The sequence below is a fragment of the Strix aluco genome, chromosome 1, assembly GCF_031877795.1.
Source record: "Strix aluco isolate bStrAlu1 chromosome 1, bStrAlu1.hap1, whole genome shotgun sequence".
NCBI lineage: Eukaryota > Metazoa > Chordata > Aves > Strigiformes > Strigidae > Strix > Strix aluco.
Window position 1 is genome coordinate 32,655,904 of NC_133931.1, and position 72,089 is coordinate 32,727,992.

General features: G+C 39.0%; 2 protein-coding genes across 7 annotated transcripts; one reads left to right on the forward strand and one right to left on the reverse strand.

Annotated features, from left to right (window-relative positions):
• Positions 1 to 7,793: 7,793 nt before the first annotated feature.
• Positions 7,794 to 20,699, forward strand: IL7 (interleukin 7). Of its 3 annotated transcripts, none has more exons than XM_074816932.1 (5): positions 7,806 to 9,664; positions 12,920 to 13,062; positions 16,559 to 16,645; positions 17,997 to 18,149; positions 19,575 to 20,699. In XM_074816932.1, exons 1-5 carry the CDS (start codon positions 9,655 to 9,657, stop codon positions 19,722 to 19,724), a joined length of 543 nt encoding a protein of 180 aa, XP_074673033.1. In that variant the 5' UTR covers positions 7,806 to 9,654; the 3' UTR covers positions 19,725 to 20,699. The 3 variants fall into 3 exon arrangements, with proteins under 3 accessions (XP_074673046.1, XP_074673033.1, XP_074673039.1); XM_074816938.1 differs by having other exon boundaries at positions 12,974 to 13,062; XM_074816945.1 differs by lacking the exon at positions 16,559 to 16,645 and having other exon boundaries at positions 7,794 to 9,664.
• A 2,732-nt stretch (positions 20,700 to 23,431) lies between these two features.
• ZC2HC1A (zinc finger C2HC-type containing 1A) lies at positions 23,432 to 58,841 on the reverse strand. Of its 4 annotated transcripts, XM_074817056.1 has the most exons (11): positions 58,776 to 58,841; positions 46,141 to 46,214; positions 45,296 to 45,412; positions 44,950 to 45,085; positions 41,420 to 41,568; positions 40,315 to 40,414; positions 39,355 to 39,463; positions 34,332 to 34,454; positions 29,836 to 29,943; positions 29,060 to 29,185; positions 23,432 to 28,161 (listed from the first exon to the last, which is right to left on the reverse strand). In XM_074817056.1, the coding sequence occupies exons 1-11, from the start codon at positions 58,789 to 58,791 to the stop codon at positions 28,083 to 28,085; spliced, it is 1,137 nt and encodes a 378-aa protein (XP_074673157.1). In that variant the 5' UTR covers positions 58,792 to 58,841; the 3' UTR covers positions 23,432 to 28,082. The 4 variants fall into 4 exon arrangements, with proteins under 4 accessions (XP_074673157.1, XP_074673158.1, XP_074673159.1 ...); XM_074817057.1 differs by having other exon boundaries at positions 23,432 to 29,185; positions 58,776 to 58,840; XM_074817058.1 differs by lacking the exon at positions 34,332 to 34,454 and having other exon boundaries at positions 58,776 to 58,839.
• Between the last annotated feature and the right edge of the window lie 13,248 nt (positions 58,842 to 72,089).

The following is a 72,089-nucleotide window of genomic DNA, read 5'->3' on the forward strand; positions in this document are numbered from 1 at the left end:
AAATGTTTCTAGAAAAGGGGGAAGAATAGATTTAATTGGCACCAGAAGGACCTGGGAGATAGGTATCCCACTGAATTCAGAAAGCCAAGGGATGGAAGCAGGCATCCCATTTGATTCTCTACAGATGTACCTTGGGGAAAACACCTTGATCACTTTCTGAAGTTCATGTTGGAAACAGTTCCTGGGCAGGGAGCAGAAGGATGTCCTCCTGCTACCCCTCCCTAATGGGGCTGTGCTGTTTTGTTCTGACCACAGCAATATCTTGACTGCCTGGGTAGATCTCCACCTTAGATTTAGAGAAGCTTGAAAGGTCACTGTAGGATGTAAGTTTCCTTGGCGAGCTCCTAGGTAATTTGCCTACCAAAAGTTACTGACAATGGAGGGCTTCTTTGCAGGGCAATGGCCAAGAAGGTATCTTTTGACAGAGTCAGTGAGAGATAGATTTCCAGCAGCTTAAGCCCGATTCCAGCACCTAGTTAAAGGTTATTCCAGGATCCTTCCTCAGGTGGCTTCTAGATGAACAGAGGACACTTGTTACATGGGCAACACAGCTTTGTGCCACACATGGACTCCAACCAGTGTGAACAGGAAAGACAGAATAGGAAGAGGCTGATAATCTTTCAAGGAGCAAAAGTGGAAAAGCTGATAATTGCTAGCACTTCCCATACACTAGACAACTGTTGGTAACCTATATGCACACTAATATCCACACGCTGAAGTGCACTGAGAACCTAGCCCACGAGAGATCAGTCCTTGGGAGATGCATTCTAACTGGTGGTCATGACAGCGGTGTCCATGCATCATTATATCTTCATGTTCTTTATGTAATCCGGTTTCAAGGGAAAATACTCCAGATATTTCAGTCCAAACTCTTTTTATGTTAGCTTTGCAGTCACATATGCACTGCTGTATCAGCTAAAATACTGCTTTTGAGACAGATGTGGCTTTTTAACAATTTTGCAACCTGCTCACATAGCACAGGTTTGTTTCTATTTTAGTCAGTTGTGGTGAGGCAGCAGGAGAGGCTGCTGCTGTCAAGGGGTTCATCGTCACTGGCTGCCATGGGGCCAACGGAGTTTTCCATACCATACTGAGACCTTGAGTCCTACTTTTTATGGGTACATTCTCTATTTATGATCTCCAAGTGCTAAAAGCCAAGATGTCTTGGTTTCTACAATTGTAAAGATTCTTTTTATCTTTTACCAGAATTAGAAGATTTGATACTCTCTTTGTACCTCATCTCCTAGAGACTCACTTCCCTAGAACTTCTTTTCCTAAAAACACACAAACCCAGGAAGTTCCCATGTCTTCTGCTTGCCAAACTAAGAGTAACGGTGAGCTCTGATTATAGCCTAGAGGCAGTTAGCAGTGAAGAGGAGAGGTTTACGTCCCAGACAAATAGAGGGGAAAGCAGTTTTAGCTCATGCCCCAGGATCCACAGCTAGAGGAAGCTGTCTGTACAGCTCCTGAATGCCTCACTCCAAACCCGTGGAAGCAAGTGCTTGAGGTTTTGACCTGCTGGTATATACACGAATAAGCACTGAGGAAGACTTTTTGCCCAGGCTCACAAGCTGTGATATGAGCACCACTGGGTAATGTTTGCGTTCGAACAAGACCCTTATAAGCAGAGCAGGGGACAAGAAATATTGAGTTGAGGCAGAATAAGTGCAAGAAGGATGCCACATGGATTTGAGACTGGTATTTTGCCCAGCAGTACTCCAAATATGGGTGCACCACCAGTACCAGAAGTGGCTTAAGGGATCATAACAGAAATGTGAGAACACAATGGCACAGGGATCTTTTTCTACAGTGTTCCTCAGAAGCAACTTGAGACAGTCTATATGGTTCCATGATGTCTGCAAGACTCTGCCTCCATGGAAGAAGACGTGGCAGTTCTACCTCCTTATAAAACCACTCCTAATTGAGGGGCTCATGTGGCCAGTAATGAATTGGCACTCCCAAAGAAGCCCATGTCCCCCTACTGCAACCCCATCCATCTCCTTAAAAGTCCCAGTCACACAGCTTTCCTAGACACATCTTTAGCTGCCTGGCTCACAGTCATGCCCTAATCTTAGCCATACACAGAAAAAAGGCACTAAATTGTATCATCTGGCTCAGAGAAGATAACAGACAACACTGGGTGTGACACACACTAAAAATGCCACAGCTTCTCAGTACCCGTATAAAAACACATCAAATAAAACATGTGGCAAAAATGGAACTCTGCCTGTGAAATGGCCTGTGAATTACTGGAAAGTTATTTTTCCTTCTAAAACAAATAAGCCAGGGATAAGAAATAAGAGATGCATGGTATATTTCTTCAATACTGCCAGAGAGGAAGGGGCTAAAAACTGCTGAGTCAGGAAACCTTTGCTATTGATTTACTAACCTTCATTAGCTGCATCTGCTATTACTGCTTCTTCAAAATTAAATGCCTTTTTTATAAGAATCTGCCTTGAAAGAGACTCAAATCTTCAATGCAATGTGGGGCATTCTAGAATACATTTCTGAAATCACAACAGCTTATAAAAGACTGATTAATTAGAGAGTAGTAATTGTGGCGCAAAGCAAAAAGAATCTGGACAACCATGTTTCGCTCTGGTCTCCGCCATCATTTTGAAAAATGTGACTGTTGAATATTTTGAAAACAATTTCTGAATGTCATTTAAAACAATGAAAAAAGCTACTATTGACCACTCCTTTCTTCTAATTTTAGAGTTTACACTGTGATTTGATCCATTTTTGTAGGTTAGAACCATTTATAGCTCTTCACACATTTTAATTTCAGGTCACTTGCCATCTCTGAGAACCAGTGTTGTTACCTCTGCTGAAGGAGAGAATATAAATCAAAGACACTGAAAGGTTCAAACACCATAGAACAAGCACACACGTATCCATTCACTGCTTCAAAGTCAGCCCTTTAAAATGGTTACGATAAAATAAAAAACACAGTACCTGCACACTGTTCTTATGAAATACATTTGCTAGGTCTTCATGTAATACTTAAATGTACTTCCCCTGTAAAAAAAGAAATTCAAGTTTCAGCATGCACCAACTGTTTTGATTTGCCAAGTGATGTTTATCAGGTAAATTGCATTAGCACACCATATTTTAACAGTAATTTTACTTCCTTCTTAACCACCCCCTCCCACTATAATCACGCATGGATCTCACGCTCACTGCAAACAAGGGAGAAAGGCACATTTGTAATGGGGATCTTCAAAGACAGCGGCGTGTTTGGAATTATTGAAGGGTAACTCCAGACAGCAGCAAAATAAACGTCAGAAATAAGTCAAAGCTTCAAAGATTCAAAAAATGCTCTATTTCCAGCTGAGCTTCAAATGTGCAGACTAATCTTCTGCTTAAAAATAAGCATGTAAGTTAGGCGTGCTGAAGTCAAGGCTAAGCAGACACATGCTTGCAGGATTAGGCTCACAAAGTCCACATTTACAATAAGTGATTTCTGTTTTAAACAATTTCTTTGTCTCAATTGAATTTTTAAAAAAATCAATTTTAAGAACAGAATTCCTCTTCAAGATAGTTTACTACCATGCAATAAATGCAGCTCCTTGAAAGTAAAGAGTGCATTTCATAAGTTTTTTTAAGTGCATGGATTTAAACACGTTGCTGAACCAAACAAGTCAAGTAAAAGTTGTCAAGACTGGGAAGGCATGGTTAGCAAAAGAAAAAAAACCCATAAAGTTCACAGAAGCCATCACATTTAAACTTGTTTTCATACTTGGAGAAAATAGTCAGCTTTTTGTTATGTATGAAAGACACAGAATATCCTTTCCTAAAGTAAGCATTTATTCAGAGAAGGGATTTTACAAAAAACCCCCAAACTTTCAGATGGAAAAAAAAAATCTTTTAATGAATTAACACACCTAAACCATTCAGCAGAATGGTTGTAATGGGACACATACATTTATTAATATACATTCAAAGCAAAGAGAAAATAACCATTAGCACCCTGCAATATATCACCAAGATTTAAGACCTGATACTTATTCCTTGGGTAGACTCTGGTTCTACAAAATTGCAGATATTTAATTTTAATCCCTGGCATAGTGGCTCTACCGAAGTTGCTGCCACTTTCCAGGGTGACCCTCTGCCTGCTTTTAAAACCAGGAGCAAGACTCCCAGTCTGCTTAAAAAAAAACAAAAAACAAACAATTAAAAAGAAAAGAAAGAAATGGAGGAATATTTAAGGGACAGTTTGCCATGGGTACCAGCCACATTTTTCTCAAGATAAATGATGTGCACTGAAGGAGAGGGAGAGGGAGAGGAGAGGGAGAGAAGAGGAAGAGGAGAAAATTAAAAAGTTCAATAAATGCCTTCTTGTGTGTGTATATGTAACATTATAAAAAAGACCCACCACTAAGACACATAAATGCACACAAATCATAAAATATAATTGAATATAATTTTGGAAAAACACTCTTAAAAGCACAACACCAAAACCAAATGAACCTCCAAGACCCTGAAATGCAATGAAATTTTCGTAATTTCAATATGGGTGAATAGCTGCAAAGACTATTGCTGCTACCAAACCTCCCCCACTCCCTGAAATTGCACTTATGAAAATAGGAAAAGCAAGAGAAAATGCATTGACAGAACACCCCCCACCCCCAACCCCTTCTTTCCTCTGTGGCTCAAGAAAGCATAAGCAGTATTTTCATACTTTGTCCTGGCTGAAAAATTAATTTCTCCCACACTCGAGAGCCTGGGCTGACGTAGAGGGCCAAGAGAGATGTTTGAGAGTGCATTTCTGAAACCGAGCCTTCTCCTCGGTAAACTGAACTAGCATCCCTCTTCCTACCTGCAGTCAAACCTCAATTACAATAATTCAACACCAAGTAGGTGAGCTTTAACAGGAGGGGCAGTGAGAGCTGAGAAGGTGGTGACAAGGGTTGTTTCTTGCTCCTGGGGTTGAGCGTGCTGACCAGCAGGCTGGAAGCCCAGGGGGGTACAAGCCTCCTCACGCTGCCAGACTGGTGCAGGGCAACCATGACTTATGCACCAGGCTCTGGGATGGATTCATGTCTGGGAACATGGGTAGTCGCCCTGGCTGCCAGGAGTGATGAGCCTGATTCCCACTACTACTGCCTTACACCACACCATCTCTTCAACATTGGTAGTGCTGCTCTTAGGAAACTCCCCCTTCCCAGTGGGGGTTTATCAAAATCCCTTTATTTGCATGTTTTTCATGATAAAATCTTTATTGGCATCTTCCTGTACTGCAAGACAGGAAGGTAAAATAATTGCTTTCTATTGAAGGAATAAGCTTTTCCACTGCTTGATAACAAAAATTTCCTGTGAGCTTCCCACGCTTCCACAGTTCTTATCTTAATAGTTTTTGAAAAATATTTTTTTTCTTTCCTAACTTCCATTGGGAAAATTACCTTGAATTCTCACCAAAAAATTAGATCTATACATTACATTTGAGTAAATGTAGACTATAATTCTGTATTAAAAACCAGTGTATCAGTCAGTTCATGTTTTTTTCAGCACACACCCTAATGACAGGGGAAATGATCTGTGCGAAAAAGTAGCAATGGGAATTCAACAAAATGGGTGTTTCTGTGCAATGAAAAAATTAGGTCCCTTGGTCTTGCTTAAATACGACAGAAGATTAGAACTTCCCAGACCTGAGTATCAACAGGAATTTTGAGTGCACAGTAAACTTACCTCAGAATCCCAGTTAAGTAGGGATCCTCTTGTGGTTTTGGTTTATTTTGGAGAGTGGGGCTGGAGAGAATAAATCTCTTCTTCTCTCTGTCTCCCATAGTTAGATGAGAATAATTTAAGTACCAGATTTATTCTTAAAAATAAGAACTGGCCACGCTTTCCTGAGTTCTACCAGTTTGTGACAACCGCAACACGTACATTTTACTCAAAAAAAAAAAAAAAAAACCACCAACAACTTTTCAACTAATTTTATCCAATAATAGTCATTCACTAGTGGCACTGTAAATTTGCAAGCAGACAAACGTCAAGTCTAAAGTCATGAGCAAAAGATCTTTTCAAGCTGACAAGCAACAGCTGCAGAAAGACAGCAACCTTCCCAGAAGTATTCAGTCTTTCGAGAACTGAATCTTAACAAGAAATCATGTGCTTTGCAATCATGTAGCTACCCAGGAATATTGATATTCTCGTGGAGGTCAATATGTAACGCCAAAATAGCTGCTGCCTAGGAATAAATTTGACCAGGTCAGGAGACAATTGGATCTTTAAATTTAAAATTGTTTAGAGAAAGTATCACGAGAAAATGTACTGAAGAGGGTCATGGAATACGTTCATCCATGAACAGATAAAATGGTGCCCTTCAGCTGTTAGCTATGTAATTTGCAGTACTTTCTTTTACAGTTTTAAAAGTTATTTTTGAAAGCAGTGTGAAAGAGAAAACTGCACACATTTGTACTAATGCTCTGCATTAGACTACATCTTTCCAGAAGTGTCTTATCTGTAATTTTACTTAGCCAAATTATTTACATGATAAAGCTGATATATCTCTTATTAAAACAGATAGTCCTATAAATCGAAAGGTGTTAATGAGAACTGGGACACCTAATGCCTAGGAAATTCTACAGAAATATTTCAGTTTTACTCTCTCCCCAAAGGTTTTACCCACAGCTCCACTCAAGCCGCAGCTTAATTCAACTCCAGAGGGAGAGCTCTCTACTTACGGCTCGGCACCAGCCGCGTTTCACAAAATGGACAAACTGCTATCAGTCATTTAGATCAGGTAAGTCTCAGATGGGATAAACTTTTATACCTTCAAGACTCCTTTCACGAGTTTTTGATTAAAACCAGCTGTTAAGATGATATTCATATAATCAGTCTTAAATTCTTTCTTTTAATATTTCAGCTGGGTTTTTTTTCTGTTCTTTCTTTAAAAAACAGGCAATTACATCTGCTGAACACAGTCTTCTGAAGACTTGCATTTGATCTTTCTGCAAGTAATCTTTTCAGAAAAAAATCATTGCTAAATCACTAAAAGAAGTACTTTGAAAACAAAGTGCATATAATGATTAAAAATTTTTTTAAAAGCACATAAAAGTTACCATCAAAGCTTAAATATTCAAGGACCTTTCACACACAAATACATCAAATAACATCTGTATCATAAATTTATGCCACAGTCCAGGGTTAGGTCACATAATAGGGACTAATTGGGATCTAAATACATGATTAGGGCCAAAGTACAGGTCACAGCATCTATTTGTCACTTTGACTAAAGAAAAGGTTCCATATACATTGAATGCAAAGTCTCTTCATCTTCTTAAAAAACAGCAGACAAGACCCTGCCACTACCAAAGAGCAGAACTCCTATTAACACTCCAGCATCACCTTTCAGAGTCATGTTCCCATTAACGAGTAAAGCTACTATACCAACTTCTTCCATCAATCACATTATTTTTTAAAAATTTAAATTGAAGCAGTTATTAGTCTTCCTGATGTTTCAGCCAGAAAACTAGCATAACCAAAGCAGCTGAAGTTTTCCTTTATATTTTACATCCTGACAATTTACTAGCATCTGTAGAAAATACTTCATTGTGTGAGCACACATGTACTATCACAAGAAATTTGAAGAACTATTTGCCTAGAAGGAAAATTGATCTTGTGGATATGGTTTTGCATGACTAGAGCTTTACAGTGCAGCTTTTTAAAGAAATCTGAGTTTTCAAAGTGTCAGCCTCTAAGTGCCAGACCCTAGAAACAGGGAGTCATAAATTTGTTTGCATTACACCAGGTACTATTGCCCCAAAAGGAAGAGTCCTGCAGCATTCTCTGACCTGCACACACCAGCAAATTCAAATGTGCACAGAGGGATGTTTTCAGACAATATTTGGCAGAAGAGGGAAAAGAAGACAATAAATGAAAAAAAAGAATAACAACCTAAGACACATCTAAGAACTAGATCATGTAGCTATTAGTGAGGCAAAATCCCCGTCCAAATGCAAGATCTGAGCCATCCGTCACATCCAGCCTGGCACACACCAAGGGAACAAGCAAGGACAGGTGCTTGCTCTTTGTATGGAGCTGTGTTGATATTGATCACTGTCCCTTGCCCAAACAGTATGGTAGTGATGTGAAATTATTACTAAAGCCAACCAGCTCAAAGCTAAAGGCGTGGAAAACACCTTCACTCTTGAATCTTGTCAGAATACTTCTGAAGAAGGACTGATTAAATTTTTTCCAAAGAAAAACTCGTAAGAAATGTATACCAAATCCAAAGCAGAGTGTAGTCCAGAGACAAGTAAAGAAGGCCAAGTATCTCCTCGTATGTGAATGAAGTGGCAGCATTCCAGTATGAGAGAATGGGAAGAAACCATCCTGAGCAGTCTACACCTTAGCCAACTCCATATATTTGCTCCTTGATACTCACACCCCTGTATCTATCCCCCCGTGGATAAACACCCTTATGAGAGGGGAGAGGGGTTATGGAATCAGCTCTCCGTTCTCATGCAGAGCAGGAAAAGTGATGCAGAACTCAAAATTCAAAAAGCAGGCTGGGCAGGAGATGTGAAGGGGATGTTACAAAGACATTTCATTTTATTTTATTCCAAGCCTTTTCACCTGCACCAAAGCATGAGTTTTTGCATTCTGAATTTACCTAGAAAAACACATCTGGCTACAGCTCTGTCTTTTAGAACCTGAGCTCCCTCTACACTAAAACTCCTGAGCCATTCACCGTTTTTTCTTAATCCTCTCAGATTTCTCAAAATGAGCTTTTGGCGGGGGGAGGGATGGTAGCGAAGTCTACAGAAACTCATCCACCTTGCGCGTTTGACACAGTGCCAGCAGCCTGGGGTAACCCTCGACCGGAGCCGCAGCCCTCCCAGCAGTCCCGCCTCCCACGACCCACCCAGGGACAGCCGGGCGAGCGATAGGGCGCTGCGGGGCCGCTCAGAAACCAAGTCTCACTCCTCCAAAAGAGCGACTCTGGAACGCGCTTGGGGTTTGGTTGTTGGTTGCTTTTTTTTTTTTCACCCTCTTTTTTTTTTTCCTTTTTTTTTTTTTTTTTTCCCCCCCCCCAAGGGTTTCCTCCCCGCGATGAGCGGCTCTTTCCACGCGCACTGCCAAGGTCCATCCTTCCCTCCCTGGCCGCACACACGGCACTGGGCGTGTAGCCGGGGCTCTATGTAACCCCCGCCGGCACTGCGCGGCCGCGCCACAGCCGCTCCGGGCCGCCCGCCGCCCTCCTCCGGGGCCGCCCCGCCGCCGCGCCCGGCCCTTGCCCGCCGCCGCTCCTCTCCGCCCGGCCCGGGACGCTGCCGACCCCCACACACACACCCCTACCCCGGGACGATGCCTCCTCCGCTGGCGGCCGGCCAGCCGCCCGCGCCCGCCTCGCCGCGCTGAGGCCGCGGAGCACCGCGGCTGCCGGCGGAGCGGAAAGTGAAAGTACCCGCCGGCGGCTGAAGCCCCATGGGAAAAGCAAATCCCGGGCGACCCGCAGCCGCCTCTGACCGCGCCGCGCCCCCCCCGGGCAGGCGGGCGGCGGGGGGCTGCTGAGCTCTGCCCGGCCGCCGCGGCTCCTCTCGCCCCCCTGCGCGGCGCTCCGCGGGCTGCGGCACCATGGGCGAGACGGCGCCGCCACCATGACCGCGGAGCCGCCGGCGCAGCTCACCGCCACCCTCTCCGCGGACCATGTTCTATGGTAAGGAGCGCGCACCGCACCGCACCGCTCCGCGCCGCAGGCGGCGGCGGGCAGAACCGCGCGGGCGCCCCGCTCCGCCTGCGCCCGGGCCGGGCCGGGCTCCGCCGCTCCGCGCCCCCGGCCGCGCTGGTTCCTCACCGGCTCCGCCGCTCCGCGCTGCCGGCCCCGCCGCCTCTCTGCTGTGGCGGCGCGGTGCCGCCCGGTGCCCTTTTAAACCCGCGATGACGGCCGGGGAAATTCCCAGTTTTGCTTTTCGTTTTTTTGTTGTTGTGGTTTTGTTGGTTTTTTTTTTTCCCCCCCCTGTGAAAGCAAAAGCGCCCGGTTCCCATCCCGCCCGCTGCCGGGAAGCGGAGCCCGGGAGAAGCGGAGGCGAGCGGGACGGTGCGGGGCGGGGGAGCTGCGGGGAAGCGTTGCTCCGCGCCGCTCCGCGCTGCACCGCGGGCACCTGCCGCCCCGCGGGGCGCGCCCGGGCCGGCAGAGCCGCGGCTCCTCGCCCGACGGGCGGCGGGGGCGACCCGCGGAGCCGCGACGCGCCCGCCCGCACCTTCGCGCCGGCTCAGCGAGGCAGAGGGGGAAACACTCGCTCCGCTCCTGGACTGCGGGGTGGGGCGGAGGCTGCCGCCCGCGGAGGTGCGGGTGGTTTTTGGGGTGGCCAGGTGGCCCTGCGGACGGGCTGCTACTGCGGGGACCGGCCGGGAGCGCGCCCCTTCCGGGCGGCATGCACAGGAGGGGGCTTCTAACTAAAAAAAAAACAACAACAAAAAAAAAACCACCAAGAGGGGCTTTTTTACATTTGGAAATACGGGAATGCTAACTCTTCCCGGCTTTTCTGGGAGAATTTTTTGGGACTTTCCAGATACAACTTACGAGTTTTGGGGAGTTTACTGAAAGGATGAGGTATTACTAGTAAGACACGCTCCCTCTCTTTCAAAGTGCTGGTCGTATGGAGCGCTATCAATTCTGCTTCTTTTGAAGTTACCTAACTTTAAGAAAAATCCTTCCACTTCTCAATCTAAAGCTCCTGGAACTTTCTATGGCACTCGTCTAATGGGTTCCAGGGGACTCATTTAGGAACATCTGAACAGGTTTCATCACAATCTTGCAGCGGGACAAGGGGACTTCATAAGTGCACAACATCTCTTTCAGAATTATCTGCATTGATTCTGTAATTTCCTCGCTGAAAAAATATTCACAATCTGTACAACAGATAAAGTAAAAATAAAAGAAGCAACTTTTCAGTTTTCACCTATTGTCTCCACTTGTTACAGGAGAAACAAAGTTGTAAGTGATGGAGTCTGTTAGATTGATTTTAATTTAGGAGATTGTATCTTTTGAAGCTCATCATATCCACGAGTTATTTGTATCACTGTTATTTGGAAGCAAGCATTGCAGGGTTTTTTTGCACTGGAATCAAGGGGTGCAATGGTATGTTGGAAAAATGTTGGCCTGTAATTGAGTTCTTGCATTTTTTTGTAAACTTATTTTAAAATATTAAATCTCAGTCCTACAAACTGATAATTCGCTTGGCACAGACATAGTTAGAGTAGAGATTTACACAGGTAAAGCTCTGTGGAAGTCAGGTGTCTACTTGGTGTTTGAAGATTATAATAGGTTAGCCTCACCTAGTTTTTGTTATTTACTACATGTAGGATCCATTTAGGACCCATTATCTCTTCAGGCTAGATTTTTTGAGATATTAATAGACCTTGGTTGATCAGTATATGGAAAGGTTAGAAAATTTGGTTTTCAGGACATCAGATTTCCCATTGAAATTTGGCAGGCAGCTTGCCATGGGAAGAATTTTGGAATTCAGCTTGTACAGGTAAAAATTTTCCAGTCCTGTTTCTAGGACAGAGGTGTACATCACAGCATGTTCACAAGTAATCTATCAGAAAAAAAGGCTTTGGTAGTCAGGAAAAGTGACATTATGCATTCTGCTTTGAAGCAGCAGTGTGCAGTGGGAGTCAGCTGGGCTGGACTCTGAGGGACTGCATTTCTCTGAATGGCAGATGAGCTCATGGTGTGACTGTGGCTTTTGCATCACAGAGGTTAGGTGGGTCAGTAAGGATTATGGTCCAGTTTCATTTTTTTCTTCTTAGTTATTCAAGGTTTCTGTCTGAGGCTGGGATTTACTAGTGACACCCAAGTCCAGAGATGCCCATCTCTGAGTGCTGGACTGGCTGTACCCAGTACTCCCATCCTTGCTGGAGAGGGAGGAACATAGCAGCTGGGGTCAGGGCATCCCTTCTGCCTTTCCTGGCTGAAACCGCAGTTGCTTTGGGTGTCGTTCTTACTGAGTAGCAGAGATGGGTAGAGAAAGCTCATACTAGTCCAGGAACCTGCTGTGATCTTTGCTAATCCTCCAATATAGATTTCTAGCTGGGGTTTTTTTTTCCCCAAACTTTTCATTTCAGCATCATCCTAGCCAGTCTAGATGTAGGCCAGAGTCCAATTATGAGCGTCCTAATCCCAGTATCATCCTGTACCCAGTCTCCTTCATTCCCAGCATCAGGCCAGTCACCTGTAGCCTCCAGTTACCCTGTCAGTCCCTTCAGGCTCTTTTGGTATTTTAGTCTTTTCTCTCTGCCCATCCTCACTGAACTTGTATTTTTCTGGATGTCATGCAAGGACAGAAGACCAGGGGTCTGAACAAAGCAAGATGGTCCACTGAAGGGAAAAAAAAGCGAGGGACAGTGAGACTTGCTCCAAAAGATTGCAAAAAACTTGCAGAGAAGGGTGTGTTGCTGCCTTATCTCATGTTATGGCCTATAGTATGGATTTATACATTTGATCAGCATGAAAAGGACATGTTCATGGGCATTTGTAGAATTTATAATATGAAAAATGGACAATTAGGATGAGATTCAGCTGCAGATTAATACACGCAAATGTCTACACCTATTTGACTAAGACACTTGTCTACATATGGACTAGGTGGTTATAGTCCAGTTGTGATCAGTGGAGAGATCTTGTCAACCCTTGCAGTGAAACCTGGAGATGAATTCAGCCCAAGTAGACACCAAGCAGCTGGTCAGCTCAATAGTTGTAGGCTCTTAACCATGCTGGCTAAATCATCCTTGAGTATGAGGGAGTTTAGACACCCAAAGTGTCTTAATCTGGAGCTGAATCCTTCCCCCAAAGTACATGTTATTTGGTTGTTCAGTTAAACTATTTTAACAGATTACATAATGTATTTGTTAATACAGCATACACTCTATGGCATTTAATATGTACTTAACTGCTCTTGTAATCCAGCCTTTTTTAGATCTATCTTTCGGGTTCTGCCACTGCTTCTTGTTCTGTCTCCAGTGAATTCATCTAGTTGTGCAATGGGAAATAAAACAACTCACATCCGTGAGAAGTATGAGAATATACTAAGCCACGACATCGATGAGCTGGTAGGTAATAGCTCTTGGGCTTTCAAAAACTGTTGATTATTTTTAGGTGATAGCAAATAATAATAATAAAAAAGCTCTAATGTTAACATATGATAGAAGACCAATTCAAAATCACATGTTATCCTGAAATGGTGGCTTTATCTGAGCGGGTGAGACAGTTCAGACTCTTTAAGATCTCTGAAATATGTGGGTGCTGCCTATTTGCAGGTACAAATACTGTGATACAGGTATTTGTGCCTATGCACAATGTGGTTAGACACATGTACCATTTGGCCCTAAATAGTAGAATATATTACATTTAAAAGTACTCTTTTCTGAAGTAATTTCATGACTACTTCTGTTTAGATCTTCTTATCAAGAGAAGAAAGCATTACACAACCTGTAATTTGTTCTACTAATGGCAGACTTACTGACTGAAGGTTTATGTTGTTCATTGAATACAAATGCGCAGAGGCACAAAATTGATAAAACAATAAAAGTTTTACCTATTAATACATCTTGTTTGGCCAACAAGCAATCAACTTTTCTAGATGGCAGCAGACAAAAACTTAACTTTCTCAGTTGTGAATCTCCTCCATTATGGCTTTATCAGCCAGATTTATTACAGCTTTGTAAAACAGTATCGTAACAGTTTACCGATCCATACCCAAAACCTACCTTCCAACTCTTCATCTTGAATTATTAACAATTAAGTTAGTCTGTCAAGAACACTTTAATGGGAGAAAGCACTTTCCATAGTTGGATTAGCAGAGGCATTTCTACAAAAATGGGATTTTTCTGAGTTTGTCACTAAACAAGAACTCATCATTCTGTTGCAGTCTTAAATCAAGATTTATTTGCACAAAATACAAGTGATATACAGTGCTTTTCCAAAGGTGAAATCAGGAGCCATTCTATTTCTTCACACTTATGATCCACCACCATCCTTCAGAGCACTATGCCAGTGGTTTCCAACCTTTTTCTACCAAGACACATCAGCCCTCATCTGGAAACAAAATACCTTTAGGGTCAGGGAACGACCATTTATTCCTCAAAAATATTCTGAACCTGTTGCATTTGTTGAGATTATGAAGAGAAAAGGGTACTTCTCCACAGATAAATTACCTCATTCTGAACAAGGCACCAAAGATGGGGAAAATATTCATGGCCATATTAGAAGACATAAGTAGCCCCTTTGGTTTGTCATCTTATTTCTGACAAAGACCAGTGTTTCCCAGAGAACAACAGTAAACCCTCTTGGTGAGCAGTTACAAGATAGCTGATCTATAAGAGAAAACAGCACAACAGGAATAACAGCCTCTGGGAGGCAGATCCTGCTGTCGTCCTGTGGTGGAGAGCCATGAAGTGCATCCCAGCTCTGCTGGAGCTGCCAGGGTCAGGGAAGGTGGGTGGGTGTCCTGGGCTGGAGATGGCAATGCCTTGCCACTACCCAATTGCAGGATGAAGCTTGATGCACTCAGTGCCTTAGGGTTGCCATCAAGGATTTGAATGAAGCAGTGCCATTCTTCCAGATACATTTTGAGTCTTTATCTTTTTTACTGTAATAAATATTATAGAGTTTTTTAGGAGGCTGTATGAGAACTAAAACTGTTATTCAAATAAATAAATAAATAAATAAATAAATAAAGTCTTAATGAATTAATGTGTGGGAATGTACTGAACTCTGAAGCTTTTACTTCCTAGGATAGGCATGCACAAGCAACTATTGTGCAAGTTTCTTCATTTTCCTGTCTTTATTTTTCCCAGAGAGATTCATTTGTCTTCTGTGTAAAATCAGTGTAGTCTTGTCACTATAACTTAACAGCAAATCTTACGGACAGGGCTGTTTGGGTGAGAGCAACTGCCCACTAGGCACTTTTCCGCAATTGCAGAGCCAAAGTCAGTAACTGTCAGTCCCTCAGCCTGATGTTTGGAGGCATTTATGGAGAAGACTAGTGGGTTATATACTAGACCCCCACAAGTTAATTTGGTTTTCACTAATGCCTTTTCTGAGGCCAGGGTTTCCCTTAGGTTGCTTTAGTCACAGCCAATAAACTGCCTTCAGAAATGGTTACTGTATGTTAAACTAAAGATGATCTGAGGAAATCAGTGAGAATGGGTAAAGACCTTAGCAGTTAGCAAATGCAGCCACAGATATATAGGTTTTAGGGTGATTATTTATTTATTTATTTTAAAATCTTGTTGCTGTGTGACTGCAGCAAAAATTCATTCTGTTGTGGTACAAGCAGAGATGTGTATTATCTTCCTAATGTTTTGGGTTTGTTTTGAGTTTTTTTTCTCTTGGTTTTGAAAACACTTCCTGGATGAAGTTCTGTTCATCTTGGGTGAACTTCTGAAATATAGGCAATGTTACACAAAAATTTGCAGAAAAACTTTAAGAATTAAGGTGTCTAATGTGTTCATATGCATGCCTAAGTGAGCAGATCTAACAAAATTGTCATGAGCTGCCTTTTTAAAAGCTCTTCTGGTTGTATTAGGTTATCTGGATACAGGCTGAAGAAGAAAGTGAAAGAATTTTGTTGAGTTGGGTTCAGTTGTCATCTTGATGACAAGTGTGAAAGTAGAAGAAAAAAACCCCCAGAGAATAAACCATTGATAAAAGATTATGGTCATGCAAAGGGAGCAAGTGATATTGCTTAGGACATCTTCTGTTAGTGCATATGCAGAGCGAGTGCTACAATCTGTTTAGATGCCTGGGGCATGTATTTATTGAGACAAACATTGACAGACATATTTGATGTCCGTGTAAGATTTAAATATTCCTGCATGTTTTAAAATGCCAAAGAACCAAGTAATTCGATAGAATATGAAGGTTTAAAATGCATAGATTTGTGTCCGTTTCTCAGGTCCCCAGTATGAGAGAAATATGGAGCTATTGGAGGAGTCCAGCAAAGGACCATAAAGATGATGAAGGGACTGAGGCATCTCTCCCATGAGGAAAGGCTGAGAGAGCTGGGACTGTTCAGCCTGGAGAAGAGAAAGCTCAGGGGGATCTTATCAACACCTGAAGGGAGGGTACACAGAGCCTGGCTCTTCTCAGTGGTGACCCGTGACAGGACCTGGGGCAATGGGTACACACTGAAAACAGTTTTTCAGTTTGAGGGTAACAGAGCACTGGCACAGGTTGCTCAGAGACTGTGGAGTCTCCCTCCTTGGAGATATTCAAAACCCATCTGGACATAGACCTGGGCAGCTGGCTCTAGGTGGCCCTGCTTGAGCAGGGGGTCAGAGCAGATGACCTCCAGAGGTCCCTTCTGACCTCAACCGTTCTGTGATTCTCTCTGATTCTGTGAATACCTTTAGAAATTGTAGGTAGGTTGGGGTTTTCTTTGCCTGTTTGCCAATGAAAAGCTCAGGAGTCTACACTGACCCTGCTACATCCGAGGAGATGCTACAGAACAATCTAGTGTTGACATCACCAGCTGTTAGTGAGAAACTTGGCTCACTTGATTAAAAGTCCTTCCTTCCATGTTTAAACAAATATGATATTTTACAGGTAAATATGTCTGCAGAGTATCGTGACAGGTGCTGCAAGAATAAAAAACATGAAAATAGCAAAGTGTTTTTCTGCAATGATACTCAGGTAAAATTTAACTTCTCAGAATTTACTTTAGAGAATACAAACTCAAATGGGTTCTTTTTACAGTCCAGTCCCTGAATAACATATTGTGATAGAGAGTAATATTACCTTTTAACAGTCAAATCATGATATTCAGACTTGTTCCTTTTTTGAATTTGGAATCACACAATTTGTCAAGTAAACTGATATTTTTAAAATATGAAGCAATTCCATATCCAAGAAATGCCTTTTTTTTTTTTTTTTTTTAAACTATAAAGATCCTTTTATATTTTAAATACAAAATAGTACAGAAAACTTCTTTTATTTTGCCAGTGGAAGTAAACATAAAAACTTCCCAACATCTGTTTTCATTTTTCTACAGAAAATCGCACTAGCTAAGCTTTTCACTTCAGATCTGAAAGCTTTAAAAGTAATAGTTTGGGTAGATCTCAGATGACAGTGTCATGGTTTAACCCCAGATGGCAATTAAGCACCACACAGTTGCTTGCTCACTCCCCTCTCCTCGCAGTGCGTTGGGGACAGAATTGGAAAAAAAAAGTAAAACTTGTGGGTTGAAGTAAAGACAGTTTAATAGGTCAGAAAAGGAAGGGAAAATAATAATAGGAATAATAATGAGAATATACCAAACAAGTGATGCACAATACAATTGCTCACCACCCACTGACTGATGTCCAGCCAATCCTTGAGCCATGGTGCCCCCCCTGGCCAACTCCCCCCAGTTTACATACTGGGCATGATGTCACATGGTATGGATTATCCCTTTGGCCAGCTGGGGTCAGCTGTCCTGGCTGTGTCCCCTCCCAGCTCCTTGTGCACCCCCAGCCTCCTCTGGTGGGGCAGTATGAGAAGCTGAAAAGTCCTTGACTTAGTACACACATTGCTCAGCAACGACTAAAACATCAGTGTGTTATCAACATTATTCTCATCCTAAATCCAAAACACAGCACTGTACCAGCTACTAGGAAGAAAATTAACTTTATTCCAGCTGAAACCAGGACAGACAGAAAGCACAATTGCCAGCTGTTGCTGCAGATTTTATCATGACTTGATAAAAGGACTGATTCCAAAAATCATTCACTGTTTTCCTAACTGTATCAGCTGATTTCATTATGGCTATGATTTCTCCCTAACATCCTTACACTATTATTACTACTACAAATTGATACTTTAAATATTTTGAAGAGATGGCAGGTAGGTCAGATTAGTGATATGTTTCATTGGAAAAGACTGGCATTATGAAAGCAAAAGAAACTAATGGTAACTGATGGAGCTTTTTTTTAAAGACAAACCAACATTATAAAGTATTAATGGTGCACAGCCTTTTGAGGACATATTTTTCTTGCTCTCTTTACAGGAAATAGAATCACTACAGAGTATGGCATGCAATATGCTCAGATTCTTTCATAAGCAAAAAATCAGCAAAGACTATAGATGGAAAGCAGCATTAGTCTCTTGTGGGACATTACAGGTTCTACAGTGCAAATGCGAAAGACATAAAAAAGAAAAGGTGAGTGGTACCGATGGTCTAATGGTTTATTGGAAATATGTGATTTATTCCTTAGAGCTCTTCCACACAGACTATCATATCTACCTCTCAAAGGTACAGCTATCATGCACATGTTATACACATGATAAATTTTGCTCTGTAGACTTTAAGCTCAGTGCAAAGACTAAGACAGTGATCTGAAAATCTGTAGTGAGGATATATACTCAGGTTCAGTACTGAAATACCTGAGTTAATTCTCCAGTAAAAGATAACGACCACACTTGTGCGAAGAAGGCCTTTAACTTCTATAATGTATAAAAGCGTAGTTGTTACTTCTCATTGGGATTCTACCCCAAGATTAATGTTTAATTTGGTTTGTTTCAAGTTTCTCCCCTTCCCATAATTCCTTGGATCTTTATTTTAAGCACAGTATCTCAAATGCAACGAGAACAGTTAGATATGAAAATGTTTGGATTTTTAGTCATCGGCAGAATCTGCTCTTTGATGCGTCACTGAAATCTAGCGCAATGATCTACAGACTACCATAGCAAAGGAAGAGCATTCTTTTAGGTGTGGCTCACAGTTACCTGTTGAACACAAAAATGTCAAAAAGCCTCCCAATAGGCACCAAAAGATATAATTCTTTATGATTGGCTTAAATAGTTGAAGACTGCATTTAACTTATTCTTTTTCTCCTTGAAATGGAGAAACTCTTATAATCTAGGAGGAGATCTTCAAAGTAATGCTGGTGTTTATATTTTGCTTAGCCACCTTCGGTGAATCCAATGTTGCCTTACCATAACAGGTATCCCAGCTAAGTCACAGAAATCAGTGTCACCCTTGAAACTCCTGTTTAACCTCATGGATGCCAGGTTTTATTTAAAGACCAGTTAAAGTAATTTGGTAAAAATTATGAAGAGTCATTGAATATGGACAAGAATCATGGTCTTCTTGTCTCTGGGTGAGATCCTGAACACTAGGCCACAGCACCAACCCCTGGGAACAGGTCTGTCTTGTTCCACCAGTCTCAAGGTACCACACATGTAGCCATATCTTTTTAAGGTTGGCTCACAATTTAATTGGCTTCATTTTTCCAGTCCTTCAAATAATGGAGGATAAATTTTAAACCACTGACAGAGGACGTACATGTTCTCAGTTGCACATGCTGGTTTCAGCTGTCCATATTTGCTGTGTGTCAAAGCCACATTCTCCCAGTCCGGTGGGCAGGGGCGGCAGCAGGGCTGTGCTCAGAGCGAGAACATCGCAGGGATGAAGGCTGTGTACCGCCACAGCACGTTTTGTGAGTAGCCCAGCTTTCTGGCTTAATTACCAGCTAAGATACCTCCATTATTTATTGAGATGTAATAGAATCAGTTTGTTTTAAAAGATGTCTATATGAAAAGAATAAGCACTTCTCAATTAACAATGCAAACTATTCTTTTTCAGGTTTGCACGCAGGTGAATACACACAATAAAGATACAGAAAAAAGTGAACAGTCCAAAAAGAAATGTAACCAAGAATTTTGTGAACTGAAGGAAAATATATCTAGCCTTCGATCCTGCTGGAATAAATTTGAAAAAATAATTTTCAGGTGATTCCAGGTGAATCCTGCTCTTTTCTTTCGAAGTGGCATTACTTGGTATCTTTGCATTTTACATGCATTCTTCAAGTAACTCTGCTCGCTTATATAAACACTTTATGCCAGAATTCTGATGGAAAGCTACTGTACCTTGTTCCTGGAGATGGAATAAACAGAAATGGCTAAACCAAGCTGCTGAAGTCCAAGAAGTGGAAATAAAAGACCAGTGTTTGAAACGAAGAACTCTGCAGAAGGCTGTGTCCCACCTTCACGCTCTGGAAACTACTTTGAATTTTCTGATCTTGCGAGTAACTTTATAACACTGTCATATGAAAGTAATCTCCTTACATATTTACTGCAATTTCTAAAACCATCTTAGAAGCTGCAGGTGAAGAAAACTGTATGGAAAAGTAGCTGGTTTCTTTATATAAAACGCATCAAGGACCAAAAGGAACAATTTACCAAACAAGGAGCTGATCTTGGGTCTGTTCTGCTGATGCAATATTGTCTTCAGCATGGGTATCTAATGGATCTGCAAACCCATATAAGTTTGGAAAAGGTTAACTTTTGAAAAACTTAGGAGGGGTGCTGATTTTTGAGAGACGTAGCACACTTCTACTGGCTGAAGTAGAGGCAAGGCAGCGAGACCTGTGGAAGGTGAAAAAGGAGATGCCTGAACGTCAGTTTGTTCAGCTGACTGGAAACAGCACTAGCCTTACATATCCTAGAGTTAGCTGCAGGAGGAGCTAGAATTTCTTACCTTCAGATTGTGATTTCTTATATGCAATTATTTTATATAACGTGTTTAACATGTTAGACAAACGTGACTTAAAATATTTTCAGAGACTAATATATTGGCATTTAACTAATAAAGTGTTCATATTTAATTTTGGATAAATAGAAGTATTTTTATAGTTGTTTATAAGTCTTTGCAGTTTCTTACTTTGATATCATAACTCCTTTGGTAATAAAATATTTGTCTTCTATGGAATTGGGCTGTTGACTTTTTGGGTGTCATTACTCATTTTTTAGCTTTTTTTCACAGCTAGTCATTAAAAGCACAGCTGGTAACATGACCTCCAGCTGCTTGGGACTTCCCATTATAAAATACCAATTTCTTAGCTGCTTGTAACCTGTCCAGTTTAGGTAAACATTTCCATACCAGGTATCTGCCTTGGACTAAATACTTTGGAAAATTTTTAGTTGTCAGCCTGTTGTTTCCTGGTTCAGAGTAAAGTAACATATACTGCTTTATCTGTGTTAAAAGAAATCTTCCATAGAACTACTCTGAAAAATTTTTGATATTCAGAACAAAGACTTGAAAAAATGGTGGGATGTGCTTCAAAGAACTGTATAGATCTCCTTTGACTGGAATAAAATCACTGTACTGAATCCATGAAACCCAGCATGCCCCACTGGTAATGGGGAGGGAAGAGGTTAAGAGCAAAGCAAACACACTGTTATGCTTTCCTGGAATATACCCCATCCAACCCCCCATCTATTTATGGTGAAGAGGCTTCTTGAGGTAGGAGCAGCATCTTTGTAAAACTGTGATTGAGACATTCATATATTCTCTTTAGCTCTTGATGTAAAAGATTGCAACTTTAACTCCAACCACTGAAAAAAACCCAACAAACCCAAACCATAACTTTTTTATGTAACTCTTTTTATGGAAAGGGAAACAGATTTCCCAATATCCTACTACAGATAAGAAAATGTAACCAGTTGTGTAAGAACTTCTCTGGAAATCCCTTCTACTGAAAGAAGTCCCAGGAGTCTGAGGATTAAATTTGTCTCTGAGACTGAAGAATAAAAAAGCTTTTCTTTGGAAATCTAAGAACAGTTGAAAGCCAAGATTTGTTTCCTGATAACCACTTGGCAAGGAAAGGTCAGTGGGAATTAAAAGAAAAAGAAACAGATGCAATACTGGCTACTACAAATCTGGAAGTTCAGTCAGCTTAAATGACTTAAGCAGCAGCCCACAAATTAAATCTCAAGGGAAATCAAGCAGTTTCAGGCCTATCCTGGGGAAAAGACCAAGGTTAGATCCAGAGCAGAAATTTAAACTGAGTGATTATGAAACTGTGGTTTTTTTCTGATTGCTTCTCTTAATAGATATCCTGCCTGCCTGATTCTTGTTGCCAAATTTCCTGAGTCACTGCTTACATGCAAAGACTAACTGCTAAATGCTGTCACTTGTGCTCTTTGATTTGTTCTTTCTATTTGAGAACCTTCTCTGGTCTCTCCTGAAATTACAAATGTGACAACAATAAACTGTTCTGCAGGAATGGGAAAAGGATTGAAAACCTTGCAGGGTATCACCACCATGCCTACCTCCCTGTCATTTTATGTATTTGTTTATTTATTTGGCCACAGCAAAAAAGGAATATGACTAGGTCAAAACCATGATTTAGAAATACATGGAATTTATGGGAGGGTGTCAAAGGAAAACAACTTAGATATTTAAATTAGTAAAAAGAATTTTAGTACTGTTGTTGCACAGGATTATGAGAAAGCAGAAAGAAGCGACTAACCCCCGTGAGCAAGATAATGTTGCACACTTTTAACAGCAGGAGTTAGGTGCTCTGTGATTTATAATGAGAAGGAAGAATTTCTGGTGTTTAGGAAGCCAGATCAAGGAAGGCCATTGGATGAGAATGTTCAAATCTCACTTTACACCACCAAACAGGTGTTTACAGCTGTAGTTCTTTAGCTAAAGATGCAGGAGTAAACACCTCCTGGCTGTTTCCTTCCAGTTCTACATCTTCAGCTTTGTGCTGAGCAAAAGAGATGTTGGCTTTATGACAGGTTTCATTCAGCAGCTACTTAGGTTTTTGTTGGTTTTTTTTTTTTTTTTTTTTTTTTTCCCCTCCTGCTATCTGATTGGAATGGTTCATGCTGAACTAGAAGAAAGGGGAAGTCAGCATGAGGAATATCACGGAGTCAGTCTCAGCAGTGACAAACAGATTTTGCAGACTCTTGGCACATAAATGAATTTAATCCAGAATGAAGGGAAAATGTATTTGCCTTCCTCCGAAGAGGGTGTGGTGAAGTAAACAAGAGTCCAGTAGGAGGAACTTTCCTAAAAAGAGGAAATAAAAGAGGAATTGGTCTCTACTTATCTGTATTTAGCCAATAAAATCAGAAATACAAACCCTTATTACAATTTCTGCTCACATAAAGTGAACTTCACAGTAAAAATATAACTTCTGCTTTTTTTCTTGCTTAATCATTTCATCAACAAAACAGTGTTCTAACTTCACGAAGGAGAACAAACCCAGATCAAGCTTAAGTTATATATTATACCTTACAGCCCTATTAAAAAAAAGAAAAAAGAATTATTTACTACAGCTGTCACAGTGACAGGCTCTATATAAAGTAAACTCTCCATATAGTTAGGAAAAAGAAGAGATACAGAGTTAACTTTATATAAGCAGATCACACTGATTTAAATATCTGGTACACTGTATTTTTCAAGGTGACTGAGGAATCCAAATCTCATCTTGCAAGTCAATTAAAAAAACCCTATCCTTTGAAAAGAATAGCTATGTCATTTTCTCCCAACCACTAGAAGCCAGTGGATGGTCCTTGCATCAGGCCTGGTGTACATGAGACCAAAGACATCACAGTATTCATAAGGCTGAAATGATGTTACCTATCCCTAAGCTATTTTATTTAAGACAATTTCACATTTGGCTACAAAAATACATGCATCACAAAAAGTTTTATTGGCATATTCACTTTATTGTTATGTTAACAGGTGGAAAATTAGCACTAGGTTGTGATTTACATTTATTAAAACAGAACTGACACTTTAAAATAAATATAATATACCAAATAAGATGCAAACAAACCCAGGAATTCTGCAGAAAAACACTGGATGGTCACAAACACAAATATTCAATGTACTGAGGGGCAAGGCAAACATAATAAATGCAATGCTGACAAAATTAATCACTTCAAACACATGAATGAACACTTCATTTAAAACCATGAAACATCAATAAACAAACTTATGAAGATACATACTAAGTATCATATGAAGGGTGAACACCAAGAGTTAGAGCAATCATATAAAGTAGGTATTGTAACAGTCGTGGAATACTCAGCACTTCACAGATCAGACCCAAATCCATTTATGCTTCTGCCAGAAATCCAAATGAAACTATGATAAACCATGCAGTACTATTTAGAACTTAAGTTTAATATTCAGCTATCTTAAACTGAGTATTTGATTTGCTGACTCAAAAGCTGATGTGCACATTGGGGAAACATGATTTCCCTATTGATTATTTTTATAAAGAAGAAACATCAATTAAGAGAAAATATGAATAAGCTGTTTTCTGGCAACATGAAATGGAATGAGGCTAAGTATGATCCTCCAGAAATGTGTATTCTGGAATGACATAAAAGACCAAACCCACCGAACTAGTATGCAAGAGTAATCTCTTATGAATAATGGAAAGAAAATATCAACCAAGTAACTGCTGAATACAGCTATAGAATCTTTCACCTAACATTTCTTCCAACACTACAAATATGTAACCCAGACTTTCCTCAGTGAGTTGAAAAAAAAAAAAAACCACCAAAACCAGCAACAGAACCATCACAAGTTGACCTGAAAGGCAATAAAACTATTTTCACCAGTCACCAAAACCAATTTCACCAAAGATGAAAATTCTACCCTGTAATACAACCCATATAATTTATAGTTTACTCAAACTGAAAAGAATTGAAGTTGCAAAAAGTGCTCTTACAAAACACAAATGTGACAGCCAAGATAAAAAAAACACTTGTAACAAGTTTGTTCTTTGCACATATACAAAGTCTATGTGATGGGAACTAGCACTTCTTGCGAACTTTGCAATACATTGACAATACCATTTCATTTTATAATCAGAGTAATTACATAGCCTACATCAGTGTGCACTGCTACATGCTTTGTTTAATAGCATTTAAGCTACTACAGTCGTATTTCCTTCCAGTGATTTGAAAAGCATGCATCACGAAACCGTTCTGTTCGCACACTGCGTTTCAGGCACTCTCGGTCGCAGTGGTGAATTAGGAGCTAGCAGTCTCTCTCAGGTGACAGAGAACTTCCATGACGCTTGAAGACCGGATCGGATCATAAAATGCATGTTGGAGTTACTAGCTTGTGAACCTCGCTGCTACCCGCGGCGGCGGTGGAAGAGCTGGAGCAGCCGCTGCCTGCGGCCGCAAGCGCCGGCGCACCGCCCGGAGCACCATGGAGAGCTCCCGCTCCCGCGGCCGCTCCCGCCCCGGGAGCCCCGCGGCTTCAGCTCCGCCGAGCCACTCACGGGAGTTCAGGGGCACTCGGCGTCTCTTTGGTGAATTGGAAAGGTTCTGCCTAAATGTTCGTTTCATAGGGGCAAGATGAGAAGGTGGTAAAGCACCTCCCCCTGCCCACTTCCCTGGAGTGCTGTGTAAGACTGAGGGTGTAATTATTCATAGAACCATAGACTTAAGTTGCTGTATATTTAGATTCCAGTTCTGAAACTACCTAGGGTGTATCATGCATAAATATAAACCTGTGTAAGATACATCATATAAAGATTAGCCTTAGGCTATGTTGTTTTTACTACCGAAGCTGGTATTCTTCAAAACTTCATTGTACTTGTATCAGTATAGTTCCAGCGATCCTGCACTCCTTTCTGGCACAGAGATAACCCTTCTGTAACAGATATTCACAAAAGCAGAATAGGAATGCAAACAGCTTCAGGCCAGACCTCAAGAACAGCCTTCTCCTTGTTTGTTTATATGGAATTTACCTTTGACTTTTTTTTTTTATTTTCTTTTTTTTAATTGAATGGAAGAACCATAGTAAGCACACTAGGAAGACAGAGCAGCAGATAGTAAAAGAAAGTCTGTCAGAGAGTCAGACATTGGTATAGAAATCATTAAAGCAATGACATCAATGAATTTCACTTTAAATGGACAGTAACTACATTAGTCTACTGTCTGAGGCTTCACAATCCTCCAGTAGCATTCACTCCTGTTTTGTATCAGCTCTGCTTTAGTGAAACAACTTTTTACATTTGTGTAACTTATGAGTTCTCACAAAATACACATCTGCTCACGTGCAGACCCTACATGTATATATATATATATTCACACACACAAAGGACTGGAAAGACAGATGCTAAATGGAGTAATCATATAAACCTAATTTTACACATGATCTCTAAGGAATTTAGGCTTCTAAGTTAAATATCTGTCATCAGAGGACGACACTAGCTAAGTTTAGACACATCAGTGAAGTGCATCAGCAGTGCATAGTTCATCTAGGGGTTTTGTCTCACAATTATCAATATTTTGATTCTTGAGACATTTTGGAACACTCCCCTTTCAGTATATGTATTCATGTTTTTTCCTCCCATGAAAACCAAGGCATAAAGGCAGGGGGGAGGGCTAGGGCAAGAAGATTTGGACCTAGGTCATTAATACATTACAATTTGGGAACTTCCTGACACATGTAATACACCTAAAGATGTAAAATTCAGAGTCCATCTCCCTTAACAGTTTATTTTTTTTTTAAATATAAAAAACTTGTTCCCATATTCAGTTCTGCAGGGGCATTATGAAAACAAATCTACTGTTTCCTAACAACACTCCTCTAAGATGGAATTACAGTGATCTATGCTGATAACTTGCATAATACAGTCTATGGTCTGTAACATCAAGAGACTTTAGAAACCTATGTCATCCAGTAACAAAACCAGTTGATAAACTGGAAACATACTAGGCTTCTGATAGTCTCACTATACAGCAGTAAACTGCATAGTTAATTATATTTTCATTGCCTGCTCATATTTATTGTAGATTCAAACACATACACATTATCCAATGTTACTACCAACAGTCATTTACGTTTTATTAGACCTTCTCATAAGGACAAATTAAAAGCTCAGGAAATATCTTTAAAATTCTTCTTTCAGTTCAGATTATTTCCCTGTCTAGTCCTTGCTATAAATCATAGAAGTGTAAATAAAGTAAGTGACATGTCACTTGAGTGATTTACTAAAGGCTGTAATGGAAGCAACGAGTTACACAAACAGCTCAAAAAGCAGAAATTATGGTAACTGTATGTGGATTGATTTGAAAGTAGGAAACCTGCCACCTACAATTCAAAGGAGAAACAGTAAGTTTTTTCTACAGTTACAGCAATCCGGGAAAACCTGGAAGGTACTTATCTCTTTATGTTCTGATCAAACCTATTCTGGACTTGTGTCTTTGCTGCTGGGACACACAGCTTGCAGTGTGCAACATTCAGTCTGTTGGCCTCCATGGCCCAAGTTCAGGGCAAATTTTCTAAAGCAGGCTTATCTATGCAAAGGATGCAGGATTCCAATTTTTCCAAGTACAGATATGAATGTGCCAAAACATGGATGCTAGAACCTAAACTACCTAGAACATAATTTGGCTAAGATTTGTCAGTTCTAACTATCATACCAGTCATCCATCCTACCATGCTCAGGAGCCAGCTTATGCAAATTATAATAAAACAAGACTACACTGAATGAAGTATAACTTCTAAAAATAATTTTGTATAAGAAGTGTAAGACAATTCCACACCATTGAACTAATTCTAAAACATCAATAGTTTGTGGCCTGCAACATGACTACATAAAGTCTCCTTAAATCTCTCCTCCGAGACTGTTACTTGCTTTGGAGATGCTTTTCTTCAAAATAGGCCCCATTGATAGTAATCACAAGTTTTGAGAATGCAAACAATGATCATAACACTATCACGAACACTACATTCTATTTTGTATAAGCTACAAAGAAATTCTATGAACTGATACTAATGGTGTTTGTGAGCTGAAAGTAAACACTTCTGACAAGAAGAGTATATTTACTATGGGAAAGGCACAATTAAGTTCTTTCAGATTGTTCTTTCACGCATAACTAAGATGGTGCCAGTACTTCAAAGCAAAACTTCACAAAACAAATTACCACATTCAGATACAACTTAAGTGATTTGGCTTGTGAATGGTTTTAATATCCTCTGTAATTTATGAAAAAAACAGTAAGAACTTCCAGGGCCTGACCCTTCTTCCCAACAAATTAACATGAAGTCTGTTACAAACTTCAAGAGACTGCTGTTCAGAACCCAAGAATATACAAAATTGCAAAAAAATACGTAAGGTATTAACACACAAACCCATGGAGCACAGTTACTCCATTATGTACTCATATGTAAGCTGTGCTATTTGTACAGGAGTAAGAATAAAAAACAGTCACTACTTACATAAAGTTCCACTGCTCCAATACCATACATTTTTATGGAACTCTTTTTTTTTTTTTTTGTTTTGGAATCATCAAGAAGGCTGTTTTCAAAATAAGAGTTCAACATTTAAGGTAGGATAAGCATAGACTTTGTCTCTCCTTCAGGAAATGAGGAAAGAGAAAAAAGGAGCAGGACCTTTGGAAACCTTTAAAGACAAAAAGCACAAAACTTTTAGATATGCTAGTCGTGGTGGAGCACAGGAGGAGGAAGACAAGCATTTCTGAACAAAAGGAACTTAATAAAATGACGATACCATATTTGTCCTTAGAAATACATAAAAATATCAATACGCTCTTATTGGAAAATAGAACATGGAAAGACACAAAATTCTTGCTTTTCTTCCTACATGTGAACAGAATTCTCAGGTAGTTTTTCCACTTTGATGCTTTCAAAAATCTTAGGAAGTAACTGGAAAGTCCAATTAGGATATTAATATTAAGAGTTTAAAGGGATCCAGACTTTTTGCACTTTTAACTAGGAATTTATAAGGAGTTCCTCATGTTGTTTTCACTTAGAACATAGCATCTAAGTAACTGTCCCATATGAAGGAAATGCCTCTACAGAGAAACTTTTGAAGCCCAAGTTCTTCATGGCTAGTTCCCTATGGGTAAGTATTATCCTGCACAAGTGATTTAAATAATCCTTTATCTAGTAGGATTTACAAGAAAAATAACATTGAACCACTTCTGCTACCTAAGTTACTTAACACATTTTTACCTTAATTTTAAATATTTCCAACAGACATTAAAGAGTATTTCCTTGAATGGCACAGTTTTAGGTACCTGCTTTTTTTATATACAGTATATATATTTGTTTATAAATAACTGCATAACCAGAAGATCGCACTCAGAAAATTACAATATGATGTTTCAACATGTTTGCAGCATGAAGTTTAATAGGAAGGAGTGCTCTAGTTTTCCATGCAGCAGTATGTAGCAGATGCTTCTGATTTCTCATTTTCTTTTTGCTTTTAAGAATGTGTTCACACAACCATTCTTCGAATTCCACACTCACAGCAAAACTTCGCCCATTCCACTGGGTACCTTGTTCCACATTCATGGCAGAACTTTGATAACTGTACAGGTGAACTTCCTTCGCTGCTTTTTGAACTTCCTCCATTGACTGAGGATGCGTAGTCTCCACTGTCATACCCAATTTTACCATCAGACCTGAAAATCCCCAGATAAAGAACATTCTCTGTAACTGAATTCAGTGTAACTTGACGCAAAATTATTCTAATCCTTGCAGTGAATTACTGCTATTGTTACTGTCATTTTCATGCTTACACTTCCTACTTATTTACAGTGGTATACCTTATAACTCTACTTATATCCAGATACCCACCTTTCCTGCAAGAAAACAAAAAATGCCAACATTTTAGGAGCAGGACCAAATATCTGATTCACTACTTAGTTTTATCCTACCCTTTAATTTTTATTATCCTACCCTAAATTTTTATCCTACCCTTTAAAAGTACAGACAAAAATTTGTGTGCTTAGCACGCAGATTTCATTCAATTTCAAGTGAACCACTCACTTCCCATTTGAAAGACCATTCACTTTTTTTCAACAGATCCTAAGAGGCTTTTGACATTTCTAACGCTGCCTTCTGTGCACATCTGAGACAGCTGATGACAAAGGTGTTCTGTTAGATGATAACTATGCAAAACATATGGAGTATCTTAAACATGCCAAGTAATATTGACTATGAGTTATCTATTAACTGCAGAGAACAGTATTTTCCCCAAGTTCTTTTGTAATAAGTACTCCCCATTAATGAAGGCTCTATTGCTGAGAAAACCCACAAAGTTAAAAGCTACCTTGAGTAACTGTCTGAATTGCTGGTTTTCCTTTTGTTTGTTAGAGCACCTGTGCTCATGGTTCTTGCCACACTAGGAGGGGTTGATGTCCGTGTTTTTGTTGCACCTCTAAAACAAAATAAATATCTAATGTTTTATATATAGACACAGAAATATATACAAGAACATGCATTTACAAATAATATAAAAAAAATAGCTCAACAATCTACACATCAATTAATTGTATGAAAAATATAACTTATTTCCTACCAAAAGCAGACAGAAAAGCTTTGTCATGAACTTGGCATGGTTTGGAATGAATATGACCTGAATTTACAATGACAAACTAAATGGAACAGCAAGTCCCTTCCTGTTCATGTGTTTTACTTGCTATCCTACCAAAATACAGGTAGATCCTGCATTACTGGTTGTTTAGTATGGTCTAATGTCTACCTTGAGAGACTACAAGTCACTTTTTAGGACTAGCAGGGCTTTCAGAGAAATTGAGAGCAGCTGACTGCAGGTCTTAATAGTTTTAAAAAAATGTAGAAAGGATACCACAATCTCAATACTTTGTGTCCAGTATGAAGTGAGTCACATGATTTCTTTTTCTTCATAACCACAGACTTTTTTAGGATGCATACTTCTCAGATAATGCTGTAAATCCTCTTTCTTCAAAGCATAAATATTATATTTATAAACATAAATAGAAGGAGGAGAGGAAGAAGTCTATCCTGCTGGGCATCAGGGCCTGATTTTTTTTCTAGCCTGTCACAGTGTTCTTAAACTTGGCTTCAATAGTATGACCACTTAGCTGTGAAAGCTGCTTTGCTCAAGACTCATGGGTTTTATGAGAAGCCAGTATGTGATGAATAGCTCATCCTAAACATACAGAACATCTCACTGCTTGCTTTGATGAGTAGAGAAACACCAGAATCCCCTGAAAAATCTGAGCAGCACTAAGAAAAAAAAAGATAGGAAGGGGCATCCTTTTACCATCAGTGACCAAGGACAGAATTTTTCGTCACTGCTCAAAAGAATTACCATTCACTGGGATTTCTTCTTTGGCAAGACTTCAGTGACTATGACATCTTGTGCATCACCTACTAAGTTTTTCTGTTTTCATTCTTGAACACTGATGCATAAATGAAATTTAAGTTGGGACTGGCTCATGACCATTACAAAAATGAAAACAAGACACCATTAAAAAAAATTAGTTCACCAAGAGCCCAATCAACAACAAAAACCCGTAAGTGATGATTTTTTTCCTTCTCTTCAGAGGAACCTAACTGCTCCTTTCAGAATTATAAACAACTTAGTCTTGGTTTGGTTTTCAAAGTATATATAAGGAAATGCATTCAACTCCAGTAGCTTCAACTGCAACACTGGCACAACTGAGGAAGCATGTAATAACTCCTGAATTTTAGACACACTGCATAAAGCATTTCTTCCTTCATGATAAGAGAGTAGGCTAAAGATGGCTTTTCAGCTCTGTCCATCACTTTAAAAACTTCAGTGAATAAGTGATCAAATTATTAAGCACAAAAGTGGATATCAGAAACTAAATTTAAATCAAGTGAAATTGTATCTAACGTATTCAAGTTCAACAAGAATGGCTTCTACATGCAACAGCTGGAGTGGAATCATCAAAGATTCTGGTTCACTGGGCAGAACACCAACCTCCTCCATTAGTTTTCCTGTCCGCCCACTTATTTATAGGAAGGAGATTCTTAAGATTGTTTTATTAAAAAAAAAAAAACCCAACTTTGTAGACTGAAAAGCACTACATAAGTTATATCAGAATTAAAACCTATTAAAAGTTATGTCAGTCTTTCAGAAGTTACAGAATTCCAGGATAAAAGTTACAAATCTAACTTAAATTACACTGTTACAAGTATGTACAACAGTACAGATGCTAAATACTCTATCTTGTATTATTTCCCCTATCTTGTCCATAATGGTAGGAGTCCTAGATGTTTGAAAAAAATTAACATGAAAAATTGTCCACTATTCTTTCCCGTATTTCATCTCTTCAGTTCTCTAAAATATGTGTAATACACCCTCATCCCACTAGGTACTCTGAAAATTCACCTGATGCTTTAAATACTGGGTGTATACTAAAGAAATTTCCCAGAAATCAGCATCCTAAAACCATGATTTTTATTGTGTGTAGTACAGCATACAGGTCACTGCTTCAACCAGGGCAGGGATGGGGGCGGGGGGAAGTCAAAATATTGAAAAGTCACATTGAAAGTGCACTGTCCACCCTGTCTATTGCGGAAGGCAGAGTCCCATGAACAGATAAAACATCATTCAAGGTTTAACAGAATATATTAATTCTAAAATGTTTAAACATAGCTTTCTGCATAATTTCTGCAGATTTTTTCCCAATTAGTTTTCTAAAAATACAGAAAAAAACAAATCTATTTTCAGACTAGAAACTTTAGTATGAGTCTTACAATTAACTGCAATGATTTCTGCCATTGTTGATGAGTAAATCAACAGAAGTAGCAGGCTGTCACTGTCTATTACTTTATTCATCCCAGATCTAGACATGTAATTAGCATCAGGCTTCATGTATATTTGATGACAAATCTTGAAATTGCATCCTTAAGTTGCAATCTGATCTCTAGAGACAGATGTCTTCCAACAAAGACAGACATTCCTGACTATCACAACTTTTGCCACCACAGCTTGATCTCTTCCAATCTGTCCAACCTCTGCTGCTTCTATCTACTTGTCCAGTTCTGTTGTTTTTTTCTGTTTTGTTGGATTGTTTTGGTTTTGCAAAGCTATATAAATCCCTAAGTGGTATCACGTGAAGTATTAATGGAGTCTGACAACAGATGCCACCTTGAACTCTTAAAATCTGGACATATCTTTGAAGATGTTTATTATCCATTTTCAATTTCAAAAGAAATAAGATTGAAGAGGACTTCCCTTACTAAAGCAGCTCATGTTGTACATCTAGTTTAATTATCACTACTTGCAAAATGAAAAACTGAAAGAAATTTGTAAAAGCAGCTTGTCTTTTTCTATTTACGCATTCACAATATGGTTGGATTTTGCCACAAAATACTGAAATATTAAGTGCGCTTCCTAGACAGGGTGTTTTCAGATATTCTTGACAGCTATCACTGTCACCCACAACAGCTCATAGGTCTGTGCAAAACCATAAATAAGTTCCTTATGACTAATGGCATGCATGCCAAAGTCCAAACTTTTGCCATAAACAGTAACTAGCCACACTGCTATGTTGAATTTAACATAGCAGGCTAATAGCTATTCACATTTGTTGAATGCTGCTGGCATGCAAGTTATTGAATAACCTCCTGTAAGGAGGGCAGATTTAATTCATGAACTCAGTGGACATTTGAGTAAGAACAGTGATGTTAGGAAGAGCAGAATAAGTGCCTATATTCTTAAAGAAGTTCTCTCAAGAAAAAAAAATAATCATATCACTGCTCTATGGATAGGGTCTATTGTAAGCATATTTACTAACTCAATAAGCCAAATTTTCAACATCTTAGTAATATATTATAAAAAATTGACCTAATTTTTGATGGTTCACATGATTTATAGCTCTAACCAAACAAGCAAAACAACAACAATAAAATCTGTTTGTCTAAAAAGAGCTCCTCCCCCTTTCATTCCTTTTGCGTCTTCAAATAGAAACACAAGTTAAAATATTTTGGCCATGTATCAAAGATACTTCAGCTTTGGTTACAACACTAAAACAGCAATAAGAGATTTAGACACAATTATACTATTTAAAGCATTACATTCCATGTACAAGCCACATAATTCACTACTAATTTATCTTTTGCAATATGCTTTAAGGTATTGTTTATGAAGGATCAGCCCATTTGAATTTGGCATCTTCCACATTATAATAAAGGGTTAATGACAATATAGTATCTATTTACCTTTTTTAAAGATTGGAATACCCTTTCTTTCAAATTTAGATCTTAAACTTGCTGAATATTCAGAAGCCTTTATATGAGATAAACTAGACTTAATAAAATACTTTACCAGTCATTACAAAGTCTGTCTTGCTTACATTCTTGGACCACCATAGCTATCCTACAGAAGTAGGAGATAGATGACTAATTGACTTTAAGAGAATAAAATTACTTTGTCATAAAACACTTGCCTGTAAGGCAGATATCTGTACAGTTATCGGGCTTAAATGCTTACTTCAGCTTCACATCATGCAAAATCAGTTTTACCTCAGGTTTACAAAGATAGAAGTTCATTAGTCTTAGTCCATAATCACTCAGTGACAGCAGACATCAAATCTGAGAAAAGTTTTTGTCTTTCCTGTTCTACTATGAAGCCATTCACCTAGCATGAAACAGATACCTATACTAATTATATTATATACTCTTCTCCCACAACATTTATATTGAAGACACATGGGGCAGCAGATGTCTGTCAAGGTCACACTTTTACTATTCCAATGCTTTGGAGGAACATTTCTGCAAAACAGATAAGCCACGCTGATTTGTAATACTTACTTCTTTATAGGCAACAACTCATTTGGTCTTTTGACGGTACTGTCTGTTTTTGTATCACTGTCATAAAACCTTTGCACATTTCTTCCAGTTCGCAGTGGTGGGCCTAACTTGTCCATCTTACTACTAAAATATATAAAGGAGTACTCATAAGGAGATTGCTAGATTGCTACTCAAATTATTGCAAAAAAATTAAAGTACTCACAATTAAATATTTATATTCCCAAAGAATTCCCATTGACTAAAAAAAAAAAAATATGTACAAATCAGACTTTAATAATCCAGAAAACAAAAGGGTTCTTCTTACTTTAAAGAAGAGAGGATTTCATATACTTGTATTTGGATTAGGTTTCCAATGTATTTTTTTTTATTCTTTTTTAAAAAAACCAAAAACCTAATGCCAGTTATCCTCACAATCTGCACAATGCAATACACAGAGGCAATACTTTAATACTTTATTATTATGGGTAACATTTCCAAATGAAAAAGAATAAACAAAAAAATCAAATTTTAAAATATTAAACAATTAAAGTTTTAAAAACCCCCACCAAAATAAAACACATCACCATCCCTCCCACACATCATCACAAGGAGAATTGTAGTTTTTGAGAAATCACAACTTACGTTAGAAAAATTAGGTCAAGTGAAGTTCTGTGTTTTTATCATCTTAAACCATACAGCAAAACCTGCAAAAAGCCCACTGTATCTCCTTCCCTAATTCAATAATGTAGCTGACGTTTCTTCTCAAAGCCTAGTAACTTAAGTCTTAACTGGAAAACGATGACACTTACAGTATTTTTATTGATCTTTCTGAAATTAAAGAACTACAAACAAACCAATCAAGATTAATGGAAACATCTGGGTAGCTGAAGCTTAACTATTCTGTAAGTCTCCCACCCCTAAAGAGAAGTCATAAGGAAAAAACAAACAAGCAAAGCCAACAAAACACCCACCCCCTCACACTGAGAGAAATAATTTCTTAAAATTAGTGTGCAGTTTTCCAATTCTTGTCATACAACCTTAATAAACTACAATGCCAGCAAAATTGCTAAACAACTAATTGCTGCCAAGAAAACATTATTTTCAATACAGCTTTTAATATACTAAAAAAAAAAAAAAAAGAGCTCTTTTGTATCTCCAACACCCATGTCATACTACTTTTAATATGATGTTATTGTAGAAGGAATATGAAAAGGCACAGTACTATGAAGTTTGCAATGTAATTTGGTTTTTGGGAAGCTTCTGCTGTGAACCTTGCAACCTGCATTACATCTCTGAAGCATGAAAGGAAATGTCCCCATAAGGAACAAAAATTCAACAATGTTAAATGATATTCATTCATTATAAAGTCAGCAGGGAACACTGAGATTTTAGTCTTGACAATTTAGCCCCAAATAATGCAGGCTATAAGATAAGTTCCTCTAGAGTTACACTTCCCACTCCTCCCAAACAGATATTCTAGCTCAAACTAATTACCTCCGGAAATGCTTAATCAATTCCTGTTTGACCAAATGCACACTCTTTATATATTTCCCAAGGACTGAGAAGCAAGACTGAGGTCTTCTGACACTGAAGACACACACTCTAACCTATCATGATTTTCTTAGCTCTTTTCTGAACCTTTAAGAATTTATCAACATAACCTGTGAACTGCAGTCACCTACAGCATAGAGTACTGCAACACAATAACCTAGAAGCAGTCATGATATCATGAAAGAACAACAATACTCTTCCACACTTTAAAAAAAAAAAAAAAAAAATCAAAAAACCCAAAGCTGACAGTCCTTTCATGTACTAATGAAGAAAAGCACAATCACAAGAATCTTCTGAAATGCAAAGACCACCACCAAGACCACTTCTTATTTACCTTGATTTCACTGAATGAAGTTACAGTGTTAAATGAAAGGAACAAGGTATTTTAAAAATATAATGGTTTTACAGGCTACACATGCTGTATGGCAAATACATAAGTGGAATTTAAAATTTACTGATACTGGTTAAGTGTGCCACTCATTGCTGTAAGACAATACTGGATGTGTTACTAACAGATGTGATTCCCAGGAGGCATAAATCTGACCAGCCTAAGATGAAATAGTATGCTTTATTCCCAAAATAAAATAAAAATGACAAAGCAATTTCTAAGGGTTCATTTGCCATATTGAAAACATCATGTAGTTTTCCAAATCCCAGTAAAAAAAATAATTTAAAATACTGTTCATAAATGAAACACGCATAAACAATTAATCTGTATGTGCGAAAGATCCCTGGCTGGCCACAGACAATGGTGTCAAGTTCCGCTAGGCAAAACAGTTTGCATATGGGGGTGGAGTCTGCCTGTTTGCTTAGCCTTAGGATAGGAAGATCCTACCCATTTTTTTTCTCCTGAAGATGTAATTACTTCTGACAGCTTACTAGAACCGCCCTACCCCTCAAGAAATGTAAGACAGTGTTGAACTCTGTACTCTTACAAAATATGTATCAAACGTAGGACCTTAACATGATTCACTATCCAAATATAAGCCTAACTACAATTTACATAGAATTAATTTTCCTTTTCCCAGTTCTTCAACATGGAAAAGATGACATCCTATTTTCACACAATGAATGAAGGTTTTCCTACTGACTACAATACAGAATCACATGCTACTCTTGAACTCTTACTTGCTTCTCTAGGACTCAGAAGTTATGCCCCTGTGCTATGCTTTCATTAATACTTATAACTGGCTGTGCTCTTACTCTGTCTAGGCAGAAAAAGACAACTCTCACAGCAGAGCTCAGATGACACATCCTGATCTACATGTACAAAGTAAGCCTCACTAATGCTAACCTAGCTTATGTTGATGATACTGTGGTGCACCCTCTTGGTAGTCTTTTACCTGGGGAGCAGAAGAGAATTCAAATAAAAAAGCATAGCAAAAGTGACTTAAAATAAGGAAGTTATAAAATTTGGTAGCATTTCTGCTCGTACAAAATAAAAAATTATACTGCGATATTGAAGATGAACTTTATATGAAATTAAGTTCAAGAATCCTTTACAGAACTAAACTCCTTAGAGACCCAGTTCGTTTTAGCACAACCTTTAACTCATAGACACGAACAGCTTCATGTGCCTTTCACGACAGTTTCAGGCAGCAGTTCAAGAGTGCCACCTAAAGAGCAAGAGGGAAACTGCATGCCTGCATATGTTAATCACTTCTGTTACATTAGCCACCAGATAGTCATTTCTTTGCCCTTTGCATATTCATCACAGAGAACAGGTACCATGATTCTCAGTGTCTGATTAAATTTCCCCCCTCCAACATACTTGATATTGCACAGTATAATTTTAATTCTACTATTAAACCTCACTACCTCTCCGCCAAATCTGGAATTATAACAATCTAGGAAGGTTTCACTTAATTATTAAAAACACCCAAAATTACCATTTCCCTTGGGAAAAACTGCAGGATCTTGTTTCTTACAGCAAAAATTGAAATTTTACCTGGCTCTTAAATACTTGTCAAGGGAAAAAGAAAAAAAATAAAAATCATGTGATTGCTTAACATTCCATTTGAAAGATTGCCCTTAAAACAATACATGTGCAACACTGTGCTCAGTAAATCAGTTCATTAACAACTCAGAAGGAAGAGCTTGACATCTTACACCATGAGCTCTGCCTGACTTAGGTACAACAGAATCCCAGATATCATGCTATGGCTTGTCATTTTACTGGTTAAATCATAAAATGTAACAGAAGAAATAAATTTTGTTTCATCCTAATGAAGGTTATTTTTATGAAATTTTAAAAGTGCTTTTATTTTATAAAATAATCCTAGCTGCAATTAACTACAGCCTAAATTGTAAGATGTTTTAATGTTTAAAGTCTGTGTCACTACAGTCTTAACTATTCTCACTCTCTGACTTAGGATGTTGACTGTTAGTGTCTCTGTCCCTGCTCTGATATAATTTTGCAGTTATTTCAACATTTCCTCCTCACACACCAATAACTAAGGCTGAAATGATTAAGGACAAAATTGTCACTAGTAACCAATCTGAGGCACCTAACTCTTCCATGTTTGTAACACTGCTTCAATGTAACTCCTGATAAACTTGTTCTCAGAAGCGAACACAAAGTAGCTAAAAGAAAAAGAAAGAATTGCTAGGTCTCAACTATAACATATTTAACAGCCATCTGTGAGAAGACTGGTTAGTATGACCAGCAAGAAGCCATAAGGACTGGCTGGCAAAGACAAGAGAACACAAGTTTTTTAGAACACAGAAGTGAGAAGAACTGCAGGCAAAGACATATTCATCACATCCGTACTCTTAAAAACTGGAAATTGTGTAGGCAATTAAGTGTGGCTATAAACCAAGCTAACATTCACTGTCTCTCAGCAGAGATCATTAACTGAGAGCTATGCCAACCAGAAGTCATCTATTTGCGGTTGACAGCACATGTGAACAGAGAGAACCTGTGCAAACATCTTTCCATATATTAACTGCTATTTGGCTTGGTCACCTCACAATTTTTCCTCCAAGCTTCAAAAGAGGTAATGGAAGACTACAGAATACATAGTAGCAAGTCCAGTGACCAACTGACTGGTAAAATTAAATAGAACTTCCTTGTTACTAAGAGGGAAGGTCACAATTGGCTTGTGGTCTGTGGCAGAGGCCTTTTTCTTTGATTTCCTTGAATTGCAGGAAGTTATGCCTAATGTTTTCTCCTTTTAAGTCTCTTCACTTTTACAAAGAAAAAAAAATCATAACACCAACCACTTCAGCATATTCTATAACTTTTTAATCTACTTTATATCACGCTTGACCTCGTTTGCTGTTAATTTTAACATCAGAAAATGCATCTTTGCCTACTTCAATGCTCCTTAAACATTAATGGTGTTTATAAATAAAGGATAAATTCCAAACACAGCACTTGTGAGGCTCACAGTGAGAAAAAAAAAAAATGCAAGTGAAACAGACCACAGACTTCTAGAACTAGCAGAACATAAATATGAAAAAGTATAAATTACAACATTAAATGGAAACTCACCCTGCTTGTGGGCTCACCATTCCCAATGAGTTTTTATGAGCTGGTGATAATGTCTGAATTTTGCTCGCACTGGATCCAGATGAAGATAGTGCTTTATTTGAAGAGGCACCTTGCAGTTGAAAGCGAGCATGGAAATATAAGAAAATGTAAGATTTTGCTGCTGGAATGATACAATTCATTATATATGTTCTGACTGTAAAATTCAAAACGAGTTTTAGAAAAAAAAAAAAAAATATGAGGATAAAGCAAGTATGTTTCCAGAAATTTACAGAAAATATGCAATTGAGACATAATGCTCTATTCAATATAAAAACCCCTGGATTTCAGTTACTTTCTTCAGAAAGGAAAAGGAAAAAAAAGTCTAGAATGTCAAAGTATGTACAAACAGAACATGTTTGATATCTGATGATATCTGAAATCAGATTAAGACCAGTGTTTGCATAATTATATTATAGTGGGCGCAACTATGCATTTTCACCAATTCGTATCATATTTGGCATACAAATTAGTTACAGAATTAAACAACAGAGAAGTGTCAGGTGAGAGATCAGTATTGGATACAATTACACATTACTACATAGAATGATTTTGCAGGTTCAACTCAGAAAAAACCTAATTTGATCCGATATATAAAACCAGAGGAGAATCCTATGTGCTCAAGTGTCTTGTTGGGTAGATGCCAATCAGCGCCCCTTCCAACTTTACTTTAAATGAAGTTTTACAAACCATTATATCAATTTCAACAATAAACTATATAGCCATCATATATGTAAGTCAAAAAAATCAGGTCACAAAAACATTGACTTAAAAAAATTGTATTATGAAAGACAGACACTATCTTATCCACTCATGTAACACTGAACTACGATTTTTTTTTTACTTTGTCAGTTTAAACCATTGGGCAATGCTGTAGAAATCCCTCCAGCTATTAATGGAAAATTCGTAACATTCATTTCATACCTACAACAGTTTTGCTAACACCGCTTGGCTGTGGTAAGCGTGATGATGACGATGGTGTGGATCCGACAGAAGGCATCTTCTTAACTGCAGCAGGTTTGTACTGTAACAAAATACAACCTAGAAATTTAAGCAATTAAATCAAACTATCTATATAACACGATAGGTAGTTATCTCAGGTACTGTGGGAAAACAGACAATGATTATCTACTAGGTAAACTGTTTCTGCTATGGGATCATGCAACTGGTTTCCGCTAGTCTGATTTCTTATACATACAGATGATACTAGTAGATAATCATCTAACTCAGTGGTTTTGGTTTTTTCATTTAACTGTATGTCTTTGTGTGCTTCCCACTTTTCTACAGGTTTTCTCACCTATTTCCACAGCTGTCTCATGAGATTAACGTTATCACCTCATTACCAGTTAATTTTAAAAAGAATACTCAAGGGCAGGATCATTTTTGTCTTTCAAATCTTACTTTCACCTGTGTGCTCTGGACCAGTCCCAGCACTGATTCAGAATACAGTGCAAGACAACACAAGCAGTTACTTAGTGATGTTTCACTTTTCACAGCTTCCAGAAAAAAGAGCATTACCACTAAATGAAAAACACACACACTTTAATCCTTCATTTGTTTCCACCATAAATCAACTACTGCAGCTCTTACCTTAATACACCTGAATTCCTCTAAGCCTCTAATTAGCCAAAATATTGCTGTCAGTTGTCCTGTAGTCATGTCCACTTTGTCCACTTAAGGAACAGCCTTGAATTGAATTCAGAAGACTTGCACAAGAGAAATTCAACTTCCTTTACAATACTGCATCTCTACTTCCTGCTACTACCCTTAGCGGTCATTTTCACAAATCTCTGAATTACATTTATGACTGGTTTTGGTTTTGCAATTGCTGCCATCTGATTTATGGATCTCTTCTACTGTTGTAAAAAAGCAAAAACCTCTTCCATGTTTAGTGTCTGATTTCAGTCTAGCACAAATAATAAGATTACAGAATAAAACAGTTAATTCCATTTAAGAGCAACACTCTATTTAACAAGTTTGGTTTGATGTTGAATGCAAGCTACAAGTTAAGAAAAATGTGGTAGTTCACCTGTGTTCGTGTAGGAAGCTTCCCTTTGGTATCAGCTGCCAATTTCCCTTTATTAGTAATACGTGCTGCTTGTTCCTTACAGAAATTGATGTGTCTGTCAGCTGCATTTTCATTAAATCTCCTCTGGCAATATGGACACTGAATGTAATCTTAAAAACATAAAAACCTAACATTAATAATGCATTTTAAAAAGTAAAGTTTTTTAAAGTCTTTTAAAGACCAGCTCCAGCCCCACCCCCAGAGAAAATTAAGGCCTCTTGAATCTGAAAATCAAATACAGATTGCTGGGGAAAAGAATATTGTCCACATGTAACACAAAAGATGTTTCTTGTTTGATGGATATAAATGAGAAGAGTGGTTGAGGATCATAAATAACCTAAGCAAAACAAGAAACACTTTGAGAGATGCTATTCAGCAGAGAAGGTGACCAAAGAGGCATATCGACATGGCAGGGATATCAGTTGGAAGGAAATGGAGAAAAGAGGCCAAAAAAAAAAAAAAAAAAAAAAAAAAAATCACAAACACAGTTCAATTTGTTCAAGATATGAAAATGCATTAAAACCTTTCCCATACAAACAGCAAAAGACAACAAAAATCTCTTTTCTCTGGCAATTTTGAAAGGACTGAGAAAAACTAACTGCAATACTGGAGATGATCATTAAAAAAAAAAATTAGAAATTTAAGAAAAAGAATCTGAGGAAATCCAGCCAAAAATAGGATATATCTATGAAGACATGCAAAACAGAGTAATTGGTGGCTGTATTATTTTTCAAGATTTATTTAGTCACATTACAAACAGTACTACTTGTAGGAAATATTACTAACATTGGGGAAAAAACAGAAAGGTTATGTAAATATTTAAAATACTAAAAGATCCCTCATCTGTATGCTGGAAATATACCCCTTAAAATACACTGCCCTTGGAAAGTAAAATGTTTGGACTGCAGTTTCAGATAGACATTTTAGTGTCTAGAGATACAGATGCTGAATTCCCCATATTACAGTATTCAAAACCATATAAACATCAACTTCAGAAGAGCTGGACACTGGCAAAGCAAGTTAAATTAGTATGTTCCTAGGTGATTTTAGAAATATATCAAAGAAAACGAGATATTCAACAGTCACAGCCTCCAAGATTAGTTAGATATCATACAATCCAAAATAAGATTTGGATTACAAATTACTACTCCAAATGCAGCAGATCTGGCTTAAATATTATCTCTTTAAATTAATAAACAATTTTGAGTGAGTCAAATGATGTAGTGGCCACCAAACTATGAACTGTAACCCAAAGTGAGCAAAGGACACAGAAAGAACACAGGAATCCTTCAGAGAAATGACACCATGGGAATCTCCTGTGATAACAACAATGATTTATTTATTTTACATAAACTCCACTACTGTCAGAATACTCAAACATAAACTATACCTTCAGAGACAGAAATTCAGAAGCAGAACAACTGTAATATCTTCGTAGTCAAACCAAGACAGGCCCAAAGTTAAAAAAACCCACAGAGGTTAAAAAAAGCAAAACAGATGAATAAAGCAGCTATGGAAACCCCTAGATAATAAGAAGAGACATTTCTAGCTAGTGTACAGTGCCATTCTCACAAAAGATTTTCAAAGCCCACTAAAGTAAATGGATCAGTCTGTAGAGGATTAATGCATACTCTTTTAGAATCAGGGATTGTATCTTCATTCTTTTGTAAAATGCTTAGCACCAGTCAGCCACCTGGCTATCTGGAAGTACTGTTCATACTGTCCAGAAGCACTCTTAGGATTCAATGTAAGCTTCATAAAATACAAACTAATCAAAATAAGAGGGCAGTACACATATGCAGTCAAGTTCAATGCAAATGGGGTGACTTAAGGTCCTTCTTAGTATCATGAGGCTATTCCACACTTCTTCTAGGGAAAAGGTGGAACAGGAGATCAAAGAACCAGCAATACTGCTTCTTTGCAAACTCAACGCATGCAATTAAGTAGGAACTAATAACACAGAACTCTTTACTTCTAAAGGAGAAAGACTAGCAGCTAGTTAGAGACAGGCATGCCAAAGACAGAGCTGAGTAGGAGAACATGAATACACTCCATGATACCATGCACAGTTATCCCTCTCTCCTACATGTAAAGTGGAAAAGGAGTGACAGTAGCTGCCGCTGCTCTACTTTCGTTATATTTGTGAGAAGAGAATCCACTGATCAGTTCATGCGTCTCCTCTTCATTCCTCGTTCCCTATTCCTAAGTCTTACCCACAGCAGCAGGATGAAGCCAGGAGACTAAGCCAGTAAGACTCAGATTGGAAAAAGTGAAAAATGGAAGGAAAAGAAATGGAGGCACAATATCTTTTCCCTTTACATCCTATCTGTTTTTAAGTGGGCTGAATAGAGTTACTTCCTTCACTTCAAATTCATCTGCGTTCTCTGGAATGAAGGGAGCGCCATTTTAGAAACTTTTCCAATCTAGATTTAGTTCTGGGCACTTCTGCTTGTAATTCAGAACCTATACAACTAGATTATTAAAGATCCTTTCCATGATCAAGCCTTATGTTTCTTATCCACAGCATTAGCTACTGGTTTTATCTTATTTTAAAATGCATATGGCATTTCAAGATAGTGTGTACTGAATGCTGAATAATACAACTTCACTTCTTACTATGAATGCACCATTACAATCCTAATACTGTACTAACACTTTTCCTGTAGAGAAACAAGGTATGGAACACTCACATCCTTACTTGACCACAGGCAGGCAGAAGTAAACAAATGCTTTTTTCCATTTTTCCCAATCTTTCTGAAAATAACCATTGAGCTGATCAAATGGTATAGCTCTTAAGACAAGAGGAAGAAATATATTCTCCAACCTATTATCACATCACAGAATTTAACTGAAAAGCATATTTCCTTCTCACTCACATCAGACTGCTTCAATGCTTTAGCCAGCCTCAGTTCTGAAGGCACCCAAGGATTGTCACTCCTTTATTAACAGAAATCCCACAGATCTCACACACCCAAAACACAAGTACACCCACCACATGAGGAAGGATCACATGCACACTACAGCATACACTGCGTGCATGGAACTAAATGTGAATTCAGTAAGAAATGGGAGAGAACACATTTGAAGAACACAGCTGATGTGCATTCCTACAATGTTAATAGGTTGTGGATGTCCAGCATCAGCAGCCAATTAAAAAGGTGGTCCACTCTTTCTGAGCAGTTCCACTGTTATGGACAGAAACAAGGTGTTGAAACAATTTTTCCAGCCTCTGGTTTATAAGATGGTAGCAAGCTGCAAGCTGGCCACAACTACCTTTCAATGCATTAAAAACAAAGTCATGGGCTTTGAAAGCTACACAGGATGCCAGCCAGCCCGCCCCACTGTCACAAACCAGCATCTGCATAGGGATAATCAGGTAGTCATCTTCAAGAACTTGTGAATACTGTATTCCAATAAATTCCTTTCCAATTCAATTTTTTAAAAATTAGGTTAAAAAAAAAAATTCTAAAGAACTCAATTGTTTTACATACCAGGGTCATATGATGGCGGAGGTGGTGGAGGGAGTTTTCCACCATCTTTAAGATTAAGTCCTTTGGCTGCTCGTATAGTTGCTATAAATTCCTCATGCTTTCGTCTCCAGTTGGAAGGTTTTTTGGGTGGTTCTGGCTAAGAAGCCAAAAAAGAAAGAGCTTTATACGTTTGAAGCTCTTGCTTCAAGCTAAGTATGTGCCTCATTTTAGTATACAATATTATAGTTAGTTTTCTTCCAAATCCTAGTTGATCTAATTATCACAAATTGCCAGCAGAAATAAGCCTTATTATGATGCATATATGGTTTGCCTAAAATGTTCATATGCAGAGTAAATTGTAACATACCCGTGGCTTAAGAGGTTTTACTGTGGGAATGTCAGTTCCTTCTGCTCTCTGTCGGCTGGAATCAAATGTCTTCCTTTTCTTGGAAGAAGTTTTTTGGCAAATGGGTCCATGCTTTTTCTACAAGCAGAAAAAAACCCAAAAGGTGAATATAGAACTTATTTTTGAAAACATAAGTTATCAACATATTATTTCTCTCTTCCTCGATAGGTCAATCGGCGAACAAGGCCCAACTCTTGATGAATAATATCAGACTGTTCTCACTTAAACATTTATGCCAGCCATTACTTTTAAAATGAACTACAGGAATTCACGAATGCATATACAGTCACAAAAACTTAGGAGATGAAGAAAAATAGGAGGCATCTGTATTTGCTCCTTGCAAATAAAAAATTGATGGAGGTAGGCAGCATTTGCATTAAGTGGCAAGACAAATCAGAGGTGTCTTAAATGCCTATTCATATTTAAGGGCAGACCAATTTCTATTAAGACTGAAGAACACAGTATTTTAAAAATGGTTAACAAAACACTTCATTTACTATCTGAGACTGCATAATGCTAGGGCTTATATCTGCAGAGGTAAGGAACGATTCTGTGACCCTAGAGAAGATGCTTTTAGAAGCATGTGTTTTCAGAAAGTGATGGGATGCTAAAATAAAATTAACCTCCTTCTAAATAGCTTCAGAACTGGGATAACTGAAATTGATAATTATTTGAGAAAAAAAAACAACACAAAAACCCCACCAAAACCAAGCATCTAGGTCTACTTTATTTAGCTATAGTGACCATTGCTTAATTCTCATATCAGCTTATCAGATCTAAAAGCCAACAGTGCTCATGCCACTTACCAGTGCTGCGGGAAAGAAAGTCCTTCCACAAATCCTACATGGCAACAGATCTCCAGTTTGCACTGTAACCTCACCTTAAAAAAAACCACAACATACTTCTATAAGAAAATTTGTTTAAATTTGTGATAAAAATATAACTCCATATTCTTAGCAAAATTAACAGTTGTTATTGTAAAAGTATACATTCTTTGAACTGTGAAGACTGTGCAGAACAGAAAGGAAAAGAAGATACATGAGTCCTTATGTACTTTTGGAAGTAGTCAGACCCTATAACATGTTGCCATCAATTCTGATAACTTCACAGTATGAAACTCTGCACCTTTAAAAGGATGCCTGTATGTCAACATGCAAATGACAGATTCACTGTAAGTCAAAATGATAGCCCAAACACATGCCAAGAATTGGTATTTAGTGGGTATTTCTGTGTCTTTGGAAAAGAATCACCTGTTAAAGTATCAAATATAAGTCACATCCCATCACTTATTTTTCTCTACTAAGCTAAAGTATTTCACTTTCTCTTGCAAAGAAAAAAATCTTTAATGCTATTTTTACTATGTATTTTATTCAGATTATTAATTGCGGTTTACAAAAGCATTTCTGATGTTGCTATTCAAGCATTGTTAACAAAAATAGAAGTGGTATATTTGACATACAACACATTCACAGAATCAGACAGAAGACCAACAAATCAAGGTATCCAAGCCTATGCAATCAAATATATTCATACAGGATGCATTATGCAATGGAGTCACAGCAGAGATGAAAAACTCCAGGTTTCCCAATAACAGGCATCTATTATATTCAGTGCTGTACCAGAGGGATACAGGAATATTTTTATATCATGTATACATCAAGAAAGAGGTAGTAAGTTTGAGAGTCAATAGTTGCTTTCTCTGTACTCAGTCTGACTATTGCAAACGATACAGCTCCCTCTATTTATACAAAGTTAAAACAAAACCACTTTGAATTGACTTGTATTTCAGACAAACCAATGGCTTAAACTACTGAAGTTATGAACACAGCAACGTTCAACGATCTGATCAGTTTTTGTTCCCAGTTCCCCAGTGGAAAACCATTTTCCATCTAAACATACGTACTTGTAAGTTAACTGTAGGACCAGTCCTAAAGAAAATATGTAATTTAACAAAATGTTTCACGGCAAACAAATGTAGATTCAGGCCGCATGGTTCCCACTGAAAACCTTTTTTTCCAAATGAAAGATTAAAATTGAGTGAGATTTCTAGTACCCATATGTAGCTATTAGGTCTATTTCTGCCTTTTTCAATTACTTAAATGAAATTCATCATCAGTATTTAACTATGCATAACGTATTAATTGTATGAACATATTACAGAGCACAATCCATTTTAAAAAAAATCACAAATCATATGACAAGTGTTCTGCAGTTTAAAACATCTATGCTCATATCTTTAATTAATTTATATACCTTTGCCATGTAGACATGAATAGACCCTTGGTTACAGCATAGCAAGACTATACTGACAGTGAGTTTTACAACTGAAGCCATAATCAACCTTCCTTTTGTGTCATCTAAATGTATGTGTTTAGGTGTACAAAAGTAAGGGGAAGTAGGAAAGATAGAAACATGCAGATAAATCTTGTCTTCCTTCTCGCATCTGAATTATACTTGCATATTATCAACATTTGCTAGGAACTTATTGTTAATTGTATTTTTTCTATCTCCATTTTAAACAATCATGTCTGAAAACTTTTCCATAGGCCTGTTTTCTTAAATGCACAAGCCTGAGCATAATGTTGTGCTGGTTTTGGCTGGGATAGAGCTAATTTTCTTCACAGTAGCTAGTACGGGGCTATGTTTTAAATTTGTGCTGAAAACAGCGTTGATAACACAGGGATGTTTTTGTTACTGCTGAGTAGTGCTTATACAGAGCCAAGGCCTTTTCTGCTTCTCACACCACCCCACCAATGAGTAGGCTGGGGGTGCACAAGAAGTTGGGAGGGGACACAGCTAACCCCAACTGACCAAAGGTATAGTCCATATCATATGACATCATGCTCAGCAGTAAGAGCTGGGGGAAGAAGGAGTAAAGGGGAGTGATGTCTGGAGTTACGACATTTTGTCTTCCCAAGTAACTGTTACGTGTGATGGAGCCCTGCTTTCCTGGAGATGGCTGAACACCTGCCTGCCCATGGGAAGTGGTGAATGAATTCCTGGTTTTGCATTGCTTGCATGCATGGATTTTCCTTTACTTATTAAACCGTCTTTATCTCAACCCACAAGTTTTCTCACTTTTGCTCCTCTGAATCTCTCCCTCATCCCACTGGGAAGGTCTGAGCAAGCAGCTGTGTGGTGCTTAGTTACTGGCTGGAGTTAAACCATGGCAAATGATAATCACAAGTAATAACACGCACACTGGTCACACATAGCTTAGATGGCTGGAACCTGCCCTCACCATTTTCCTCAAGGATAAGCAGCATGGTTGTAAGCTTTTCTCAATTTTCCCCACTCAAAAATGCAAGGTATGCAGAGTTTGTTTGTTTCATTATTTCATTCTTCAGTGTTCTCAGCACTCATAATAATGCTAACAGACGCCACTGCAAACTCACTTCTGCTAAAGAGTTCAATTTCTTTTTATCACATTACCTAATACAACCCTCAGCTTTGCAGGAACAAACAAGAGGGGCATTTCATGGAAACACATAGTGACACTGTGTCTTTAAGAAATAAGCTGAAATAAATCAGAATTAGTGATCTTGAAATCAAGTGTATAGTCTAAGAAATTGACCAAGAGAAAAATTCTTCCAAATATCTGCCATAGTAAAAGAAGAAAAGCTACAGTTTCCACCATTTTTTCGAGCTTGTGTTTAAATTCACCATTAAAAGAAGTAGATTTGATAAATGCTCACCTGATCGAGCAGTATTTACATACCACATACCAACCAATCCATAACGAATGCCAATTAGCAGTCACTGCAGCTGCAGTTACAGAGCTGGATTTCCTTACAGCATTCCTACCCTCCCTTGCTGATGGCAGGTACTCAATCACAATTGCCAAGAGCTATTTCTACTGCCAACGCCTCCTCCCCCATAATACAAATCACTGACCCAAAACACAACAGGAAGTTATTTTAAAAAATGAAAGTTCCTTAAGTTTTGTTGAAAATGGGAAGCCTACAGTCCTTTAGATTTGCACACTTACCCCTTCAATTTCTTAATCATTTCTCTGTGATTTTCCTCACCTTTAAAAGTAAAAAAAAACCCCACCACCACAAACAAAAACCCGCAATGAAACAAAACCACAAAACCTTAACATTTCTCTCTAGGAGCCGATGAACCTTCCCTTACAGAAGGGTTAGCAATGTCATCAACATGGATTCTGATAATTTGAAAATAAAACGTGGAAATAAAATTGTGAAACCTGGAAAAGAGATGGGTTTGGGGTTTTTGTTTGTTTTTTTAAAAGGCATTCATGCATGGTATCTAATGCAGTCAGTCATGGACTGACTGAATTTTTTTCCTGAACAAAAGTTAACAGAAATAGTTGTTAAATTGGGATGTATTGGGGGGGAAGAAGGTTAGAAAAAGGGAACACTCAAATCAAGACACAGAAGAAGGATTTGCTTGGCAAATGAGTCTGAGAATAGAAATTAGTAGTTGCGTCATGGCAATTTTCTTCATTCTTCTTTAAATCTAGCAACAATGCAGGGATTACATCATTTTGGTTATACAACCACAGAAGACCCAAGATCCAGTGGCTACACTTCTTTTTCTTTTTACCATCTTTAATACCACTAATCACCAGCCATATACATGCTTCTATTAAACATAAATGAATATAGCTAACTTGGAACTTCTCTAATCTAAACACACTTAGGGAAAAGAGAAATATGTTCAAAATGGTTATGTGAATACCAAAGGAAGAAGTAGTATTTCAGTTGAAGCGATGCCAAAACTTTACACCCTATCCTCCTACTGTCTGCCTGAGACCAGGTCTCAAATGAAAACAGAGTTCAACCTACTAAGATGCTGGGTATCTGAATTAAACAACTAGACTGAAAGTTTTATTAGCACACTACAATAAATCTCATCACTTGTGTTTCTAAATTGTCCTTGTCAGAGCTCCTCCTCCTCCAACTATTCCAGAGTACAGCTACCTTAAAAATTTTTTTTTTCTACCTACATGTAAATTATTGCACACATTCCTTTTGAATACGGTCACAGTCTAGTTACCCATACTTTCTGATCTTGAAGTGGGAGTTTAACTGTAACGTCTGGGTAGACCTTGAAGTCTGACAGCATAGCTGTACAGTCAGTCTCTCAGATGTAGCACAGTGCTTTCAATACTCATAGATGAATTTAGACTTCCTCAAAATCTAGGTTTTCAGGGAACAACTTTTTCTTTCTTTCTTTCATGTTCAAATACAGCAACTGACTTACAGTGGAAAGTGCAACGTGCCAGTTCTCAGATTCATCTTTCTCAATGTATGGAACCATCAATATATACAAGTTCGATCTGACACAGACACAGGCATAATGTTAGCTCTTGCTGTCATGTTACAAATTAAGCAGTTGTGTAAATAGACTCCACGCTTAGAGGGAGCAGAAGTCTTCAGTATTACTGAACAGCTATTAACTGAAGTTTTATTACAGTTTTCTCTTTTGGAAACCTTTGTATACCCAAATATGTGTCTGCACTTAGATATAAAGTGCAGAATGCTTCAAAGGAACAAGACTGCACTTAGGCTTAGTAACAGTATTTTGTCATGTTGTAAAATCCGTCTGACTGCCCTTCAAAACCTTTTATTTACCTGCAGCAGCGACAGTACTAAACGACTTGGGCCAGACAACTATGATAATCAGATCAAGCCTCACTGAATTCAATCTTGCAGAAATGCTCTGGTACGATTTCCAGCCTTGAGACTAGGTACCTATTTGAAACCAGCAAGTACTCTACAACTGTTGAGTGTTATTACTTGAAGAGTGCTTGCCAAATTCTTCCGCAAAATTGTATTTATTGCTTTTAACATCACTCCCCCCTCATCTCCAAAAGCAAGGTATTTTCCACTTAAGAGTTCCATATACTTCAGGTATGAAAAAAATTCCCCACATTAATTCATCAAGCCACAGCATCTAACTCTTTGGGGACTGTCAGTCTCCAACCTATGTTCACTAATCAGTACTGACTGGGCTATATTTTTTAATCAGAATCACAGAATTGTCTAGGTTGGAAAAGACCTTAAAGATCATCCAGTCCAACCATCAACCCAACATTAACAGTTCCCAACTACGCCATATCCCTCAGCGCTGTGTCGACCCTACTCTTAAACACCTCCAGGGATGGGGACTCCACCACCTCCTGGGCAGCCCATTCCAACGCCTAACAACCTGTTCTGTAAAGAAATGTTTCCTAATATCCAGTCTAAACCTTCCCTGGCACAACTTGAGGCCATTACCTCTTGTCCTATCGCTTATTACTTGGTTGAAGAGACTCATCAACACATTAACTAACAATAGTCTGAAAAGACTAATGACAAATACTATAAACAAGAGTTACCTAAAAATGATACTGATGCAGTGACATAGGGAGGGAACACTTCTTTGAACAGCCCAATACAATTTAGAGCGTTAATTTTTAAAGAGCAATTTTAAAGCGCAATAATGAAAAGATGAATTATGTATAAAAGCAGAAAAACTTTTATACACACTAACGGTGTAAGTTTTGCAAGTTATTATTTTGCCAAAAGGAATTTTGAAACATAAATAAAAAGACAAATACACCATACTGCTTCACAACAGGCAGTACTCGCCATACTTGATAACTGATGACGTGCATGGCTTACCACACCAAGCAAATCCCTTCTCGCCTATGCTATTCAGCAGTTTGCCAGAAGAGTTAGAGAAACAAAGAGGAAATCACAGTAAGATCTGCCTCTTAGTATTCAACTGTTCACATACTTTGAAATTTTTATGCAATTAGGTTATTTGCAATTGTATAACAAATAGTGAACCAATCTACTATTATCTATCTATCCCTAATTTTAGAAGAAAGCCTTGTGAATTCTCTGATACTTCTGTATTGACAATGCAGTCTAATCTTGTATAAACCTGTCACTTCTGCTTCCAAAAGATAACAAAAAGCAGCATAACTTCCATTCCTTCAAGCTGAAAAGCTTGAGTAAGACTTTCATAGTACCTCTGTATGTTTTTATATCAGCTCCTCAGCCTGACAATGTAAGTGCATTATATTTGTCAAAATTACTGTTACTGCTCTGAACATGAGTCTGATGATGGTGAGTTTGGTATTACTTCCTTGAAAATAACATCAAGGAAAGTCCAATTGCCTCAAAGTGACAACCTGGAGGAGGATTCTGTGAAGAATTTTTTTTTTTTTTTGTGACTAAGAAATGAATTGCATGCAGTTAAGGGTGGTTGTAATAGCAACACACACACAGCTTGCATCATGGTACACTCCCCTTTTCTGTAACTGTCTGTCCTTCTTTCCTCGTTTCCTCCTATGAAGTGTAACTTTTAATGTGAAAACATGCCAAATTCACACTACACATCCTTAAAAATAACCAACTCTCCTGGACTCCTCTCTAGGGCCATATCTCATGGGATTCTTCCAGACAGATCCCTAAACAAGTCAAAGCCTGTTCTCCTTAAGTCCAAGGTTGAGATACTGCTACTTGCCCAGCTCTCTCTTCATAGGATCCTGAATTCAATCATCCTCTGGTCACTGCAGGTAAGACTGCCCCTGACCTTCACAAGTTTGCAGGTATGACGTTTGCAGGTATGACGTTTGCAGGTATGACGTTTGCAGGTATGACGTTTGCAGGTATGACGTGCCTCCCTTTGTCAGCTCCTCTATCACCTGGGTTAGGAATTTGTCATCAATGCATACCAGAAGCCTTCTAGACTGCTTGTGCCTTGCTGATTTGTCTCTCCAGCAGGTACTGGGTGGTTAAAGTCCCTCATGAGGACCAGGGCCTGTGAATACGAGGCTCCCTCCAAGTATCTGAAGGAGGCCTCATCTTCCTCCTGACCAGGTGGCTTGTAGCAGACACTACAACAACATTTCCCACATTAGTCTGCCTGCTAACCCTGATCCATAAACTCCCAGTTGGCTCCACAGCAAAGCTCCATGCATTCTCACTGCTCTCTCACATAAAGGGCAACTTCCCCCCTTGCCAACCAGCCGGTTCTTCCTGAGGAGCCTGTATTCATCCACTGCAACACTGCAGTCCTACCACCTACACATGATCCCAACAAGATCCTAGCCCTGCAACTGCATGCAGACCTCCAATTCCTCCCATTTGTTCCCATACTGTGAGTCTTAATGTACAGGCACTTAAGAGAGGCACTCAGTTGTAATGATTGTCCAGAAAAATTTATGAGATCTTCCCCTGTAACACATATGGAAACACAACAAAACTAAAGGCAAATATGCAGCATATTTGATCGATCTGACTTCCAGATACATTATCTGGTCTTTTATTAAAGAGTTTTAAGATCAACTGAAGCCACTAGAAAGCATGTGGCCTGCAAAATCTATGGCCATGTTACACAACTCTGCTTTGACATCATAAACTCACTGTTCTCCTGTACTAGGCTACAAGCACCATGACGACTGTAAGCAGGCAGTCAAGCAAAGACTGGTCTTCTCACACTAGCCTTAAACCAAGACTGCTTTGCACCAGTGACACCCAAAGCAATTCTGGACTTACATACTCTACTACATAAACGTAACTGGACAGAGCAATCCCAATGTAAGTCTGTTTGCTTATCAGAATATTACTTCGTTAACAATAAAATAATGTGTTAAAAACAATTTTGATAATAAACTTCATTTATAATATATTGATTCCCAATTTGCTCCCTCCCTGGAATTTCTTTTAAAAGTAAGCCCACTCCTCACCACCTCCAGTCAACTGTTTAACATACTGCTAGAACTAGATTTTACTGAAATGCAACAACTGCTTTTGATAATAACCAAATCACGTGTGTGTGTGCAGGTAAAACACATTCATCCTCCCACTATGTTCAACCAACTGAGCTCAGTCACTAGACCAATCTAGTTTCTGCAATTTAAGTTAAAAATGCAAAAGTAAAATCCATTAGTTCTAAGATGCTGAAGAGACTAATCTGAAACACTCAAATTTCTATCTACACATATTACTTCCTTTCCTTTAAAGGTGAAACATTCTGAGAGCGCACTTCCCCTAACATATCAGCCTAAACTTAGCTTTCAAAATTTTTCCTTAAGTAAAACATTTACTTTCAATTTTGTCCCCAAAACATAAACATTAATAAAAAATTAAAAACATAACTGCCTTAGAAAAAGTAAATACATTGACCACAATTATACAGTGTATTAAAGGTCAAAATTAGATCACTTAATGGAGGTGCAAGTACGACTAGCGAAACATAGCAGTTCAATGCCAAGTCATACTTATCATTGTGTTTTAACAGCTGCCAGAGACAACTTCTTAAAAAGAATATAGATGAATAGTAGTTTTGCATCTCAATCTTTAATAGCTTCCAACTTGCTGATTTAAGAACAGTACCATAAAATTAATTCTTCCTTCTGCTGGACAGGTAAGATACCTAAAAAAATGTAAAAAAATCAAAACCATACAAAAAACCTGAAGTGTTGCAAAAAGGCAGGAGCCTCTTTCAAAAGGAGCTTAAGAAAATGGCTGCCAAGGTAAGGAAGCTACTGCTTATGCATCCAGTGAGGCAAGACAAAGACAAACACTAAAGGAAGACTCACATTAATATCATTTTTTGTTTTCAAAACAGAAATAATTTTCTACACTATTAGGGAAAAAAAAATAAGATGGCATCAGCTTATTCCAAAATTCTGTCAAAGCAAGCATAAGCACTTGCTTTCAACAGTCATGTTACTAATATAAACCCCTAAACTAGAATGCTTGCACTGTTTGGGGTGGAGTGGGGTGTCTCAGACATTACCAGTGCCAGTGAAGGGTCCAGGGACCAATGTTACTACAGGACGGATCTCAGCTCTCAGCAGCGGATGCTATACAACAAGCCCTATGAGACCTGGAGGGCACACCCACACTGCTGAGTCTAAATGCTTAATCACAGTAGTCCCTACTTGGCATCTGCAAGGGAAAGCTCTGGGTTTGAGCCTGCAGGCTATTTCCTGAGCAAGCAGACACCCATCCCCTTCCAACCACAACCAGCGTTCCCCGGCTGCTAGAGCACAGGCTGAAGGGGAACGCTGGGGCTGGGTAAGCGCTGCCGTTACCTACCACAGAGAGCTGGGCTTTTGCCCTCGGCACAGCTGCCCCTCTGCCCTTTACTCCTTAGGCAGCAGCAGTCCTGACCCGCCGGGCTGGGCTGCGAACAAGTGTGGGAAGCAGCATTCAGTCGGCTCAAGCAGCTGTTGCCGGCATCCTCCCAGAAAAAACAACAGACTGGAGAGAAGCCGATCAAATGCCACCATTGGACTGCTCCGGCTTAAATGAAGTCAGGAATTCAGTGCTTGGATCCCCTCCTCCATCTCCTTCAAGCAAAACTGAGAGCAAAAAACAAGCCAATGTGACAGCTTTTTTCTTTTTCTCCACTGAAACCAACTACTTGTTAATCCATCAAAAATGGTCCTGAGATTCAGCACATAGTGGACTACTCGGGAATGGATTTTTAAACTCACCTTAGAGATCACTATATTTTCAGGCACAGTCAGTCTATTGTTCCAAGTATTTTCACCAGTAAATTAAATGAAAATTGAAAAACAGCCAAACAGCACACAGACTGGAAAGTAACAAATGCTGAACTAGTGATGACCAGATTTAATATCAAATTTGTCACTTGCAATGACAAGTGTGCACTGATTCCTTCTAAAAAACTTTGATTTTATAAATTTTACTTTCAGTATCAGTCTAGTAATATAACAATACTGATATACAAATAAAGCAACAGACAAAAAAATCAACAAAAGTAAATTTTAGAAGAAACTTTTAAGTCACACAGAAACCTAATTTGACATTTCATTGAACATTTAAACTTGCACATAGTGAGAAAATGAAACTGCAACACTGGAAATATTATTTAGCTTTTTAAATGTCACTAATGCAGCTCTACAAGCCAACTAATACTCATTCAACTCTTCACATTATGGAAAGAATCACTATAATAAACTGGGTAGAGTTCTTTCTCATTAAAAGCACGCTTAAATAAACAGAAATAAACCAGATCTTTCATCTGTAATGACGAGTTTCAGAAAAGCAAAGCACCAGCTTCTGAGGGCGTAAAGTCCTGAGCCTGAGGGGGTCTTCCAGTCATAAAAAGAGACCTGCAGACACCTGCCAAAAGAGAACGTCCTGCCCTCTACCATAATCACGTCCCTCATTCACACAACTGCCAGGACCTGCTGTACAAATCAGCTCTGGGAATTGATTTTGCTAAGCACTAATAGAGAGAGGGAGCAGGCTGAGCCAGATTTCAGAGGCAGCCCATGGATATGACTGTGCAACTGTGGTTCTAAACACAAGTTTAACCTGAAATGGCAACCAGCAATGTTCTTACGAGTTGCCAGTGGAGCAATGACTGGAAAAAAGAATAACACCCAATGAAAGAATTTATTATTAGTTTTTCCTACATTTTTCCTGTCTTGGGGACACCCTTCTACTGAAACTTCATCTGAGCCTAACCTAATGTGCACCAAGAGAGACAGCTTAAACTGAAAGACTGTAAATAAAAGCAAAACCACTTGCTTCAGATGTTTTGAAGCAAATAAAAAAGGTATTTAATGTAGTGGCAATTTGTTTAGCGAAAGAACAACATAGCACAAAGTGACCCACAAAAATGCAGAATCCTGTATTCTCCAGTTTGGACAACTTTAGCATTCAAGGATGCTCGATAACAATGTGGGATATGAGTGTTCACAATGCAAGGACATCTGAAGTTTTAGAAACAGATTATAACCTGTGTCATTCTCAAATTAATCTTGTGTGTTCAGAAGGAGTATTTCACATCATAGAAAAATGCTTTGATAAGCTCTAACTTTTGAAAGTACTTTCAAGAAATGGTTCACACAATAAACGTGAGGTTTTACTATGATTTAGCAATCTATCCTCCCATCACTCCCAATGCCTACTGAAATGCAAACAAAACGTAAACCATTTCCAGTAAAGTAAGAAGTTGGACAAATCCTACTGCAAGAATGACATGGTTTTTCATGCTTCTGCTGTCATCTGTAGATCTGCTTTCTTCCCACCCTCTGTTATGAAGGTGCTAGAGCTTACAGAACACAGCTGGCATAGCTGGCCTTGCCAAGCTAGGTCACAGCCAAATCAATTGATGGATGGGCTGCAGATGACATTCAGTCCCAACTGCAGTCAAATACATTGTTGACTCAAAATTAAAGCAAGCTTTCCCCTTCTGGACAGGCAACATACGATTGCCACAGGACTATCATGAGAGTCGGAGTGCCTAATAAAGCATTGTTTGATAAACGCTGGATACCACCTTTCAAGTTTAAAAGGCATTAATAGTCAGCAAAGCATAAAGAGTAAATCAAATAAAAGAGAACCTCTTGGGATTTTAATGCCAAATTACATTGTCCACATTTATAGTCTTGATGAAGTCACTAGGCCTAAGACTAGAGTCTGATGACTGTAAAATCTACTAAAGACAGAAGACAGGTATTCAGTGAGAACTACCTCCCTTCTCCAACTGTGTTAGAAAGGATAAAGAACAAAGGCTATTTTGTACTCACCCCTATTTAAGCACTCAGTTACCTCTAGTGAAGCATGGAAGACTTAATGACTGTTTTGTGATAGTTACTCAGAACAGGTCTGTATTTTTTCTTAAGTAGTATGGCTAAAGCAGCTTGCAAAACACAGTAATGACAGGCCTACAAAATACTCAGATAGCGATCTGTAACTTCATAAATTCCAAGCCAATACCGATGTTATGATGGATACTCTGGAGGGCGAGGATATCTTCATTAACACAACTGGCACAGAATAAAGTTGCAAATTCTCTGTCAGCAAAAATAGACCTCATCTTCACCGCACTGAACACTTCCATAGCATTATAAGCGTATCCTAACACCCACTTCAGCCATCTGTTTGCTGAAAAAGGATGCCTGGCAAAGACGCCCGCACGGCTCGGTGCCGTACCCACCGCAGCGCACCCGCTGCCTGCGGCGCATCGCCGAGCCGGCTCACCGCGACCCCAGCCCGGCCGCGCAGCAAGGGAGGGGCCGGCGGGGAACGGCCACAGCCCCGCGGCTCGGCCGCCAGCGCCCAGCAGCGCCCCAGACAAAGCGCTGCGCGGCCGGCCCTGCCCGCTCCGCGCCCCCCAGCCCGCCCGGCTCCGCGCAGGGGCCCGCCGCCTCCCGCCTTTGTTCGCCGCCCCAAAAGCGCGCTGCTCCGCTTCTGCGGCACTCCCGGCCGCCTCAGCCCCCTCCCCCGCCCCAGCACTCCCGGCCGGAGCGAGGCGAGCCCGCCGCGCCGCCTCAGGGGGCTCCGGCAACGGGGAAGGCGGCGCCCGGGCCGCAGCTCCCGCCGCCGCCCCAGCACGCCCCACTACGGCACGAAGACTCGGCGCAGCGCGGCCCAGCCCGCCCCAGGCGCCCGCCGGCTGCCCCCGGCGAACGGAGGGGACCCCCGCCGCCGCCCCTCACCTTCCAGTCCCTCCATGGCGCACCCCGGCCGCCACTGGCCCCGCCGCTGCTGTGGCAACGCCGCCACCTCCCGGCCCGCTAACAACCGCCGCTCCCATTGGCCGGGCGGCGCGGGCGGGCGGGCCCGGGCGGCCTCCCGCGGCCGCGGGGCGGGCGGGCCGGCCCCTCTCCGCGGGCACTGCACCCCTCCGCCGCGGGCACTGCCCCCGCCCCGGCACTGCCCCCCCTGCGAGCACTGTCCCCTCCGGCAGCCGCCCGTGGCGGGGAGCCCCGGCCCCGCTCCGCCCGTCGGCTGCGCCCCTCCTGGGCGGTCTCCCCGAGGGCTGAGCATCTTCCTGCCAAAGCCAGTCGCAGCCCGGCTCTCTGGTACAGCCTGACATATCGGAAGGGCCGTAACGGGGAGGTTGGCTGCGAGCGGGATGTTTTTCTTCCAAGAGCAGCACTTGTCTCTGAAGAAGGCCGACGTGCAACGTGGGGAAGAAATAACCGTGCGGTTAAGAAAGCAACAGAGCCGTTAGTCCCGGGGCGGACACGGGGAGACGCTGAGATGGCGCCAGGGGCCCCCGCCCTCGGCAGCAGTGAGCCGAGCAGAGGGGTGCTGGGGGGCAGCACAGCGTGACCTGTCATGGGTGGGTGACCCCTTGTGCTTGCGGGAAAACTACAGACAGTCACGGGAAAAACACAAAAAATGGTTTTCAGGTTCGTGTCCTGAAAATAATTGCGGACAATGGATTCCTCCCCCTCTTTAACTCCTGTTCTTTTTTAACTGAAAGAGATGCTAATATAAAAGTAGTATCTGGGGGTATCTCCTGCTTACAGGATTTGAGTAATGGATGGTTTTGGAAAATAGTACTATTAAATTGCTGTTGACTAATTAATATGAATAATGCTTGATACAGATTGAAATTCTTCTGTTCCTTTTACAAGAGCTTTTCCACATTTTTAGCAACAAAAGCACTTCAAGATTTTTTTCTTCAAGACATTATTTTAAAATTAATTCTTAAGATCTTTTATTTGTCTTTCTTGTAGCAATATGCCATGAGCAACTATTAATGTTTTTCTGTATAAGCTACAACAAATTTTACAGAAACTACTACTGTGTTTACAGGCACATGCAAATAATTTCTCTTCTTGAGACAAGTTGGTTGATACAGATTTGCTTGTCCATAGAATCACAGTTATTGTCCCAACCATGCTACATCTGGGAATGCAACTCAAAGAAAGCAAGACAAATACATAAAATCTAAATTATATTGGAGATTATGATCATGTCTTCTCTGCATCTCCTTAGCACAGGACAAATAGATCCAGATGCTGCATGCCAAACAGCCAACATGTAAACCATGATTAATATATGATTAAAATCATCCTTTGAGACCAAAAACTTGAATATATATGGTAATTCTAGCTGCAATTTTTCTAGGTGAGAACCATACTAAAAATACATTTCAGGTTTGCCTTTGATCTATAGAGCTTATGCTTTTAAAATTACAGGCCATGCCAGAAGGAACTAGTTTGCCACCATGTTGCAGAGTCCTAAACTTTGCAAATTATTCATTAAATCTTACATAAAACTTAAACGACCCTCTAGCTAGCACGCATTTGCTGTTTAACTAACCATTAGGGTAGCGTATCAGAAGTGCACTGCCTTGCATGGTATTTCTGTACTTGGACTGCAAACTCAGAGGCCCAGGATAACTTCATCCTTCAGCAGGCAAATCCTTTATAACAAAAACATAAACATCATTTTTATCTTGTGTTCTCAATTTAGTGAAGGGTTTCATATTAGAGGAGCATTTTGCTTGGTTTGGTTTGTTGTTTCTCTTTGAAATTTGTGCTTATTTTTGTTAAAAACTGGGGCAGGAGGTAACTTCAGCTCACCTGTCTCTAAGTGTCTACAACATGATGCTCACGTCTGAGCTACCTGTCAAGTTTCCCAATATAGCCTATAGAGATTTGTCTCTCTAGTTAATGTAGCCTACAGGATGGAGGGTGCAATCTGCCTGGCCAAATGTAGCGCCTGTTTCAGGATGAGAGACAAGTAAATAGTCAACACCCACGTTAGAGTAGTCAAATCCTACTCTAGATTTCTTCAGGCTGAACCCTCTACTAAAAAACAGACCTAATGCTTAGTTTTTCTCTGCAAAGGCACCATTTTTCATCATTCCATTACTCATCTAAGAAGTGAAAGAAATAAGAGCTGGCTTATAAAATGATGGGGCAAGTGGCCATTCTGCTGCAAAGCAAAAAGTTTCTCCTGGCTTTTGTTGCATAACTATGCAAATGGACAGCATACCTTAAAAGACTCCTGATGCTGGAAAGTAACTGTCTTTTAACTGTGGAACAGGAAACTAGTCCTCTATTATCATAGACACTGTACTACATGAATGCCTTCATAAATTTACCTTAGCTCCACACTGAAAAAAAACCCCAAACCTGTGTTATTCTGCTGTAGACCTACTACTCCAAATGCAAGTCTGTTCTGCAATGACATTCATGTAACATTTAGGATTTTTTTTTTCCAAATTCTATGCAAAATTTATTAATTACTAGTTTGCACCATGTATGCTTGTGCCAATGTTGATTTCTGGCTTAAATATTTGGCTTATTGTTTAATTCTTTGATGTATTTATAGGCAATTAGCATGCATTCTGTTTCAGTATTTGGCTTGTTAGCCTAAACAAAATAGAGGTCTTCTGAACTGTCCTCAGAAACTATGCTTTCCATTTTCATAGTTATCATGGTACCCTTTATTTGCACCTATCCCATGTTCATATTTCATACATGATCAGAATCTTAAGCTGTACCTCAGAGATGATCTTACCAAACCATTTAGAGTTCTTCATCTCTGCTGGAAATATTTCTACTAATGCATCTTGGGTTGCATTTGCTATGTTATGGTAAGCTTGTAGGCACCAGTATATATTTAACTCCTTTTCCAATTCAGTTGTTTTGCAGAGGCAGCAATGATGATAGGAATTTTTGCCTCTGAAGAGTAATACAGTCTGTTTACCTTCTGTTCAGAATCTTTAGTATCTCTGAGAAGGACCAAGAAAATATGGCCCTAAATGTAAAAGTCACATCTTCCTTGCTCACATTTGTTTTAAAGAATTGAAATGCAAACACTAACATAGACATGACTGTCTGTGACCAAATTCCGTAAGGGACTCCAAAGAAGAGAGGTAAAAGGTAACCTGCGGTAAACTCAGACATTAAGCAGGAGCATAGAAATGCCACCTAAGATTCAGACACAATTTCCAAAAAGACACAGGTCTCTTTCTGCTGGCCAGTAAAGAGAGGGTTTTTCAGTTTTAGTTGGTAAAAAAATGAGTCTGCCCACGGGGATAAGTTGTGAGTGATAAGTTATGAGTTTGTTTTAAATTACGAAGACCCATTTTTCTGTACGATTTGTGGACATAGATAAAAGTTACGGCTGAGTCTGGGTCTTTGGTTGCATAAGTCAATATTTTCAAAAGTGCCTAAGAGATGTGGAGTTGCAGTCTAAGATTTGAAAGCGTCCTGAATTTCAAAATGCAGGGAAGCAGTGATACCAAATCTTTCTGCCAGAATTTGTCAAGGTCTCTTGCAGAAGAACTAGAGGACTGTACTCACAGGTCCCAGGTGTATTACTGATGCGTAAGGTTGTCTTTTTCCCTGGGCATGATGCTCATGACTGGCAGAGCATGACTGGTCACACAATGAACTTGAGCCATCTATGTGTAAGCCCTGTTTGTCATGCAGCTCCTCATGTGATAGAGATACCTGGATTTGCATCATCAGAAAGGCACATATTGATCACAGGATATATTTAGTAAAATGCAATGGGGAGAGGACTCTGGCATTTAGAAATCTTAATAGGGCCAACAGTCACCCCAGGTAAGGAGAGCTGCTGCGGGAAGTGGACTATGAGTCTTATAAACTGTTGAGACAGGCCAATAGGAGCTGTGGAATAAATGTGGCTTACTGTGTATTTCAGTATAGAAAAACCCCTAAACTGAAGCGTTCCAAATCATTAGTCACTTTAGAAAGTGACTCTGGGATCCAGAGTTTGACAATACATTGCCCTGGATCTTTGCAAAGCTGTGAAAATCCTTCATTTGGAGCAGAAGTGTCATAAAAGGACTAAGTCCTGTAAAATTGTCAGAATTTCATTAACACTTCAAATGCCATTTCATTTTCTTTTTTGAAGAAATTTCATTTCTTCACCATTTGATCCCTGTCACGATGACTAAAATCTTTACAGAAAATCAAAACCTGTTCACTATCTTTCATGTTAATAATGAACATTGGATAAAGAAGAATTTCCCAAAGTGGCATTTTAATTAATACACTTTTCACTGTAACTACCTTCTGGGAATTCAGATATGCTTGCACAGGGGGACTTTAAAATTTAAATATTCCTAATAAGCTTTTTCTTACAGTTAGCCCTAATTGAGAACTACAGACAAGAATGATTACTCTCCTACTAAAATGATTCCTCAATTGAATTACTACAAGAATGCCTTTTGCTCTTTTGTGTGCTATAGTCCCAATTTATATTCAGGATATTGTGATTTTGCTATTGATCTTTTTGGCAACCCAGGTGGGTTTATTCCAGTTCATTTTTATAGTTTTGTTTGCTGTAGGACTCCCAAATTAGACAGAACAAGACCAGAGGCCACAATGAAAATTGGTGAGCAGTGCTGGAGTGAACAGTTTCTGTTCTCTCCAAACATGAATTGCTCAATTTATAAAGCTGAGTCCAAACTGAAAGTATTACAACAAATGTGATGTAATAATGCCCAAAACACAGATAAAATAATAGATTAAATTCTAGGATGCCATGCTGTTAGATGTATTTTCTCAAGGCAAGTAGCCAGTGATAGGAGGACGCCAGGGAATGTGACTTTATCCAAGGCTGTAATTTTTCAGTTGGATAGCAAACAACAAAAGAAAGGCTATTTTTTCCATTGGACAGTCTACTGCTGGAGTAATGCCATGCGTTCTTGATCAGTAAACCATCACTGTCACCAAAACCAGTTGTTCTCTGATGACCATGGTTTCTCAGCTCTTCATTCTGACATCCTTCTCCTCCTTGTTGTGCTGGCCCAGATGATCATGTGCTCAGATGGTTTGGGGAGTTACCCAGCTCCCAACATCCCCCTATCTATGCATCTTTCTGGCTATGTGAACAGCTGCGCCAGCACAGGGAAGGATGTCTGCATCAAAATCAGAACGGGTAGGCAGAGTCTTTGGAGAAGACAGAACAGACACTTCCATTGGTAGATTGTGTTGGTTTAAAGAGCAGATAAAATTGAGAGTCACTTCAGCTCAGCCTGTTGGACAGAATGACAAAATATGGAGGTTTTCCTCAGCAATAAGCCTGAAGATCTGCAAAAAAGACTGCACGTTTCTAATCTCCCATCTCTGATGTTAAGTATCCTTCCTGATCTCTGATTTTGTTGTTTGTTTTTGATTTTTTTTTAAATACCCCATGTTTTTGATTTTTTTTTAAATACCCCATGCCCGTTAAAATGCATCGCCTTTTTCTGATCGAGAAGCACAAAACTCCAGTGCTTAAAATACAGCCCTGTGTGTATATGATTGGGTTGTACTGTCTCAAATGTGCTTTATGAAACCTTAATAGATCCCTTACACAAGTTTCACAGGAGTGATTTTTTTTTTAAATTATATAAATGAGCTCAAATACTTTCATGGTTTTGTAGCAGCCATTTCAAAAATAGAAGGGACAAAATGAGGACAGCAGGCTATTTGTTGCTTTTCAGGCTGGCTGAAATATGAACTCTTGCATGTTACCCTTTCTTCTTTCTTGTGTTTTCAAGAAATCCTGACATTTTGCTCCCCCAGATAGATGAGTATTTAGAGACCAGACCAAAATAGCAGCTGTGGAACATGCTAAACTGTTAGAACAGTAGGAACTTCTGGAGAAGTTGGTTTCCCAAATTGTTTGTGCTTCTCCCAGACGTGTTCTCCCATCAGCCTTTTTCCACTCTGCAAAGTACCCCACACTGCCCAGAGCAGAGGGAAGAAACCAGAGCTCCAGAAGAGAGCGAGACCAAATCCTTCGTGTTCAGGATATGGTGTCAGTCTCCTGTAGTTAGGATAACAGCTTTCTTCTGCAAACTAAGCTATGCTTGTGGTATCTGTAAAGCTGGTACCGAGAAGCTGAAGTTTCATCATTGAAGAAACAGGAGAATTATCAAGTTCTTTGCTGACTTATTCCTTACATTTTACATATTTGCTTACATTTTCTCTTTGAAATCAGGATTGCCTATGCATCACCCCCTCACTACTCCAGCTGCACCTATCTGAAGAAGCTTTATTTACTTTGCAAGACCAATTCTGTAATTCCAAGTTTATGCATTGAGCATGAAATTCTGGTCTTTTATGACTCTGCATTTTTATGCTAAACTTTCAAATTACACAATACACATATTTTTTCTATACAATCTGCTTCCAAGTCCTGATTAGAGACATAAAGTTTCACATCATGTAGTACCTCTGCTGCTTTCTTATTTCCGTATATTGGCATCTGCAACCTATATAACAGTCTTCAAATGTTGGGGTGTTAGTTTTCACAGTTCTACTAGCAGAGTGGTTTTTAAAAATGAGTGGGAAAATCAGAGTACAGAATATGTAAGCCAAACAGATTGACTTTTAGTAAATCCTCTGCACTGTTTGTGTTTCATTTCCAACACACATCCAGTCTTCAGCTTGTTGGTTTAGGACATGATCTTGTTTTCCAAGGCACGGCACAAACCAGAGCTGAGAGATTACTGAGAAACAAAGCAATGCTACAAAGCTGATTTTGCAAAGCTGTTTTATATGAGGGAGTTCCCCAAAGCACTTCATGTGTTTCTCTTCCCTAAGTGCTTGCTTAGAAGATGGACTTTGCTGGCTAGGCATGTAAAAATTGGTTGCATCTATGTATTGTACAAACAAATGGACCACACAGCTGGTGAAATACTCTACTCTTCTGGAATTGTCCAAATGCCTTATATGGCAATTAAAATTATACATATGTACCATGGTCCTGTGGATGGGATGAGGTGGTTTCACTCTTTTAGTAGTTTTTTTCTTTAATTGAGAAATTACAGTGGCATTACAATTTAATCTATATTTAAAATAACTTGTAATTTTATAGTGTTTTTCTTCACTATGCAGAGGAAAAGGTTATATTGTAGTAAGAGTAGCATGTATTGACCGAACTTAGATTTTGTTTCAGAATAAAATATTTTGACATATTTGTTTTCTTTTTTATTTATCACATAAGATACTCCCTTCTTGCCATTTTCTGTCCCAGAATGTGATCTTGTGATTCTTCTATTCTTAGACAAAAACCTAGACAGATTATGCAGTGCATATCATCCCTTATCACCTTGTGAAATGTGTCTAAATTTGCACATTTGCAGTTCTTTGGGAATATGTAGTCATGGATATGGTAGTAAAAATCCTTGTTAAAACAAAGCATTTTAACATAGTATAGTGCATATTTTACTTAGCAAAGGAAAACAACGTTTTGTTTAGTTTTAGATGAACATTTAATTTCATTTAATCTGAGTGTCATTACATTGGATGTACTTTCCTTAAGTTAAACACAAAGAGCCGAATCAATGAATTCTCCAGGCCTGTTCTAGTTGTAGCCGAACTCACAGTGATTGTCTTTAGTATTTTTCTTTCCAAAGCCACAACCTCACTCCATATGTGTCTTTGCCCTTTCTCCCTCTATCTCCTCTTACCAGTAGCAATGCACGGCCGTGGTGAGAATTCCCTCTGTCTCACAATTATTTGTGATTTTTTTTTTTCCAGATGCCAGATATCCATGTGCCCCATGTTGTTTTCCAGTATTAAGAAATATCAGTAATTACATCCACTTACGGTGTGGCGTGAAAACTTGCTCTTCAGCCTCTCTAACACCCAACTAAACAGGGTATTGCAATAAATGACTTCTTAGGTATAGATCAGTATACCAAATATTATCAACAAACTGAAAGTTATTATGGTACATATGGTGTCTTTCAGTCTGAGCAACTCTGAGATGGCTTTCTCTGTACAAGTTGGCTTTGTTAATAGTTAGATGTTTGGATAAAAAAATTAATTTCATAACTCCACTGATACTTCCAGATTCATGTGAATACTTATGGAAGAGTCTCGACACATTTGGCACAGACTAGATTGTAACACAGTAATTTATGGTGATGAATAGTTGCTCATGAGTGACTAATAATTACTGTAAGTTTTAATATAAAGAACTAATAAAATGTTGCATTTTATTTTTTAATTTGGATTTACCATCTGGTGTGAAGTTTTCTTTTCCACATCTTTATAAAAAGTCACCAAATATAAACACAGAAATTTTAGTCAATGCTTTTACTTTGAGGAATGGGCCCATCATCCTAATACCATTGTACTGAAATAATTCAAGAACTGTGCTGTGGAATACTTCCATTCTTAACCATAGAAATCAGAAATAGAGGGGACACATAGTAGCTCAGAATAATTTTCACGATACATTCTTAAATACTTTGTGTTATTTGATCAACCTGTAGAATGTAGAAGTGCAAAAATCTTTGATTATTTGATTCACTGGAGAGTATTTTATTAGACATAGCTTAATGTTTCAATCTCTTATTTGGTTAACTGTGAAATTTCATATTGATTTAAAAGATTTACATACATTGGTCTTAAAACTGAAATTGAATGAAGGTTTCTGTTTTTATCTGGCAGTATGAGACATACTTTGAACTTAGATCCTGAATTAAGCTGATCTTTGCTCTAAGATACGCAGTCTAAAGAAACCTATTTGGATATAGAAGCTATTACTTATGAAAATAATGGCCAGCAACTAAGGAGATATTTTGATCTCAAAGTGTTATGCTGGTAGTATAAGACATGGAAAGGGGAATTGAAATCACAAAAAAAATCAGAAGCAGAAAGAGTAGCTGAAATTGTGCCCCCTGACTCTTACTCACAATCACCTTCCTCTTGCATGAAGAAAGCTAAATACTTGCAAAATAAAATTTTAAATATGTGAGTTTCGTTTTCATTTAATACTGGGTACCAAAGGAGATTTTAAGAAGACAGTATTCCACATTGATTACAACACTATGACTGGAGTATGGTGGGGTTTTTTTAGTTTCCCTTATACCACTTTCATGTTATTCTTGAGGAGTTTGTTGATTTTAAATGGGAGTCAATTTTATTTTCTCAACAGATAATATATAAAGTAAGGTTAAGATAAAATGGGCAGGGTGAAATTCCTCAAATAAATATTTTTTATTTTGTATGTGTGTACTTCCACATCTCTTAAGTGCCTCTTAGTCTTTAACCCATTAACATGTTCTAAGTGCTCTGTTCAGTAGATCTTTATGTCCATTTGGGAAGGCCATTTAGATCTTAAATGTATCAGATGGTGCCAAGTATTGTCAATTAAAATGCAAAGAAGTTATTCAAAGGTTAACCTTAGGCAGTAATGAGAGGGAAAAAAGGGTGTTTTGCTGGCAGGCACTGCTGGTTTTCCCCCTCCTTATTGATTCCTTCCTTCAGTTTTTCTTTAAATACTTTTGGAGAAATGATTCTTTGAAAGGTCTAGTTAAAACTGAAAAGGAGAAACTAGGAACCAAAACAGAGCTTCAAGCCCAAGTTTGCATTTTTGAATATGATTTTTGTGTGCATCTAACTGCCATTAAACCAGCACAAATCTTTTACAGCTGTAGGATACTGACTTGTTACAGCTCCTGAAAAATTCTGAATACAGAATCCTCTTCCCTGCAGCTCTGGCTGTCTCCCTTTGGTTCTAGGGACCACTTCATTCATTTTCCCCAGTGTGAAATTCCTGCTTTTTGTGGACCTCAATTCATTAGCAATGTAACAGAAAGACATTACTTAGCAATGTCTTGCAATTGGCAGTTCAGGTAGAAACCCCACTGAATTCTATTGCTTCTTTGAATACCTTAAAATCAGTCTGTTGTGTTTCCTTCTTGGCTTGACTTTCCCTGGATCTTTCAGATTGTGCTATTTCTTATGTCCTCTGTCCAAATTTTCAAGCTTTTATTTCCAAAGCTTTGCTCACAAGAATTCCTCCTGTAACCTCAGTTTCTGTTCCTGGTTATAGCTTCCCTCTGGTTATTCTTCCCCTCACTGATTTCTGTATTGTCAGCAGAACCAAATGAGGCCAGCTCCATATTTGCATCTCTGATCTGGCTTGGATGACTACATCTATATTATCCCTTGTATACAATTTATACACCATAAACAAAATTTAGGAGAGCAGAGTCAGTAGAGACTTGAGTATTTGTACCTACTTTTTCCTGCAAACTAACTTAGGCTAAAGTTGCATACAAATGTGATTTGACCTTGTAGAAGGCACCTCAAAGTACCCCAAGTTCTCATGTCTGTCCAATGTCAGGCAAAATTACCACATGAAATGAGGATAGATGGATATTGTTCACCAGGCTTTGGGAGGTAGGGCTATTTGCACTTCAGATAAATAAGTGACTAAACGGGCTTTAAAGTGCATGCAGTACATGCAGACAAATGCTTAGGGCATTGTGGCTGAGTCACTGTAAAGCAAGCCCCATTTGTGTCTTACAAGTCAGCACTGCGTACCTGCTGAATTTAGCCTTTAGCCTATATTTAAATGTAGACATACCCTCGCTACTGACCAGTCCTACAACATCAAGTTACATCAAGGCTTGGTGCATTTGCCCTTATGGCAAAGGAGGTGAATAGTGTCCTGAGCCACATTAAACAAGGCATTGCCAGCAGGTCAAGGAGAGTGATCCTGCCGCTCTACTCAGCACTAGTGAGGCCACGCCTGGAGCGCTGGGTCCAGTTCTGGGATCCCCAGTACGAGAGAGACTTGGACATACTGACCCTTCCAGTGAAGGACCATGAAGAAGATGAAGGGACTGAAGCACCTCTGCTATGAGGAAAGGCTGAGAGAGCTGGGACTGTTCAGCCTGGAGAAGAGAAGGCTCAGGGGATCTTATAAATGTATATAAATACCTGAAAGGAAAATGCAAAGTGGACGGAACCAGACTCTTTTCAGTGGTGCCAGTGACAGGACCAGAGGCAATGGGTGCAAACTGAAACATAGGAGGTTCCCTCTGAATATCAGGAAATACTTTTTCAGTGTGAGGGTGACTGAGCATTGGCACAGGCTGCCCAGAGAGACTGTGGAGTCTCCTTCCTTGGAAATAATCAAAAACTCTGTGGACATGGTCCTGGGCAGCCAGCTCTAGGTGGCTCTGCCTGAGCAGGGAGGTTGGACCAGATGACCTCCAGAGATCCCTTCCAGCCTCAACTGTTCTGTGATTCTGTAATTCATTCCAAGTGTACAGGTTCAGCACAGTTTCTGGGAGAGTCTGAAAATCCCCTTGCACTAGTATTTCCATGTTAGAACTACAGCATATTATGGGTGAGTAGATTTTTCTTAGGTCTTTCAGTTTCCCCACATTCAGAGCCCAAACTTTTTGGACCTTGGGCCTTGGATTTGAATTACCATTTTAGCTCTTCCCAGTTCTGTGCTTCCCTATAAGTCCTCCATAGAAATCTCAACTGTCATTTCCATCAGCTGATGTGTTTAATCATCCATTATCTTAATCAGTCATCTTTTGTGTATTTTATCCTACAGTTGTATATATGCCAGTTCAGTTAATATGCTTGATGCATAAACATCTGGTAATCTCCAACAGAATTATTATTATTTTTTTCCATAAACAGAAACAAAAATTAGAAGCAAATGCTGCCACTGACATTCTTTGAGGTAATTGGTTTTTTCTTGCCAATGACGTGCAATTACTGTGTAGCTATTTTTGTATATAACAGATTTCTCACTTCTAGTAGAAGGGATGAGGTCCCTGTTTCACATCTATGGAGATATGGGTCAGCATGCAATATTCTACCTGATACAGTAATTTACAGGAGGTCTGCATTGTTCCTATTTGCACTGTGAATTCAGACACCTGTACTTGCTATCAAAATAGCGTATGAACACCCTGCAAGGCAAATTGTCCCCTCTTTTGTTTGCTTAAGATAATATATTTTTTTCCAGGTCCCATTACAATGTTTGTGTTTGCAACTCTAAAACTCCAGCTGTTCCCAGTTTGAGGAATCGCCGTTTTAATAGAAAACATTGTTTAGTTATGAAACATCGCCACTAGTCCTATGGATCACTAAAACACTATGAAAACAGCAGAGAGGCTGAATTTGTATGCTTCTGTGGTACAGATGACTGATGTCTGTATCCTGCTATCAGTAATTATTTGGAGAGTGGTATTGACAGAAACAAGGCTTTCTACAGGTGTAGGAAACCATGCAAGATGATTGTAGGACTTGGCAAGAAAACTATTTTGGCTTAATTTTCAAAAAGAAATATTCTTCCTTCTCCAGTCCTCATTTTTAACTACAGTTCATTTAAAAGATGAGTAGAAAGCATTTTTGTGAATGAAAGCACTTCCTGGTTCAGCTAGATGCTAAATAATAAAGACTGAAAAGTCCTGTCCAACCATGAAGCAACACTAGGTGACTCAATATGGGCATGCACTGTCATTGAGTATCAGAACAATAAAACAAGCTTATTCTGCCTTTTTCTCACAGCAACTTCATAATTCCAGGAGTATTAATAATAACAGGGTGTAAAATTTTCTCCATATTGGAGAGTAGGAGAGAAATATCAGTTTTATGTTTTGATCATTCTGTTTATGGCTATTCATCTATCTGCTACAGGGCAGAGAAACACACTGAGAAATTTTTTTTTTTCATTAAGTTAGCTCTTTTTTTTTAATGGCATTATTTTAGCTCTGTGCAAAAGAATTAAATATGTTTACATACATATTGTGACTAATACAGAAATGCTGTGGAGTTTGGTAAATATATTTGTTACGGGTTTTTTTATTTCACTTTCTAAAGAGGTGAATGAAAATATTGATCTATTATTTGGCTCTGCCTTTCATTTTGAAAGATGTGATTTTTTTTCCCCTCAATAATACCAAAACCAAGTTCCAAAAACCAATACCAACTGAAAGAGTGGTATTGGTTTTTATAAGGTGTTGACCTCAATGGTTGACTTTCTGACTTAAGGAGGTTACACCCATGTAATTGGTGTAGAAAAAATGTGACCCTTTGTTATTAGTAAATGCTAAAGCTCTCTTTTATCCTTTCATGTGTTCAGTATGTGCTTCCAAAACCATCAGACTGAGATCTGACCTCACATTCTTAGAGTTTCTTACATTATTCCTTCTTATAGTTACCATGCAAACTTCTTCATTTCAAAGAGGATTTTGCCTGAAGGAGTTGTGCAAAAATGCCCTT

What these genes read in the sequence shown, in the direction of transcription:
- IL7 (XM_074816932.1), top strand. An exon ending in GCCACGACATCGATGAGCTG is followed by an intron (nt 13,063 to 16,558) that starts GTAGGTAATAGC and finishes GATATTTTACAG; the next exon opens with GTAAATATGTCTGCAGAGTA. An exon ending in TTTTCTGCAATGATACTCAG is followed by an intron (nt 16,646 to 17,996) that starts GTAAAATTTAAC and finishes CTCTCTTTACAG; the next exon opens with GAAATAGAATCACTACAGAG.
- ZC2HC1A (XM_074817056.1), bottom strand. An exon ending in TAAAACCTCTTAAGCCACGG is followed by an intron (nt 45,086 to 45,295) that starts GTATGTTACAAT and finishes TTGGCTTCTTAG; the next exon opens with CCAGAACCACCCAAAAAACC. An exon ending in ATGGTGAGCCCACAAGCAGG is followed by an intron (nt 34,455 to 39,354) that starts GTGAGTTTCCAT and finishes TATATATTTTAG; the next exon opens with TAGTAAGATGGACAAGTTAG.